The 60,540-nt window shown below is 32.6% G+C and overlaps 1 protein-coding gene across 2 annotated transcripts; it reads right to left on the bottom strand.

The window, feature by feature from the left end:
* Positions 1-12,599: 12,599 nt before the first annotated feature.
* LOC139088472 (cytotoxic granule associated RNA binding protein TIA1) lies at positions 12,600-59,780 on the bottom strand. 2 transcript variants are annotated; one of them, XM_070637710.1, is made up of 9 exons: positions 59,768-59,780; positions 57,235-58,281; positions 43,969-44,056; positions 42,835-42,910; positions 40,206-40,305; positions 37,742-37,834; positions 19,249-19,771; positions 19,006-19,153; positions 12,600-18,866 (listed from the first exon to the last, which is right to left on the bottom strand). In XM_070637710.1, exons 2-9 carry the CDS (start codon positions 57,425-57,427, stop codon positions 18,816-18,818), a joined length of 1,272 nt encoding a protein of 423 aa, XP_070493811.1. In that variant the 5' UTR covers positions 57,428-58,281; positions 59,768-59,780; the 3' UTR covers positions 12,600-18,815. The 2 variants fall into 2 exon arrangements, with proteins under 2 accessions (XP_070493811.1, XP_070493812.1); XM_070637711.1 differs by lacking the exons at positions 37,742-37,834; positions 59,768-59,780.
* Positions 59,781-60,540: the final 760 nt, after the last annotated feature.

The raw sequence follows: 60,540 nt of genomic DNA, 5'->3' as shown, positions 1-60,540 counted from the left end.
ACATGTAGAATACATTTTTCAGTCCGGAATAGAGCAGCAGCAGCAGTTTTTCTTTTCTCTATTATAAATGTATATCGATTATTTTTTTTTTTGTTTCCATTCGTTCCTTCTTTCTCTCTGTCGAGCAATTATATTTTCACGCCATATTATATTCACGCATTTTTATTATTATATAAAATAATATTTTTTAAGCCCAATTTAGTACAAGATGAGACTTGATTTGTCAGATTGCCAAGTGAATATATTCATTTGTTAGATGCTAGACTTCTTGTTCTGAAGCATGTGAAGAATATTGTCCTCAGTCTAAATTATTATCTTTGCGACAATTTGTAACAATTTTAGAGCCTAATTTAGGGGCAGAGCTTGAAGTCGACTCAGATTTTGTATGCAAAAAGCGACTCGACTGAATTTAAATTTCGAGCTGATCTCGAACTCTGGGTAAGGGCCAGTGTTATTGACTATATGCTCCGCGACACACAATTATGTTGCGACTTGATCTCATGTGCCGCAATAAGCTTTGGTCTGGTTACGAAGCTACTCGTGTGTTAAATGCAGTTCTTTTGCACATAATGTGTCTCAAGGATGTGGCCCATCATGGACTAAAATTCTTAGTTTCTTAAACATTGAAGCAAAATTCACAATCAATCGAAGCTTTCGATGGTTTTTCACTACTTAAGCATATAAAGTTTAAGCAGTACTCTTCTAATTCACATAAAATCCACGAAAAACCAACAAACTAAGCAACATTTCCAATAAAATAATAAGAAGTAGTGTATATATGCGCTCCTAAGCTGTGGAGTCCCCAAATAAATATCAATACTACCTCTTAAAAGCTTTTCTGTGCTCACATCTCCTTGAAAACTTGAAACATATAAAAATAGGGAATAAAAAATAAGTCAAAGAAGAAAGAGGAAGGTCGAAATAAAAATTTCCATATATAATTCATCCATTTTAACCACAATATTTTCCATTATTATTATTATTTATTTATTTGTATGTGTATTATTAATTTCATTATTATTCATGTGTTGTTGTTGGTTTCATGCTTAACTTTATATTATATATTTTTTTTTCAAGAATGTATATTTCACAAAATTTTCATCCAAAAATTTTACTTTTTTTTCTTTTATATTTTTCTTATATTTCATATATTTTTTTTTTGAAAATTATCACTCAATATTCTTTTTAATATCAAATATATATTTAGATGTATAATATTCTAACTCTACAATATGTGTATAAGATCCTAACTACATTTTTCTTCTCAATTTTTAATTTTATTTCAGCTAATTTCTAATTTTTTTTCTTTCTTGCATGCCATCATCTTCATTTCCTTAGACTAATCCTTTTCTTCTTTCATATCTTCTGTTTTTCATCAGTAAAATGTAACTTATCAACTAATATTTTAACTTATTTTTGTGTTTTTTTCTATTCTAGATTTTCTTTTTCATTAATTTTCATTGTCGTTAAATATTTTTTTTTCTTCATCCTTACCCTTAATTTTAGTAGTAATCATAATATTAATGCATCAATAACTTCTATTGCCTAGCATACTCTTAGTTGTCCATTGGATTGATTGATCAGATTTTTATAGAGATTTTCAATTATTCTTTTGTAATTTTAGGGATTAGGAAGGAGAATTATTAGGTTTAGTGGACATAGTATCAACACTTACCCGCAATGCACATGGTGTAGAAAAGACATAAAAAAATTTCAAGTCACATCGGCCTAAAGCCAGAATTTACCAATATTTCTACATCGTGTGCCTCAGGGCCGTTGCTTCTTTGAGAAGCTTGGGGGATTTTAGGATTTTTTCCGCAAAAAGGAGGGTGGAGGGGGGTTTGACCAGGGGTATACCCTGGTGTGCCTTCCAATTTATCAGGCTACATCAAAATTTCATAAGTTCAATGGATGATCTGGTGATTAATGCTTTAATATAGCAAATCTTAATTAACTAAAATAAGCTTTTGTACAGTATCGTCTTCCTACATAATTTAATTGACCACACTCGACACTGCAAAAGCAACAACCCAACATAATTGCTTAACATTATTTAAAACAAAAATCTCTATGAAAATCTGTAAGAATCATCCACAAGGACTATCTATCTTAATATTTATCGCTCATTTTGTGTGTATGTGATTTTTTTTCTTCTTATTAAATACAAATATATTCTCTTAATATTACTTTTTTTCATCTCATTCTTAACTTAATTAACATTTTTCGCAATTAATCGTCATTTTCTTCATTTTACTTGACATCGTTTCATCAACATTATCAGAATTGTTGAAATCTTTAGTTTTGGAAACTTTACAAATTACATTTTGAGTTGAATATTCTAGGCGCTGAATCGATAGAAAAAAATGATTCTTGAAGTTCAGTTCTTGATATTTTTTCATTTCAAGTCATGCTCGTAGAAATACAATAAAAATTTCCATCTTTTGCTTGCATTTTCAATGAGTAAAAAATATTCTTATTCAAATATACAAAATATGAAAAATGTGGCAATATCCTCTTCACATTTATTCTCAACATTTGATGAATTTCAAAAAATTTGTTTTTAAAAATTTCATGTAAAAAATTTCGTTTAGGAAAAATTAAGGACTAGAAAACAGGATAGGGAGAGATTCTTTTAAGGGAGTCGTTCAGTCATTACGTAATGCGTATAATATAATAAGAGGGGTTCAGAGTCCCTAAGAGCGAATAGAACCCCATAAGAGTGCACAATAGCATCTTAGAGCGCATAAGAGCGCGTAAGAGCGCATTAGAGCACTTAAGAGCGCATAAGACCGCATAAGAGCGTATAAGAGCGCATAAGAGCGTATAAGAGCGTATAAGAGCGCATAGGAGCGTATAAGAGCGTGTAAACACCCCAAAGTGCCACTAAGAGAGCTCCAAAGAGCTCTTAGAGGAGAGGAGGGTGTTCAAAACACAAATTGTCACGTTACCTAACAAATAAACGACCCTAACAATATTTTGATGCTTCATTCATGAGAACTTAAAATGATATGTCGATAAAAGTTTTAAAAATTCATTCCTACATCCTAAAACTATCGTCAATGTTGGTATGTATCTCTAAAACGTCTTATTTATTCAAGGAATTTAATATAAATGGGAAGGATTTTGGTCATTTGGTTGTATACTTTATTGAATATCAAGAGATTCTTTTGTATTGAGATATTTATTTTTATAGATATTGCGGGATATCAAGGATAAATTGCTGAATGTTTGGGAATTGTATGCTTAAAGGCTGTTAAATATTAAGGAATCATATCGTCGGGTAGTTTGGGATATTTGATTTTGATAGTGCGGGATGAAAAGAGGATAGACCTTAATAGCTGTCTACAGTTTCGGAGATTTTTAGTACACTGTAGAGCTATCTGTAAAAGAAATAAGGATGCTTTTGATATTAAACATTATTTGTACTGCTCAAGAGATACAAAAACGGATACCTTGTTGCTCATTCGTATGCCTTTATGTCTACGATTATTAATTCACCCAGCATAGTCTTATAACATTACCACGGATGGCCATAAAAATGGAGGAAAAAAAAGGGAGATTTAGAAGCAAATTATCAAATTATCAAGAAACATCAATAAATGCCCAAAAGCACAACACGCCTCTTGAAATGAAGCATCAAAATTCTCAAAAGAATGTAAAAATCTCTTTTTATCTTCGTTAATAAGAACAGCATTTTCTTTTGTGTATAAAAGAGGAAACAAATAAGAACAAGAAATATATTTTTATTATTCATATTATTTTTGATATAAGTATCACATTATTTGAGTATATAGCAAGGAAGCATTTCATCGATCTGTCGATAATTTCTTATTCTCTTTGATCTAAGAAGAAAGATAATAAGAGGAGATAAAAATGAAAAGAAAACTTTTATGCGGATGACTTTAGCGCATTTTTGCTAACAATTCAATGCTAATTGAGCCGTCATTTTTATTTTTTTGTCTCACATCGAAACTTTAGGCTGTAATTTTAAGAGTTTTAAGACTCTTTTCATTTGATACTAATGATTTTTAGCATCTACATCACTGAGCAAGCGACATAACAAGTATCTAGCCTGAACATTCACAATATCATCAGAGATATAAGTCAAAATGAAGTTTAACCTCAAAGTTCATAAAAATGCGCTAACAATGTTAACAAAAAAGGAGATTTTTTTCAATTTCGATGATGGAAATTACTCGGAAAGGAAGAAAACGTATAAAAAAATCATATTCAAGGCTCTTTTTTTCAATCGAGACTACATGAGAGACATTCTCATGATCTCAATAACAACTAGTCTAAAACATGATGGTGCAAGAGCTGTTATCGATAATGAATTATTCCGTAATAAAAAGGCAGCAATTCAAAGTTCAAATTATGACAGTCATCGAGTGAGCATTTTGCCAAAACGATTTCATGATTGTGAGACCATTAGTCGATTCTAATGACTGCCAAAAAAAAAGATTTTTTTTCCGAGGCAATTATTTAGTAATTGCCACATTACTGCCACATTTCTCACACCTACAAACTCATTATGAGCATTCTGTGTCTCTATTTTTGTGAAAAGGAGCTCCTTTTTGGGAAATAAATTTAAAAAAATTCTTTCATTTGCCAGAATGAAGAAAACAATTGTCATCATTATCGCATTAGTCTTCGGTGTGAAGTCAACATAATACGGTTATTTAAAGGTAAATATTGCATTGGAAATTTCACAGATGTGCAGCTATAGAAACTGAAATTAATGATCGAGAATTTGGACAAGTTTTGAGTCGTGTCTTGATTAGGCTGATTATTACTGTAGTTTGTAGTTATCCTTATCTCAGTGGTGAGCAATCTTTGTGCCGCGGCACTGTGTGTCGTGTTTCTTTAGTGTCATGCCATATACCATATACCGTGTGGTTTCGGTCGAGGCTTGCCACTTAGATATGCCTTGAAAAATTGAAGGTTGTCCACCACTGGCCTTATCAGAACTCCTCAAAATTTTATCCGATTTCTTAAATTAACTTCATTTTCATTTCCTGCAAAACAAGTCACAAAGTAACAATAGTCAAGGTGAAATAGCTCTTTTTTGTTCCTTTTTTTCTTTTTACTTTTTGCGTATTAAAAACTCGCCCTTTTGTGTCTTTCCATTCATTTCTTTAAAAAGACCTATTTTGCCTTGATAACAAAAGTACATAGTCGAAAGATATGGCATTAATACAATACACAATATGTTTTTTTTCTCTCTCTATATATGTATATAATATCATGTACAAATTACATAAAGGAATTAAGATTGTGGAATAAAAAAAAAACTTCATAAAAACAAACAACTTTTTTCCTTCCTTCTACATTTTGAGCCTGTTTGATATAATGCTTTCACTAAATCTTTTCATCTCGTCGTTTTTTGCTTTCTGTTATTTCCTTGGGAAAGTTTTGTTAGATTTTAAACCTAAGCTTTTTGGTTTTTGAGTATGTTTTAATGTCTTTGGATGTTGTTTATCAAGCTCCAGTTTTGGATTTCTGCTAATAAAAATATCAGTGTTGTTATCGTGCCAGTCAAGTGAATGCCATGTGGCTTCCAAATGGCATCCAAATAGCAGTCACGTATCGTTCAAGTGGATGCCATGTGACATTCATATGACGTCCATGTGACATTCATATGACTGCCATGTGACATATGACTGCCATGTGACATATGACTGCCATGTGACATATGACTGCCATGTGACATTCATTTGACTGCCATATGACATTGATATGACTGCCATGTAACATTCATGTGACCGCCATGTGACACTCATGTAATTGTCATGTTGCATACAAGTGGATGTCATGTGGAATTCAATTAGCTGTCATGTGGCATCCATGTGACGTCAAAGTGACTGTCACGTGCCGCGTCACAGTGGACAACACTCAGTTAACAACTCTGAACAAAATCCTCCCAAGGCCATTTTGATAGCGAGAAAAAAAGTAAATTGGAAAACAAAAAAATAAAGGAAAGAAGTTTGAAGAAAAACGGTTTCTGTATGGTTTTGTTATGTATATATGTATGTCAGAGAATATCAGAGAAAGGAGATTGTATGAGTCGCTTATTGCTTACATTTTTAATAGACTTTATTACTATTACTTTATTCATTTTCATTGGATTAGCTTTTTTGTGTGTTGTGTGTAATATTTTCTTTTCATTATGGTTATAAATATTTTTCTTCATTCCTTTTTTTTGACGAACTTATTATTTTTTTGGAACATATTTTTCCTTCTCTATCCCATTCTTCATGCTTTTATTCAGGAAATAAGGGGTTAGCAAAATTATGGAATAATCAATACATATTTGTTCATATCAACTTGAATATTTTGTCTCGGATTTATTTTTGGTAGTTTTTGAATTTATGCTGATGGATGATTTAGTTGGGAATTATAGGAGATATGTCCATATACGCTTCAGGAACATGTTTTTGTGATTGATAGATGGATAAAAGGATCTACATCACAGTTTTTTAAAATTTGTGATGATGAAAATTGCTCAGGTTTCATCAGATTTATATTTCAATTGATGCTGAATATTACTTTATATTGGAAATGCACTAGCTTCAAGTCCGATCGGAACAAGTATTTCTTGGCTACCAAATAGAGGTCACATGCCATTGAAGAGGCAATTTTCATGATTTGTATATGCCATGGAAATTTCCACTTTAACGCCATATGGCTAATATGAATAACATGCAACATTGGTAAAGCTAATTGGCAAAGGACAGCCAGCTTCAAACGCCAATCAATTGAGGCCATGGACTACGGTTGATCTGTTATCTGATAGAGGTAATTCTGACTCTAGCACCAGCCCAAATTTAATGAAATCCAGCAAAAGGCTAGAGTTAAGTCAGCTTAGAGTCAGATTTTCCGTTATTTCTACGCCATGTACCTTCCAGGATTACTCACATGCATTCCCCTTAAATTTCACCCCTGTCTACACCCCAGCACTTGAGTATAATGAAACTCAAATTTAGACAATGTGTACCCTTGGGATTACCATGGATTTACATAATCTAAATATACATCCAATGATCGATCTGCTTTTAACATCACAAAAAAAATAAAGACTTTCAAGAACTACCCTCATGAAATTCAATCAAATATTATTCACATGAACATATATGCATAAATTTTCCACAAGATAATTACAATTAATTAATTGCTCGATAATTAATTAAGTATATTTTTTGAAAAAACAAAATAATAATGACAATAATTTAATTAATTAATCATCTTTCTGCGCATTATTTCCATTATTTACTCTCCTTGTTTATGCTAATAGCTAAATTTTTTGCTGTGTTTATTTCTTTTAGGAATGTTTTCAATTAATTTTCACTTCTGTTATCTTTAAAATTAACGTATTTTTTTTATATCTATATTCTGAGTTTGAGTTCTTTTGCTTGTTATGTGTATCGGGTATTGGATGAGTTAAAATGCAAAATAGTAACTTTATCTTTGTTAATCAATTCATATAATTTCCATATTATTTTCATTTATCTGATGCATGCGAATGACGATGGAATTATAAATTGAGCTAAATTAATTGTGCTTTTGTTTATGGGAAAATTGTTTAATTAATTTATATAATTTTGTTGGGGGGTAAAATTAGTTGGGGAAATAATGAATAATTATTGATTTGGCTGGACTGGGATCTAAACTGAGACGTATTCAAGAGAGTCAAATCATCAACAATCTTCAATTTGCTAGGGTTTTTGGTGAAAACATCGCAACTCCACCTTAATTCCTACAATCCAAAAGTTCAAACCCCATCCTTCCTCTCTCCTCTTTTTGCCTGCATCTCGAATCTTTAACTAGGTCATAACTTCAACTTCAATGCATATTCAAAGATTATTCAATGGAATTCATTCTAATTTAATCAAAAACTTTGAGAATTTACTTTTCTGTTTCCTTCAATCATCCTTAAACAAACTAGACAAATCGTTATGACTACTCTAATGTCATTGCTACATATAATCTTGAGAACAAACTTAGACTCAGATTGTGATGTATTGACTCTTGCTAGGAACTTACTATTTAGAGTCTAGTTTCGAAACATTGCCCTAGATCTTGATGTGGGACTTGAACTCACGAACCTACTCACTTTTGGTTGCATGCTCCTACGATCATGCTTCTTCCACTGAGCATAATTGATAGGCTTGACATAGAGAATTTGTTACAGACTGCAGCGGACAGAGAATTGGCGATGGAAGTCAAAAAGAACGGTTCTGAATAAATTTCCAAAATTCCCGCGAAACTTCAATCTAATTGAAGAGATGTCATAAGCCCACAACCAAAACTCATTGATTAAAAAGTTCCTAATTCCATTAAATATCATCATTCATCTAAGTTTCAAATCGTCTACCTACACTAGTTCATAATCCATTCATTCATTCATTCATCTGCTGAAATATTTTCAATCAAATTAACAGTCATAATTTCCATTCATCCAAAAAGATCGATTGAATATATATTTTGTGTGCTTCATTTATTCTACGACTTTTTTAATATTTATATTCTGCGGATGTTCGCTGAACGGATATCCGCCAAATACAACGACTGTAGTCTTTAATAATTTATTGTTTAAATCTCGGCATTGATTGCAGTTCCTCGCGAGAATGGTGGAAATTTATGAATATTTTTTCGTGAACATCCACAGTGATCCAGTTGGTATATCCAACAGTAATGATAAATGTGATTGTACGAATCGAATTATCCGAAAATGTTGCTATTTTGTCATCGCATTTTCAGCACATAATAAAAGTTCATGCATTTTTAAAGATCCATCTCATGCAAGAATCATCAACAACACAATCAGTGTCAATATCCAAAGTCGAAAGTAATTCCATCCGAATAGATCATCGACTATGCCAATACAGATCAAAATGACATCAATATGATTCAATCTTGTATAAAACTTTCTTCTCTTCTCGATACACAAGCCCGTAAGAAGAACGAGAGAGAGAGAGAGAGAGGAAAAGAAACCAATAAAACATAATCAACAACTTAACATCATATTTATATTTTATCTCGATGAGTAGCAAAGCAGGCGAAAGCAAAAATGGAAGAGAAAAAAAAATAAATCAAAAAATAGCTACAAAATAGCAAAGTGGATGGGAGGGATGGGCTTATTGGCGGAGATAAAAATTCCATCGTCATTCTTATGCAGCACAAAGAAAATGAATATTTCAATCCATCATCGTTTTAAAATGTTCATTCTTATCACTTATGTATTTATCATGCCGTATTTTGTAGTTTAGTCTAGTTTAGTTTAGTTTCTATTCATAGAAAAGCTACAGACAACAATAAATAAAAATACAAAAAATTGGAGAGAAAATCGTGATTGATTATTTTGTCCATTATCTTCAATAGCTAAAGTGCCATGAAAAAGAAGTTTCTCATTTAAAGAACGGAGGAAAGCAAAACTATTGATTTTCTAAGTGGAGTGGCACAAAACAGAACAGACATAAGAAAAAAAAAATATTCATCTACGCTCTTTTTTTCTTATTTCACATCCTTATCCTTCCTCTTTATCATATTATTATCTTTATTCTTCAATTTCTCTTTTATTTTGATTTTGGAGTGAGAAAAGTGATGTGATGAGGGATGCTGGTAGGGTATGGTTTTGGGGGGTCTTGTCTCAGTCAGAGTTGGAGAATTGACTTAGGTATTAATGCAGGAATGAAGTTTATTTAGGTAATTCAGATATGTTTAGGACAGGGTTGTCCAAACTGTGTGACGCGGCACACTAGCTGTCAAATCTATCCGGAGATGTTATGGATCGCTTACCAAGTTCGGTTTCGAATTCGGTTGAGCCTTAGATAATTTTGGACAGCGCTGGCCTAGTTACTATAGTTTAATAGAGTATATTAGTGTATACAAGTGTGTACTGGAGTATACTAATGTATACTAGAGTATGCTATGGTTTACTCTTAGTAAGGCTGTATTCTTTAGCTATACATTCGACATCAAGAGTTCTTTAGCTACATACCGGAGTGTATTTAACGTTTACGCCAAATTAAGGTTTAGTCACACACCAGGGCATACTCTAAGTATAAACCAGGGTATACTCAAAAGGACCAATCTACTATGAAGTAGACTTGAGACTCACTCCTGCAATTTCCGCATGAAAAGGTCTTCAGATGATTTCCTAAGAAAAACATTGATTCCTCACTCTTTTAAGATGCCTAGCGTTAACTCCATTCTTGCCTAGATATCTAACATCCATTAGATACCTAAAAGAAGCAAGTCATCCTGCTATCAAGTCAATTCAATTACAAAAAGTCCCCATCAATTTCCAACTCTTCCTTATCCTTTTAAAGTACGAACAAAAAAAGAATGAAGAAACTTGAGGAACAAAATAAAGAAAATTAAAGAAGGAGGAAGAATTTCCTTTTTTTATTTCTGCTCCTTATTTATCCATCATCATCATCATCAACATCATTTTCAGAAAAAAATATATATCTATATGCATGTATTTATTTTTTCATCATCGTCATATCCATAAGAGAAAAAGGAGTCCTTCATATGTGATAAAAAACTGTATAAAAAAAGGAGATGCTGCTTACTAAATGCGTTTAGCTATACGAATCCCAATCCTTATGTCCTATCATCTCCATCAAAGACGATTGTTATCAATGACTTTCGTAATGTTTCAATGGATATAGCAAGCAGGCAAGCAAAAAATGTCATAGCATTTATTTCCTTTTCATTTACGATTGAATTGATGTTAAGTGAGATTCGAAATGAGCAGTTCCGAACGTACTGTTGTTTCATGCAATTAAAAATCATTTCATAATGGAAAGGTTGTTCGGTCAGAGAATGAGAAATTAGGGGGAGTGAGTAGGCAGAGAGTCTAAAGAGTTCCTGTCGATATTCATGTATAAATATTTCCATTTTGTGGTCGATTTGTGATGACATAAATTGAATGAGGGATGCCAACTTTTATATTTTTTTTAATAAGAGAAAAACATGAAAAGTTGAAAATGAGGTTTAAGAGGGTTACGAGTATAGGAAGGAGGGGAAGTTGAAAAATGAAAATTATAAAATTGTTGACAGAAATCATAAATATGTTTTTCATCATACACACAAGTTTCATCTTTTTCATCACGAGCAATGCACATAAAACATGAAAAAAGGGAAGACCATAACTGATTATCTTAGTCATTCTTTATTTTGAGTACATTTCAAGGTTTTGAGTTTTAGTTTGGTCGTTTTGTCTCAAGGCGTAAATATTCGGGTTCAATACAACTCCAGGTGCAACCCCATACAACGTTCATCATTCAGATGGATTAGGATGGACTCAAATAGGGCTCGCTAATTAGGGGAGATAGGAAGAGGGGGGTGGGGGTATAATAATCCGTTCTGTAATTAACTCTGTATGGACATTTCGTAATGAGGGAAGAAGGGAGCCTAAGAATTCATGTTTTGTGTATAGTAATCACTAGTCACTTATTAAAGGGGGAGGGTCTGGGAGGGGGTAGCCTTGACTCGGGTGCAAAAGTCACCTAAATGAGTACATGAATCACACTTGATCTGTGGTTGGCAATTGAAGTAAGCATCACTCGAATAAAGCCTCTCTAACCAGTGTCCAGAAGAATATTTCAATTCCGATTGGACAACTTGACATAATGTCTATTCACTAGACTTAAAGACAGAAATGACTAAGGACAAACATTACGAAACGTCCTAGAGAAAATGTCATTAATCGACCTTAGGTCTAGTTAATAGCTAGACATTATAAATTCCAACAAAAAATGCGCTTTAGGTCCAAACAAGTTAGAAAATTTCAAAAAAATTTATCTGCATTCCCCCTTTTTGACAAATTTCTGTGCTCATCTCACATTTAATACTACTGTTTACTTACTCACTGAAACGTTCCGAAATCATTAATTGCGGTAAACACATCAAGCAAACTCACTCGTCTTCATCTTATTTTTTTATTATTTATCTCCTCATCTTGACTTCACAAAAGGATATAAAATATCATTTTCGTACTCTTGTCTTCAAAACTTCTTTTCACTTTTTTCTTACTTCTTTAAATATATATTCATGTATGTATATAGCATCATCATCATCATCATCATCATCATCATCATGTGTATAATGTATATTTAGATAAAATGGGATTTTTGGTGTCTTTTTGCATGGATTTTAATTAAGTAAACAGGAGGAAAATTCTTTTTGCACATGTTCAAGTGACAGCCGTGCTTGAGGAACGAAACAAATTGAAGTCATTCTCATCTACATTTAATGACATTTTTTAATTTTAACACAACTTTTTCCTGTGTAATTAACACAGCATAAAAAAATTTATTTTTAACACGAATTCTGCTGAAGTAATAAGATAATTAAATAGTAAGAAAATAAGACAGGAACCGAAAAAAGTATAAAAATTAAAAGGTTGAAAAATTGAAAAACTTTGTTTTTTTTTTTTTGTTTGGGATGAAAAATTTTCTACAACTTTATTTGTAAAGCTTTCTCTTGGTTTTTTTTTGTTATAAAATATGATTATATTCCAATTGATTCAAAGGATTCTCTTAACTTTAAATTTAACTTTAATCATTCTAATTTTAAACCTAAATTTCTCATGATTTTCATTACAAAATGAATATAAGTATCAACTAAATTTACTCTATAAAGTTGTCAACGAGTATAATTTGATGAAAAAATGGTGAAAATTTCATGATTTAATTTAATTAACAAAGCATAGTTTAACAAATTTTAACGAAAATTATCAAAAGAAGTTATAACGGAATTATTTTAAATTTGAAATTTAACGAAAGATATTTGAGGATAGTTTGCTGCCCCTCTGACAATTCTGAGAGACAATCTACTAAAAAAGTTCAATTACCCTCTGAAAATTTGAATTTTAACGAAGATTTCAAGGGGCAATCAACTAAAAAGTCAATTTTTACTAAGAATATTTGAAATTTAACGGAACTTTCGAGGGGCAAATAACTAAAAAGGTTAGAAATTTAAGGGAACAGTTCACTGCCCCTCTGAAAAATGTTTCAAATTTTTTCAAAATTTTGCCAAAAAGTAGAAATTCTCAAAAAATATCCACGAATCTCGCTCATTCGTCAAAAATTGAATGCCATTTTCGTTGAAAATTCTCTTTAATTTGTCATTCAGAGATAAAAATAATGAGAAAGTTTTTTTTTTGTTATCAAAAGAATGAAAACTTTTTATTTTTTTGTCAAAAAGTCATCAACATGAAATTTTTCTTGAAAGAAAAATGCTTTCAAGATAAGGAAAAATAATTCGTTGTAGAAATTTTCGCAACGTGAAAAATAAAAGACGAGCTAAAAATGTTTGCCTCTCTCCCACGGTTGTTGGAAGAGACGAAACTCAACTCTCTGTTTACAAAATCAGATTTAAAAAGTTCCTTGAAAAGCATGCAAAAAGAATTCTCATCAATCATTTTTTTTTTTAAAAAAATTTCTCATTAAAAAATGGTTTTTCATCCAATTGTCTTCTTCTTTTTATCGTTTTTCATGTTATATATATTGGAAAAATGAAGCTTTTCTTTCATCATTTTGGGGGAAAAATTTTTCACATCTTTTCATCATTTGTAAATGTATATATATAATGCCTTAAAATGTATAATCTATCTATTCTATCTATTCTATCTACCAATTCTTCATCATTTCTTCTTAAATGTGATTTCATTTATAATTTTTTCTCTTACATTTGTATGTGTGTATGTGTGTGATCTCTCTTATATCCCTAAAAATGTTTCCTTCATCATCTCATCGCAATTATCAATTAATATTTTTTTTATTTACTATTTTATTATTATTTTCCTTATCCTTACTAATATCATTGTTATACTTCAATCATGTGTGTGTGTTTTTTTTTTCAATAAAATTGCAATATTTTCACTGCTCACGGTTTGACCACCTTAATTAATTGACGAAATAAAAGTTTTTTTTTTATCCTTCTCATACTTGTTTTTTTTTTTGATTATTTTATTGTGTGTGGACAATATTTTAATATTTTTTATGTTTTTTTGTTCTTATTTACTTTTTTTTTGTCATCTACAATTTTTTTCGTCCCGTTTTTGATTTTGATTTTGCCAGAAATAATTCTCTATATATGATTTAATTTGTATTTTTTTTTTATATGATCGCACTACAAATATATTTTGGTCTATGCATTTTATTTTCACCACAGGGGGAATTTAAATTAATCGAGTTGGGAGGGAGAGGAGGAGTCAGTAGAGAAGAGGATGGGGTCATATTCAGCTTGAAAGCTGCAATTTTGCATAAATGAATTTATAATAAATCAAAATAATATTTCTTTTTTTTTCACATTTGTGGATGGGAACTGAATCCTAATTGCATCGACAGTGTTGCTATCTGGTCATTTGGTTATTGCAGAAGTTCTTGAAGTCTAAAGAGCTGACTTTAGATCAAACTTCCACGTGGCAATGGGGTAACTTGCACCCTAGAAAAGGAGGTAAGTGATGTGATCTGTTAATTTCAAACTGACATGAAGATAGAGACTTTACAATGCGACAATTAGCCCATATGCCCCTCAGCCAAAAGACTAAATAGTTTTATATGCTCATATGCATAGACACGGCTTTAGATGTAACTTCCACGTGGCATTGGGCCTATGCACACCCGAGACAAGGAAAAATATTCTGCTTTCTGTTCATTCCAACCTTGTGAAAGTTCTCAAAGTATAGACAGTGACCTTTAGATGTTACTTCCGAGTGGAAATGGGCTACGCCAATTTAGTAATTAAGGGAAGAAAGGGTTGCCGTCTGATCATTTGAAAGTCAGTCAACTCGACTGTGTCTGGTTTGAATTGATTTGAATGAGGCTGAGGGGGGTGTGGAGTGTTTCGTTGCTTCAAGCCCCCTTCGTTACGGTACCAATTATTTGACCAATTCATCAATACATATCCTCAAATTTACCATTGACCTGGATATTAAGTTCAACAACACTGTGCGCTGTGCGTCAAAAAAACTAAATAGAAAAGTTCATGACAGAAATTTGGGGTGGTGAGACTAGGAATGGAGGGGGTAAGAGAAATAGAGATGAAGAGGGGGCAGGGATCACTACATAACTATAAAAAAATAACAATAAATGAATTCGTAGATAAAAAATAAATAAAAAAAAAAACCTGAAAAAATTCTCTTTGTCTTTTCCATTCTATCATATTTAACTTTTATTTTTGTTCTATAAACTTTTTGTGTGTGTTTAGGGAAAAAAGAGTAAATTTTTTTCTTTTATCATTCGTTGATTTTTTTTGCTTGTAGCAAATAATATGTATATAGACTTTTTAGAATTTAATTCATTAATATCTCTAAAAGTTTTTTGGTTTTTTTCATCATTTTTTTTATGTATGTTTTTTATGTGTTCATTTTTAAAATATTTTTCGGAAGCTTTGATTTTCTCAATTTTTACTTGCAAATTTTCTGTTTTTTTCACTTTTATTTAAATTTTTATTATTTTCATTTTGTATAATTTTAATGTATATTCCTATCTACTGATTTAAACTGCTTTTATTTAAAATATTTTTTAAGGTTTTTTTTTCTTCTTTTAATATTTTTTTTAATATATTTTCATTGGACTTTCGTTCTAATTCTATGTTTTATTTCACATTTTTTTTTGCTCCATGGATTATAATCCAGGATATCCTCATTTCTATTATTTTTTTTTTCTATGCTTAATATCCAAACTTTCTTTTCATTCAACTACCATAGTAAATGATAGTAACTAGTTTTGTATGAAATAATCGAAGAATGAGACTCTGTTCTATACTCATAATCCACTTAATATTCTCTACTTTTCTTCCCTAGCTTCATAAGCTACATGCTAACCCGGTCGACACATATTATTCTTGACCGTCAATTGGTCGCTATATGTCGTCCAAGAATTAATCTTTATGTTAACTGCCATAGAAATTGTCACTTGAATTCCATGTAACCTCCATCCAGCTCCCATGACAAAGATGTGCTGATCGGGTACTTTATATATTAAAAATGTAAAAGTACATGAGCTTATGTCTCTGGAATAGGATTTTCTTCAAGCATGAAGACATTCTTTTTCTATTTGATGTAGAGTTTCCATTAGATATAACAAAAATAAAAGTGTTGAGATATAGCACAGAGACTCCTTCCAAGACTTGAAAATCCATAAAGATTCTACATTAAGGTTCAAAAGGATTTTTGGTCAAAGTCTTCCATAACGGAAGAGGAAGAGAATGAGGAAGGCTGTTTTCCTTTATGCATATTAAGTGTCCGAGCAGCACAGGTTATTATAGAACTGTGTCGTTTCCTTAACAGACAATGATCATGAGATACGTGACCAAAATGACACAAGTCGGTTGAATGATCCAAAATCCTATTTCCGGCACCAGATCGATGTGACTCTAGCTCCAAACCAGATTTCATATGAAATCCGATTTGAGGCCATAGTCTAGTCAGCATTGCGCCTGATTTTTGATACGCCGTGTACATTCCGGCTGAGTGCCTTCACGATATCTGAGGTCCTGGTACCGGATGAACATGTTTAATGCCTCTTAAGGTTGACTCTGCTGTTCAGAGTTGTTTCTAGACCACAATGAAGTCACTGTGCAACAAATTCAGCATCACAGAAACAAGGAACTGCCTTTCCAACTAGATTGTGAGATTTACAACAGTATACTGCTCGGAACATCCTCTCATATTCAAAACCTTACTGTAAAATCCTACAGATTGCCAATTTTAGTGTAAAATTTCAACTTCCTTCTCAAAAGAATCCTTTTCATCCTTATAATATGCAAAATATTTCCTATAAGTAAATAATTTTTTCTTCTTCATCTTACATTTTTCATTTCAATATCCATAATAAAAGCATGGAAGCTTTTTTATATATTTTTTTTAACTCCTTCCTTGCTCCTTCCTTTCTCCATTGTAATTGCTAAAAATATCGTTTTTAATTTGCTTCACATGATGATTAAGGGGAAAAAGTGTGTTATTCAGGAGGAGTAGGATAAGGGAATGATAATTTGGATTGTATTCATACATGTACACGGGGACAAAGAAAGATGTGGGAGAAAGGAAGTGATGCAAATTTTTTTTTTCACTTCTTCTTAAAAACTATTTGCATGCAATTTTCATTTTTTTTTCTCTTAATTTTCATCACGAAATGAAATAAAATATTCATTTTTTTAAATTAAACTTTTTAGTTTACTAGCTAAGTGTATGGGTATGAATTGTGTATGTATTTGTGTACATTATAATGATTTTTTTCTTTTTTTTGTTTGTGTGTATGTGTGACTTTCCTCTTATTTTTTGTGTTTTTAATTCCTATTCTATTCAATTACAACTTCTTATGCTGCTTTCTTCATTCTTCGCGGGGATAAAAATCATAGTTAGTTTTTTTTTGTTGGAATGTCAAGGATGATGCAGATGTGAAGCTAGCTGAAGCACAAGTAATTTGAAGTTTTAAGGAAGAACTTGTCATGTGGTCAATTTTTTATAATTTCAAGTATCAAAAATTGTTAAAAATGCTAAAAAATGCTTCAAAAATTGCTTCCGGAATTAAAAGGTAATTCCAAAAAATATTTTTGGACATTGGGGAGATTGTGGCTTATAGGATCAACTGGGTTTGACTCTTGAGTGACACAAACGAAGAAGGCTTTACCAAGATACATTGAAGGCACCGCTAAACCTCAATTATTAACAACAAATGCAGGTCGTCTATTATTGGCAGATTTAGAGACGCTAAAAGGAGGTCGCCGTTTATTTTTGACAGCCATATGGACGCCAAACGGAAGTGGCTTCCATTTTTTGTCGATAACAGAGATTTTATACAGCCTTAAGTGCTCCGTTGCGAAGCCTTCTTCATTTATGTAGCTCAGGAATCAAACCTAGTCACTACCCCTAACAGGCAAGTAGCATGCCCTCAACAGCATAGCAAGCTGAAAGCAATACTTACAAGGATGCTCCTATAGTACATTAAAGAGACTCAAAAGCATCCCCATAGCCTGTAAAAGGATCCTATGAGCTACAACTTGTATATAATTGGAGTATATCATTTAATCAGCACAACACAGAACTTAGCACTTATACAATTACTATGTAGAGTTCAAAATCGAGTGCTGGTCTGGATCTTTACAGGATACATAGTTTGAGCATTTACGTTGTACTAAAAAATTGTCTACATTAAAACCACATGAGAGTTTTTCTCATCAAAAGCTCAAACTGCATGTCCAACAGCTAGCTTCACATAAATTTTGCAGCCATATGGAATTCATGGATGTGGAAAGAAACTTATGGATTCAATTAAGGGGTTTGTCATAAAGCATCAATATATCCCCTTTATACACAATTTTTATGTCTCATTTTTTTATTTTCGTTTGTCTATTCGCAATATGATAAAAACTTCTTATATTCCTTTCAATTTTTGTTCATAGCGCGCACCAAATGCGGAACAATTTTCTTAATTAAATTTCACATTTTTTTTTTGCACTTTTCTGCATTCCCAAAAATGAATCTCATATAAAATAACATAAAAAATTCGCTATATATTTTTTTTTATAAATTTTCATTTGACTTGCCATTTGGAGCAGCATAGAATGAAACATAAAAAAATTCTCACATTCTTCTGTTGCTGGTTAGTTATGCACATATTCGCATACAAATTGCATATATGCAAAATTTATATAAATTTTAGTTTTTTTTTTCCATTTTTTTTCGTCTAAAAAAATTCTTTTCATTCTCTGTGTAGAGTTAGTTCTTATATATATCTATATATACTTCTTTTTTTTTTTGGGAGAATTGAATAAGGTTGAATTGCACACAATACATTAATTTAAACCAAAAGACCTGGACCAGCAGCAGCAATCCATTCTTCTTCAGTTAACTAAAGTGTTTTGCCGAGCGGAAGAAATTAAATTTATTACTGAATTATGCATATAAAATGGTATAAAATAGTTGTGGGATAGGAAATGGCAACAAAAAAATAACAAAAAATTTTCTTATCGCTGATGAAATGAATTTACCTGTGGGCTAACTTGGAACTGTTGCATTGTTGGATATGCTGCAATCGCTTGTGGTATGGCACCGTTTACACTTTGTGTTGCTGCTGGTGTTAATTGTGCTGTTGGTGGAACCCATGCTGTGCCAGGTATTGGCATTGATGCTCCCATTCTAGAGTTGATGAGGATGAGGAATAAAGTCTCATTATAGTAACCATAATGTCATCGATTTAATGACCATAATTATCATAAAAACACAATACTCACCCCATGTAGCCTGCTTGTTGATATCCTGCAAATTGTCCATAAGCAGCATAACTTTGCATTCCTTGCCATTGACTCTGCAAGTGTGCAGCTGCGGCTGGTGTTGTCGAATATGCTGTAGCTGGAGCAGTTGGTGGATACCAATAACCAGCAACTTGTTGTCCATAACCAAATGGATATCCTGTTGGTGATAATGCTTGACTTGCAGCAATAGCTGGAACATTATTTGGATCACCCGATTCCTTGCCCCATGAGCATTTGACTGTCTGCTGATTAATTTCTGAATTATGTACAGCAACAATGGCATGAGTTGCCGCTTCCTTTGTCGAAAAACGTACAAATGCATAGCCTTTATCTTTAAATACACGAATTTCCTGAATCGTGCCAAATGGTGAGAATTTCTTCTGTAAAATTTCTTCCGTCAATTCGCCTGACAAACTACCTCCAACACCACCAATATAAACGGTGCAATTTGTGGGACTGCTCTGGTTATAAACTTCATCGAATGTTAATGGTTTGATATTTGCTGCAATAAGAGACGGGAAAAGAAGCAAAAGAAAAAGTCATGAGCGATGATAAATTGAATAAAAATGTTAAGATGTAAAAAAAGGAAAGAAAATTGAAATGGATGAATGGAAATAATATAAGTGAATTTATGACTTAAAATTTTCCAATAAAGAATTTTCACTCTCTCTCTCAAGCTCATATCTAACCGAGAGACAAGTACAGATATTGCTCTGAGAATTATGAGCTAGCTTGCAGTTCTGTCCAAACTGTGTGCTGTGACACGCTAGTGAAACTCCATGACTAGCATACTGAATGCAGTTCTGGAAGTAACCACTAAGATGTGCCGTGGCACACAGTTTAGACAGCACTGCTCTATCATGTGAGGTGGGAAAAAAGAAAATTTAAAATTAGAAATTTGAAAAGTCAGCAGAATCTCAAAGAGGAAGTCGAAACTTTTCTCGAACAAATTCTTCTTTTTTTTTGATAGAATTTTCAATGAATTGCCTTAAACTCTTTCACTAAAGTTTTTTACTAGTTCTAGATACATGAAATTCCTGACGATTGCTTCTTAAACTTCCCACGTACACACATATTTGAAAGGTTCATTTGATACTTCTTAGTTTGAAAAGTTTTTTTTTTTTGTGGTCATAAATTCCAAAATTGTACAATTTTTTATTTCAAGAATTTGAATGGAGAATGGTAGAATTGGCAATTATGCTTAAGATTCAGCTACACACACATACATCAACATACTCTAAAAAAATTGTAATAAAATATATATCCCATAAAAGTGAATCATAATTTAATCAAAAATGGTATTTTAAATGTATAGGGGTCGTTCATAAGTGATGGATATTTTGATACTTTGACATTGTCTTGGTCTTTAGCTTCTAGGCTTTCATAAGATTCTATGATCTATGCATGATTTATGATTTGAAAATGTACGAATTGATCTGCAGAATGTTGACTTTAGTATTTTTAGATACCATAGCATCGATGCCTCTTCAACCCATATAACCAACTGGAAGGGAGCCAAAGGGGGGGATGACCCCAATCTCCTCTACGAAATTGAATTTTTGTTGATTTTACACAACAAATTCAACTCCGGGTAACAGATCCCGAGTGGGATTCGAACCCACGTCCTTCAATCTTCAGTTGAGTTGCATGATCCCACCAGTTAGTTCTCGGGGCTATTCGACTCTATGGCAAAATGTCATAAACAAATTATACATCACTTACAAACAACCCCCAGTGACATAAATGCCACGACTATCTCAAAACCATATAATTTTATTTGATTCAAAGTAAATAATTTCATGTGAATTAAATGGAAGCAATAGATATAAAATTCACGTAATGAAAATAAATTCATAGGCAGTCATGTAATGCAATATTAAACACATTACATTTACCTATAATCTTTGAAATTATAATACCATTGTCATTTTGGATTATGTTGTGTTTATTGTCGCTCCATTTGATTTTTGGTTTTTAACGATGAGATTTTTGTGGTTTTTAAATGATGATGGAAATTCAATAACAAAAGCTGATTATTTAGAACATTTACAACAAATTTTTTATTCAGCACATCGCTATTGAATTTAATTATGACATCACACATTGCAAACAAGTTTTGTGGATCATGTTGTTGTGGTGGTATCAAAATAAGTATTAAGCCTACTCGCTGTAAATTTTAAGCTTTATTGTATTAGATGGTACAAATTTTAAGTCTTATGCAAATGTTTTGTAATTCTAAAATTCAGCAACTTTTAACAGTGTTTCTAGAGTGGGCGTTAATGGAGTTTTGGAAATTGTTGGAAATTCTAATCGTGTGGGGAATTTGGGTTGTGTGTGATGGTAGTGCTTAAAGTTGACTTGGAATCAAATTCAACAGTGGAAAGTGACATGATGTTCTGGAGTGCAGATAGAACACTTTTGCTGTAACACCAATGGAGAAATGGACACCAAAGTTTGAAGTCAATTCTGTTTGGAAGTTAAAATTCAAGCCATAAGCTGGTAAATCTCTCAGAGGAAGTGCATGGCATTATTGGCTTAATGGTTAACCAACATTCTGGAATTCTTTGATCGACTTGTGTGTGACATTGGTTCAAATCCCACTAGAGACTGATCAATTCACTCTCCACAACCCTCATGACATTGCCATGTCCAACACATATGACTTGTCACATCCCAAATACTGTTATGACACCAGTCTACTCCAAAAAAGCATTTTCAGCTCCTATACCAAAATAAACGTCGACAAAAAAATTTCAACAAATTTTTCCTTCCGTTTCAACTTAGTAAAGATTTCCATCGCTTGATTACAGTCATTCATATTATGAACATTTTTGAACACACAAACTTTTTGTAAAAAAAAGTGAGTAATAATGCAAGTTTGTGTACCGTACCGTCGTCATCACACTGTTATAAACTATAGCTTGTAGCTCTAGTATCTCATTTTTGATGTTTTTGCTGGATATACACATAAAAATATATATTGTATGTATATTATTCCACTTTTCATGAATGCATTTTGAATAATTTACAATATAATGAATTTTATCATCATTCATGTTATATTTATTTAAAATACACATTTTGTATAATGTTATATATGCAATCCATAAAGCAAAAGGAGAGGAGGAAGTGAGAGAATGAGGAAAATTTATAATATTTTCACAGAATAGAGAAAAAGGCAGTCATTTTTTTTTTTGTATGTATAAAATGAACTAATATAGATTTCTGCAGTCTGCAAGAGTACAAAATGGCATCGGTTAGCCATCTTTATCATCATCATCATCATCATCATCATCATTGGTGTATTTTTGTGTATTTATTTTATTCGGGTGAAAAGGCTTCATGGGAAAATTATTAAAATGAGTGAAAATCGAGAGAAGTTGCACGATTTATTTATTAATTTTTCTACATTGCATCATCATACACATACGGGGAGGATTGATGGTAGATTAAATAATAATCACAGCGTTGATGATTGTGAATTTAAAAAGGCAAGTATGAAATGTCAATCTGGATGAGTGCATTAAGCGCATTTATTTGCTGTATTTATTCTAAAATAATCTGATTAAGATATTAAGAGGCAAGATCTACAGTCAGACATAGCCATACCAATATGTCTCTTAGCAGTGACAGGAAATATTTTCATTAATATAAAAAAATACATTAACACTCGTGTTTTTGAGATCCGCAAAGAATTTAAATGAAAAAATAGCTGGGGCCAATAGTGTGGTGATGGTGGTAGAATGGGGCGGGTATGTGCACTTAAAATGCACAAAAATATATATAATCTGCAAAACATTTCCAATAAATTGAAAATTTATTTATGCTTCTTTTTTGTGTATTGTATTATTACTCGGAAAAATTTATTGAAATGAGTTTTTCACTCTCTCTCTCACTCACTCACTCTCTTATTTATGCGACTGCAGAAAAAAGGCGAAAGTCACTGCCTTTTGAATGCTTATAGCTATTTGCTATTAAATGATTTATTGAAAAACCATATTTTTTGTGTTCTGTGTTATTGTATACATTTATTTCCCCATTCTTTGCCTTTCCATTCTGCCGCTTGTCTTTTTCATTGTTATTCCTCTTTTTTTTGCCAATGCACTTTACACTATGGTCTATAGATAAATATTTAAATATATCTGGTGAATGAAAATTGTTTATTTTTTTTCAGTGCAGAGCTTTTTATTTGTGCATGCATCGTCTAAAAAATTATTTTTCATATTTCCTGGCCGATTCTACCATCGAGGATTCATGTCGCAATTCGTTTTAGTGTTAATCCTCAAGAGTCGGTAGCAATTGAAATTTGCTGATTTGAGAGAAAAAGTGTGATTCTTAATAATTAGTTCCGAGTGGGATTCGAACCCATGTTCGACCCCCCAAATTGACACTTGATCAATGGTGCCCCTAATGGCCTCCCTCGGGCTACGACCCAGTCAACCCCTCTACCCCAAATTCCATTACATCATAAGCCAACGACCACTTAAAAAACTCCAAAAAACCTTTAAATTTGCTATTAAAAAGCCCCATTTAAAATGTCCATAAATTACAGAAATTTATGATGCAGCAATGCGCTTTTTAAACACGTCCATAATGACCATTTCAGCTACTCTACATGAATAATCGGAACGATGAATGAAGAAATTTTACATCCAGTCATTTATTTTTTATTTTTTTTTTCGTCTGGCAAAATTTATGGATAAACAGGAAGAAATAAATTTAATTTACAAGAACCTAAGTTGGTCCATAAATATTTATTTGCTATAGTTTATGTTGCTATTTTAATCATCAGGAGAAAATTTGTTCTAAAGGCGAAAAGTTAAAGCCATTCTTTATGAAAGTTTCTATAATTAAAAGTTTGAAATTAAAAATTGCAGTCAGCCATTGGATGTAGCAAGTAAAAGTTCTTTACGGTCAAATAATTAAACTTTTATTAGTTAGGGATCAGTAATGGATGTTACGGATTCTATTTCATTATGCTAGATAAAATCATGTCCAAAAAAATATTGAATTAAGCAATAAAATGGTTCAATAAGTTTGTGGTCATAAAAGGGATGAAAAGTTTGAACTAAGATGTAAACATCCACAACCGTAATGTAATCATGTATTTCTGTCCGGTAAGGAAAACCTTTTGGGGTCAATGGAATGCAGGGGTGTAGCCAGAAATGTATTTTTTTGGGGAAGGGGGGTATGGATTGCTATGATGGAAATTTAGAGGAGGTTGACTTCCAAAAAGCACCCCTCGTCCCCCCTGTTACTATGGCTTTCATCCAAAATTCAATTAAATGGAACTACCCAAAGAGTTCCATACTATCAAATGAGCATTCAGCCATAACTTATAAAAAATTCTCTTAAATATCAAATCGTTGACATGCAGCGTATTAAAAACCAGCATGAACATTGGTCAGGTGGCTGTCACTCTTCAGTAATCTCTGCATTTATATTTACACATCGTTGCCCATACTTAAAGCTTTATGGATGTATCTATATATTTTTGGTCACAGCTTTAAGCATCCATTTCAATATCCTTTAAATCTGTTTGTATCAGTTTGTGTGCTTGCGAATGATGAATTGACATTATGACCCAAATTTTACGTTTTGTGAATATTTCAAAAAAAATAAGCAGCGTCCCTTAAAGCAAGCTTTTCCTTCATTTCTTCTCATGTTTTGACAGGCTCATATCATAATCCACACAGTTGCGGAACAAAAATAATAAAAATGATAAAGTATCGGTATACATCACACTATGTTATTATGTTATTTCCTTAAAGTTTCAACCAATCAATCAGTCTGTCAAACTTTTTAATGGTAAACTCAAGAAATCAATTTTCTTGTTCCTTTGAAAATTGGTTTTTTTTTCATGTTGAGAAGGGGATGCAGCTTGATATTATATGTGAAGAAGAACAAAATTTTGCTATTCAGATCATTGAGTTCCAGAGTTGGGCTAGGGTAGTAGTAAGGTACAGTACGGCATATGTACATCACTAGTACTCCTGGTATGGCAAATTGTTATTCTTGGACCGTATCATTGTACCGTACCGTGTCATGAAGTAGTGAACCTCATCCAGTGAAATCGACCCCTGACTACGTTCCTAAATGTTCCTCAAAAATTGTTTTTGCTGGATCTTACCGCAATGATCCACACAAGCCAAACGTCTCTCTAAGCTTCAATAACCGAATGATTCAAAGCAATCTGTTTGTACTTCCATCATTATATCACTTCAATATTTCTCAATGATCAATTCATAACAAATCAAGTTCTTCATGCTTCCCCAAAAAATATTTGATCCATCAATCCAATATCAAATTTCGTTTGATGATGTTATCAGAGCAGACGATTTAATGACGCATAATGAGCTTTAAGAAGTTTTATGGGTTTATTGAGGTTTTATTTTTTGTGAACGACATTTAAACTTGAAGTTCTTCAATTACTTAATGTAAATAAAATTTAATGTCAATGTTGATGAAATTTCATGCTGAAATCTAATTACTGCAACAATTGTTATACAAGACTGTGTTAATATCAACTTAAAGAAGATTAAGATTGCAAATTAAGCGGAAAAATTTGTCTTCCCATACCTTCAAATTGTGCCTTATTGTCATGATAACTTTCTAATTATTGAGTGCAGATAATGGATGGAAAAGGCAGTATAATTAAAAGGATTAATTAAACATTTTTCCGTTCCTTAAACTCCAAAAATAAATGGATGAGAAAAAGTTTCTGTCTTTTTTACGGTACGAAAAAGTTTTTCAAGTGTCTTTTTTTTCTGGGTGATTCCGAGTACGATTCATTCAATTGTATGAAGGGGAAATGATAACATCGCGTGATGATTCGGAATTACATGGAAAATGTAAGTAGATGAGAATCTGTTGAGGATTCTTCTTAAAATTTACAAGAAATCAATGCGGTTATAAAAGAAGAAATTAATACGATTACATGAAGAATGTTCTCACTTTGTAAGAGATTTTTTGCAGATAATGTGATGGAATCGTGACATGATGAAATTTATAAGCTGATGGATCTAGTTTTGTAAATAGCATATTCTACACTCAATTACTCATACTTCTTATTTGAAGTAAATCTTATGGAAAAATTCTTAGTAAATTAGTTATCTGTGACTTTTGTCAATACTCAGTAGACAGTCTGGTGTCGGAACTTTTTTTAAGGGATTATGCTTGAAATGAGTCCGAGCGGTACAATGCGGCAAACCGCATTTATCACCATATTAACATGGGTACTATACGAACTTACGCGTTATGGTGCTTTTAGGGTAACTTTTCGTCTTACTGCTAATATGGGGACGTGGCGGGAACTTGTTGGGATTCCTGTAATGGCCTTTCAAAGGTATATGATTTGTACTTTGCCTATATGGTCGAATAACCCCCGATAGCTCAGCGATAGCGACATGCGACTGGAAATCGGGGGACGTGTGCTCGAATCCCACCCAGATCCAACACCCAACACCACAAAAAATCCCCTTGTTGGTACCGAACATCCAGTAATTTTGGATATAAAGCTATAATGCCAATGAATAGAATCCTAAAATATTACAAATTGGCTTAGCTTTTTAATATGCAAAAAATAAACTTTTTCTCCACCTTTGCCGAATTTTTCTCGTGTTAAATCCATTAAGCTTAACATAAACAATGATTTCTCATAATATTATTGACCCAGTTTTTCCCTTGAAATAGGAATAATCCAGTTTTAATGGAATTTTCTTATTTCTTATTTAACATTGCACTTTAATCATATTTGTTGGCTGCTTCCTTATTTGCTGTTGGTATTTCTTAAGATTCAATTTTTCTTTTCCTTTTTAATATCTTTATAATCTCCTTCCTTGATCCTGCAGTATTTAAAAATCATTTACCCTAATTTTCTTTTCTAATTTCCTTTTTTTTCTACTCAAACGATAGATAAAGAAAAACTTTTCCATTTTCTTTCCTTTGTGCGGAGAAAATTGTACAACAAGATGAATAAAAAAAGAAGTTAGAACGTGCATGAAAATCGTCTTCATATCTATCCATAGAGAAGGCATTAAATCTGAGAATTATGATGAATTTTTCTCATAGAAATTTTGGAGATGCAGCTTAAATGGATTGAAAAATCCTTCAAACTGACAATATGAGATGGAAATTAGGTATCATTTTCAAGTTGGGATGGTCATTAATGACGTGCTTGATTTTTGATTCATTTCTGTATTAAATGCATTTTTCCCTGATGTGGTATCGATGGCCTAAATGGTAGAGCGTTGGCCTTACGCACCAAGGGTCCTGGGTTCAATCCCAGGTTTTGTCCAATTTTTGAAGCTTTTTTTTTACAGTTCGTTATTATGTCCTACACAGTTCCACATCCCTAAACATCATAAATGAATAATTCCTCCTGAATGCTTCAAAAAATTTTTAAATTTCCCATTCACATTCCCAGAAGACTTTATAAATTTGAATATCATGCATAGAGCATGAAAACATATTCGACAACCAGTTTTACATAATAAATATTCAATGAGTAAAGTCAAATTTGGTTCCGATGAATATATATAAAAAATATTATTCCAAGTCTTTAATTTCCATGCGAAAATTTCCAGTTCCAGTTACGTTAATTAATGCAAGCTGGATTTCCAAAAGGCACACAGTACAAACAATACAAACGTAAAGCTCCTTACCAGACACATACATTAAGGTGCTCATATCATGAAATGTATGAAAACGATAGAGCTGCTGCATGCATGCATGCATAGTAATAAATAGACAAATAGCTGGAGATAAAAATTATACATCATATCCATAAATAATAGGGGAAAATATATTTTTTGAGACTCAATTTATTAATATTTAATCATTTGATAAGTTTCCTGTCGAATATATTATTTTTATTCCTATAAGACAAGCACAATATGTTAGAGGATATGCTAATGTATATTGTTGTTGGAGTGTCTTTTGGTCTTCGAATGTCGCATGTTTTTGGGAATGTGATGGAGAATCTACGGTAATATGGAAGACCAAATTTGACATGAATTTGGCACTAAACTAATTTAAGAGCTGCTCAGAACCTTACGACTTCTAAGGTTCTAGGAAACTTCTCCACAACACAGCCCCAATAGTATTCGAACCCATGTCTTGCAATTACCAATTCCATACTCCTACAGCTGAGCTACCGGGGTTGTTAGGGAGTGTGGCACAAAGCAAACATAAACCTTCTTTCTCTATCTTGTGCTCTACTTCCCCAATATTATGCACTTCATTGAGCAACAAGACATTATTTCCTAACTTCCTATTCTTTTCCTTTGTATTCATTGAGTCAGTTTTATCCCAACTGTGTGCTGCAATACTAACTAATTTTGGAAACGCCATAAACGACAAACCGTGTGCAGTATCGGTCATAGGTTACTAAGGTATGTCACGTCACACAGTTAGAGCAACACTGCTCTAAACAATAGGAATAAAGAAGGAAGATGAAAAAAAAAAAAAAAATCAAAGAAAAAGAAAATTTTCTAATCTTTTATTTATGTACATTGTACGATTTATATATCCACACAATGCACAACAATATTGTATTGAGTAAAAGAAAAACGAACCGAAAAAAAAAAATAAAATAAAACTTTTTTTTTTCCTTTTCATACTTTATGCTTCCTCTTTTATTGTTGTTGATAAATACACACCTGAAGATATATTTGAATGGGGAAGTAAGGAAGTGATTATGCAGAGAGAAGTAGCGCAAATTTGAATGAAATGAAAATGATTTGATGTGACGATTAAGGAAGTCATTATGACATTTTCTCATCATAGCTGATTATGCTTGATGGTTATTGTTATGGTTTAAAAATAAGGTAGCAGGAAGGAGATGAGGATTAAAATCAGAAGTCATTAACCGAGATGATTTTTTTTTGTGGATCTAAAAAGAAGCAACTTTTTTTGTATTCAGCACGTGATTGACATAAATTTTTAGGGGGTGATTTTAAACTTTTACTGGGTTACACGTGTTCCTGCTAATGCTGACTGATAATTCATGTTATGTGAAACTCATGTCCTTGTCCTACATTCGTACGGCAATCACTTTACCATATTGCAAAAAGCCCTTCACAAATCAACAGTCAGCCATCCACATCAAAATAATTTTTCACCCCTCCAAAAAATAAAATTTTTTTCGTTCCTTTTTTCCAAAAAAAAAGAAGGAAATAAGCAGAAGAGAAATAAAAACTTGAGCGATAGATTTACTTTTATAGTGAATTTGAATGATGAAGAAACTTTATACCTTCCCCCTTTTTTTATCATACATATTTCTTGCCTCAACAAAGAAGCAATCATACTGACAACAAGCCTTACATGTATAATGGAAAAACGAATGAATGAGAATAATGTGAATGAGGAATAAAAATTGAAAAATGTGAGAAATGAAATAAAATTTCACAAGATTGTATTAGTGAATGTGTGCGAGGGATGAAGGAGAAGAAGCACAGAAAATGTCGAATAAATACTTTTACACGATTTATCAATATTCAAGTTACTGTGAGAATGATAAGAAAAGAGATTGAATGAGGAACGGAATTGAGTGAAAATTAAAGTCTATCTGGATTGACGTAAAAGTCAGTGTTGAACTTGGTGCTGGAAACTTGCGAATATGCAAGTGATAGAACAAGGTTTAGGCCAAGGGCGTAGCCAGATTGAGAGCTAGATTTGGCTCCTTAGGGGGTTACCAAGGGAATTCCTAGTGACTACCTTGCTTCAGGCTACAAAGGAAGTGTTGCAGTTTGACTCAAAAGCATGAAAGAATGATTAAGTAGCCTCCCTAAGCCTACACATATTCAAAGCAGTAGAATTATTTTCAAGGTATGATTCGAACATATATCCGCTCCATGACTACGACCAAGCCAAGGTTGGTACTAAAGCCATAAAAGTTTCATGAATCCCAAAAACAATCAAGCAGCATTTTACGCAGCACATCCATATTCACATGTAAATTTGCATTCAACTGCTTAGTATTAAGACGAAAACTTGCCACATCTACACAAAAAATTAATCCCAAAAAAAAAGTGAAGCAGCATTAAATAAAGTTAGTAGATGTGAGCAATAATAACAAGAAGAAGAAAATCATATCATGGAAAATGTGTAAATCTTTATACAAATATTTTCCCCCAGCAAACAACTTTGCCTTACTTTTTTTTTTATAATGACGTCTGTTGAATCACTGATGATGTATCAGAAATGAAGGCATACGGTGTAATATTAGTACATGTATGAAAAAAGGCAGGTAATGGTAGAGTGCGAAAAAAAATTACTTTATGGAATGAGTAGCAGCAAGAGGAAGGAGGAATATAAATTATTTATTCATAAAGGCAATTGTAAACATTCACACTCGCGATGATAAACAGGAAAAAACAATTTTTTTCTTTCTGTATGCAGATATACGACGGTGATATGTAGGTATGCATAAATGTATATTACAATCATGACATACACACAACAATATCACATTTTGCTTACATGCCATTGAGTAAGTTGAGGAGTAAGTTGAGTGAGGGAAGAAGAGGAGAAAAGTACATATAAAGTAATGAGGATAGAGATTTATTAGGCACTAAAATGCATTTTCATTTGAGTGCTATTTGATCGTAGTTTTTTTCTTTTTGTGTAGAGTATCCTGCTGTGTTGGATTGTTTTAGAGGCAATCGGAAATGAAATTTTATTGTGTGGAAGTTTTTTTTGGGGAAATTTATTGAGTCTATAAGGGTTTATTGTGGGTTTTGTGTCAGTTTGGACTGAAGTGAGGTTTGAGGATGGCAAGAGATGCTGATGAAGATCAACCCGATTAACACAAGTCTGCTAATCTATCAAAAATCAGGTTTTATGCCAAAGTCACCTCAGTCTTCAAGATTTACACCGAATTCAGCACCAAGTCAGAATCAATATTCAGTCCAACATTCCAAACTGACAGAAAGCTTCAAACAATCCCTGAACATCGCTGTGGATCCACGTGAAACTCTTGACACCTAAAATCACCCCTAACCCAATCCCCTCAATACCCTTGACTCATGCCCATCAAAAAAATTAATTCCACAGCACTAAAATACTGTCCATCTGATTCAATAGACGAACATAAAAAGCCATAAAAATAAGAATCCCTAAACAAATAGCAATCGCAGTAACAGCCACAATAAATTTATTAGCGTTGTAGAAGTGCGCGCATATTATCGATATATTGCCATTATTATTGTTATTACAACAATTTCTCATAAGTATATACATGTACGGCAATAAAATAAATATGATAGCAAATCAAACAGGCGAATCAACTTCTTATAAATTTTACTTATTTATGCTCGAGTGGTCGTAGAGCATTAATTTATTGTCAATAAATCTAAGTCTTGTTAATTCTAAGCTTTCCGTGTAATTCAATTTTGTCATGCGATAAGCTTTTTTTTCACCTATCCAAGCTATTGTATCAAGTGAAATTGATGATAATAGAAACGTCAATAATGATGTCTCGATACTTTCCTTACGTTTTAGAGTAAGTCAATAATGAGACTTTTTTCTTATCACAATGAAATCAATCTTGATGCTTTTGTGTCTTACTCCTCGTTAACTCAGGATAACTTGACATGATTCCATAGAAGAATAAAAATTTCGAAAAGTTAAATAAATAAATAAATGAGGAGGAATGTTAAAGCTGGCATGTACGTTGTTGCTTATTAAAAATTTATTTTAATGTTTATATTCATTGTATGTTGAATTTTACGTATCTTGACATTTTGCTGACTTGTTCCTTTTTTTCATTTAAATGAGGATGTTTGGAACTTTTGTGTTTTGACTTTGATGTTTTCGGAATCTTTTTTCGGGAAGTTTAATTCTTGTCTTAATGGAAGTAGGGATTAACTCATGGATGAAATTAGAATTTTTTCAGATTTTTTTGATAATGACAGGTAGGAGGAGGAGGGTTATAGGGGGTCAGGAGCACTATGAACACTTTTGAGCAAGAGCATATTCAGGGAGGTGAGAGCGGGGCTTTAGAGTCAACTAGGAAGTCAACAATGACTAGGGATTCAGCCCGTTCTGACAATATTCCAATCGAAAGGCAATATTGTAGCTCTTGTCCCTATTTCTCCCTATACACTTCAAATTTCTGACTCGTTCTCTTTAATCTAACATTGTCCAGGGGCAATATCATAGCTTGAGCTTGTACATTAAGCAGTCAATGTACCAAAACTTCCGAAAAAGGACAAATTTGGATATTTTCTGGATTTGAATCCAGGATTTTCGGGTTGCCATAGCAAATTTGAGTCAAGAATCTTACCTATTTGACTAGCAAGACACTTGACTGCATGACAAATTAAAATGACATACGGCAATAGACAATAGACGAACTTAAACAAAATGGAATGAATCCTAACCTAAAAATCTCAAATGAATCCCCATCCATACCTCATCATACCTAAATTGAAGCTTTAAAATCTCCAAAATTCCTCCAAACATCATTTCAAAGAAGATGCAATAGAAATTTTTTTTATTCAAAGCTTCATCATAAGCTGCTTAATACCACACAATCAACGATAATGAGGAACATCTACTTTCAATTCAGCATCAATTTGAATACTTTTTTACTCCTTTTTTTTTGCTCGTCTATTCTTTAAAATTAAATTTTGAATCAAATTCATTGATGAGGAAAAAAAATCAAATTACATTTTTTTATGGGAAAATATATATCGCGAGGTGAAACAGACAGGCAAGCAAACAAGCGATGTGGAGATTGGCTTTTATATAAATGTGTATGCTTTTGCATATATACATGTGTATATAGTATAATATTGCATGATTTGAACGCGCATAGATGATGCTAAGAATGTATAAATTCCCTTTAATCTTGCTGATATTCATAAATGCTTATTAAAGTATAACAAATTGGATTATCTGCTACTTTGTTCACTTGACACATCAAAAGGTTTTTTTTAAGACAGATGAAAGTTGTGCTGCTTGGAAAAATGAGAAAATCTTTAAAAAGCATGAAAAATTTAAATTTTAATTTCGTTTATGACATGTGACTTATTCCCATTTCAAGAAAATTCCAATCTTTATGCTTAATAATTTAATTCCCATGCCTGATAACCTTTTTTCTCTTTTCATTCTTGTCCTCACCTTCTACTTACAGATTTTTCGCATTTTCTCTCCCCCAAGTGAGTTGAAAAAGATGGTAAAAAAATTAAAGTCAACGTTCAATTCCTTTTGTAAAGTTTTTGTTAAGGAACATAAATTGTTTTATTGTGAAATTGTCTCTGAATTGTAAGCAAGTTAGAATGTCACGAGGCATTACTAAATAGAGTTATGGGCAGAGAATGCATTACCCTTCTATAGTTAATCATGGTCACTTTGCCGTATAGTCGAATAGCCCCCGGTAGCTCAGTGGTAGGAACATGCGATCGGAAGTCGTAGGACGTGTGAGTTCGAGTCTCACTAGGGATCTGTTCGGAATTTCATCTCTTTTGTCAGATCAGCAGAGTATCTTGGGGCTTGAAAGGATGAAAATGAAGATGAAAGCCACATTTGCCCCCAAAATGGAACAGACAGGTACTAGTCGACCATCTAGTAAAATACATACTTGACAATATTATGGCAAGTAGTTCCTCAAATGACAAGTTTATCGACAAATCACATCCTGCTCAATCTCCAATCGGGGTACGGTACATGACATTAGAAACCCATAACTCAAAATTGATCTGTCCATCCAACAGTAAAAGTAAGTAAGAACACGATTTTCCATTTTTCAAAACCAATTAGAAAATGAATTTTTAATAAGCTTTAATTGCTACCTAAACACATCATGCACATATTTAACTATGTCCAAAATGGAAAATTAAAATCAACAATCTAATTGTTCATTCAGTCGGACGGGTTCAACCAGCAAAACTAACCAGTGAATTATTCAGTCAGTCAGTTCAAATGAAACATTACCACACTAACTTCACAGAAATAGCCCCAAACACAGTTCCAAACACAAAAAACTTTTTTTATTTCTCTTATTCATGAGAAGGCAAAAAGAGACTCGAAAAATATCAAAATTAAAACTTATTTCTTCCCTTTTTTTGCTGTATTTTTCCTCAAAATAACTTGTTGTTTTTTCAGTCTCCGGGTTAAAAGTTTCCTTCTGCTTCCACAGTTTCATTCAACATTATTCCATACAATTTGACCTCAGCTCAAATATTTATGAAATTTATATTCAGTTGAAAATAATACTTAGCTTTAAAAAATATTTTTTTGAGGCTATTTAGTGATGTGGTTGGGGAATTTGAAGGCAGTTTGGGTTTCTTTGGGGTTTTCAGTCCTAATAGACACAGAACATGCTCAGAGTAGTTATTAGTATTTTAGCATACTCAATCTTACTATCTCGTACGAAGCATACTCATGAGCTAGGATGCAATAGGAGCCTAGCCTAGCCTCCAGAAGGAGGTTGTGGACAGAGAGGAATCGGGTATCTATTTATGGATCACAATTTAGGAGATAAGGGAAGGAGGTTTGGAATTTTTAAACGAAAAATCCAAGCAAATTATGGAATTTATTATAAAAGGGGGGATAGGGGTCAGGGTGAGTTACCCTAGTTGACTACTTGAGTTCGAAATCGAGTCTTATTGACTTCAACTGTATCGACTTGTCACAAAAACCTTCATGTATAAATGTATCACTAAATCTACAAATTCAAACTAGACATGTTGCTTAGCTTACTGCATGCTGTCAAATTCAAAAGCGCTTCTGTCATCACTTCCCGAATAATTTTCAAACTTCAAATTTTTTTACTTTCCCAAAACTATCGTTCTCTAACCGACAGCTTAGCTCAAAGCATAACATAGCACACAATATAAAATTATATGTAGGAGAAAGCTTCGAGTAACAAAAAGAAAAAACAATAGGAGGGAGTAGAACAAGACCAAAAAGGAAAAAGAAAAATGAAAACAGAAACAGAAACTTGATATAATGGATATAATATAAATAAAAGTACATAAAAGTGTAGAAAGGAAAGTAAAAATGTTGACCATTCCATTCCCAATGCTCTCTGTATATACATACATACATAAACATACATTTATTCCTTTTTATATTTTTTTATATCGTAGAATGAAAGCAGCAGCTTGACATAAATGAATAATTTAAAGAGTAGCTCGACTTCATTCACTTAAGAGCTAAAGTGAAGGAGATGAAATAAGAATTTGATGCCAGCATGATGTTAGTCAGAGTGAGAGAGGGTTAGAGATTGGCGACAAATAAAAAATTGGTACTTGAGTCATAGTCTCAGATTTTTATCATGCAGCGCATTTTATGGATGCTCATGATGAGTTTTATTATGATTTAACTTTGGGGATCATTTGCTGATGATGACTCAATGTTTAGTAGTGTGCTGGGGAGTCTGTGTGACGTCGCACACCTTGGCACACGACATGTAGCTCATGGAATTTACCAGTGTGCTGCAGCACGCAGGTTGACAACCACTGACGTAAACATTGAGAATTATCAGCAAAAGTGGGCAACCTGGTGGAAAGCCTCGACTCAAACGGAACACAGCATGTGGGATACCTAGTGTCACAGCACACAGGTTGCAGACCACTGGTCTAGAGTATACACTTAGATCTAACTACCTTGAAATAAAACACGTCATGACTAAATGATACCTAAAGTGTCAAATATCATTGCTGACTAGTAACAGCTGGAACTATTTAAAGAGAAATTTATGTCAAGTCAGTCAGATAAAGCACAGATAGAAGCTCAGTGGCATCGAAGAAAGAAAGAGAAAAAAATATAAATTCTTGTAAAAATAGCAACAGCAGTTTTGTAACTCATACTCATTGAAAAATTGTGAAGCAGATGCTTTCCACTCAACTCAATACTAACTTCTTCGTCTTGCTTCTTTCAAGTTGCAGCTTTTTGATAGATAAAATGAAATAAGTTAAGAATATGAAGATCCTCTCGTAGATATGTACATAATTTTTATCAATGTATAGTTTATATTGTCAGTTAGCTATGGCAACAAGCAATCTACATTGGAATAGAGATAGAAGATATGAAATGGATGAACATTCTTTTCATTTCTGTAATGGGTCTATTCCGATTCACTATCTATTCATGAATATACAATTTTATGTCATCTTCATTATTGACTGAACTGAACTGGACGAAGCTCAACTATTGACTATTTTGTATGAATTCATTCATATATGTTGCTCTTATGGATATTGATATAGTCATAAAAAAATATAATATAATCGAACTAGGTATCCATTCCACTGTCAAATATGTATGGAAATATAAAGCTATTGTAATAAAATTATGAAACTAATTTGTACTCTTCAAGTCTCATTCTGTAAATTTTTAATACATTTTGACAGGTAATGCAAAAGGTAATTTATAATCAAATGAAATCAGACAAGAGCATTATTTCCCGTGTGACCAGAATGACTGTAACAAAGAGCTTCACCTAGTTTGATATTCATTATGTTAATTTCATTATTAATGCGAATTGCACAGGTTACCAATTAATAATCATATCTATTTTTTTGCAAATTGGGAATTAAAGTTTATTTTAAAAAAATTATATGAATTTTTAAACTTTAAATGCATTTGAAAATTGGGTCTGGATGTTCTTCTATCTGAGAGTATTAATAGACTGAATGTTTAATTTGGGCACTTATGTGCTGTCGAGTTACTACTAAATTCTACTAAATTTCGTTAAAATTTTGAATTTTTGATAACCGTTAAAAATTTCAAATTTTTTAAAAGCTGTTAAAACATTTGAATTTTAAAAATCCGTTAATAATTTTGATCTTTGTCAAAAAGTCGTTAAAAATTTAATTTTCTCAAAATTTTAAAAATCCGTTAAAATTTGAACTTTCAAACAACGGCCAAAAAATTGAACTTCAAAATTCATTTGAACTTTCAATTCCAAAAACTCACAAACATTTGAATTCTAAAAATCCGTTAAAAAAGTTTGATCATTTTACACTCATTGTTAAGTGTTAGATTTAATCTTTTCAGGAAACACCAGAATATATGTATGATATTCCATCAATACTTTATGTCTCCATTAATACCATTAAATCATATTACATCAACCTCATTCGTAAAAAGGATTCATTAATTATGCAAAACTCATTTGTTCCTCTCCCCTATTCTTTCTACACCAATAAATTTAATTTTGATTCATCCAGTATGATTTATTTGACAAGAAGACAATGATATCCATTCACAAAAAGTTAATCATACATGCATAAGTGCCAAGTTTTCGACCATAAAAAGAGAGAGAGAGAGAGTAAGAGTAAGAGAATAAGAGGAAGGGATATATGTTTATCCATCAAGGATAATAAAATTATTGTGAGTATAACAAAACCAAAAAAAAAAGTTTAGTGGAAGGGTTGAGAAAATTTCATTAACTTTAACATAATTTTTTATAGTTCTCAACTTTTTCCATCTCCATTCGACTAAAAAAAAAGACTTAGCTTACTTTTTATAAATTGTTGCATTCCGTTATTCGTTTTGACATGATGGAAAAGTTGGTTATAAGTATAAGTACCTCTGTTATCTGTAGTAAAATAGACTGAAATATTAAATTTATTAAATATTTTTAAAAAACTCAAAAAATGCGCTTTAAACACAATCGGAAAAAATCACAGCACTAAAGTTTACTAGTTCCGTTAGTTCTCTATAAAGCAATTAAGAAAAGAGCACAAAGGCACATAAAAACAGCTACCCTCATAATGTGATTGAATAGAATTTTTGTATGAATATTTAGGACACACACATATGATAATAATAAAGGAGAATGGAAATGGAAGCAGAGTCACCAACTGAAAATAACAACTTCTATACCTGACAAAAATTGATTAATTAACGTGTGTGTAGTTCAGCAGAACAACAAAAAAAAAGTAGAATTTATGTGGCTCACAGAAAAAAAAGAGAGGGAAATAAAAGGAAATAAAATATATTTTTGGGCGTTGCGTTAGGAATGGGACTAGCTGGGGTTCCTTCATTTATGATGTGCAATGTCGAGAAGGGATTGGGGCAGGGGTTGCAGTTAGAGACTGTAGCTGGGGTCTGTTTTTCAGTATACACTATACTATCCTTGCCTCTATCCTAAGGCAGTGGTGAACAACCTTTGCCGCGGCACACAGGTTGCCCATCACTGCCTTAAGGTGTACTCTAGGTTATGCTCCAAGAGTAACAGTTGGGGTAGCTACCAGGAAGTGTATAGCTAGAAACCGACCCCTGATAGGTACATTTGTACATTATAAGACTGCAAGTGTAGCAATGCACCTGAAATGATAAGTCTTACTATGCAAAAGGAATCGAGCTTCGAAAGATCAACTTGACGTCACTCATGAATGACCCCCCATTTAGTTTTAGTGTCATTCTTCACTAGGAATTTTGAAAATTAAACATTCGAGAGTTGGGAATGTATTTTTATGACAGCTATTCCTGTCTTGTGGATGAATACTCCAGAAAAAAAATAATAATAATTTATGAAAATCAACAAAAAGTGACAAAATATTTGGAACATAAACAGACAGAGTTTTAATGAAAATTATATGACCTAACATAATTCATCGGTTAAAAGGCAGAAACTTTTTTTTTTCGCCTGTGTGTGCCTTATATGGCACAATTTGATATTTTATTATGATTAAATATATGAGAGAATATTTATATTATGAAGAAATGAGACACATACACGAAAAATGAACGTATGGAACCGTACATGAAATGAAAACAAAGTCAAGTATATAAAAAATAAGGAAAAACAGATGAGCGGAGAAATAATAAAAATTACAGGGAGTAAAGCAGCAAAAAAGGGAGGAAGGAATGAAAAAAAGTTTGAATAGTACTTTTAATATCATACTACATAGATGTTTATTAAGGAAACCCGAGCGGTATGTTTAGGATTTTTGTCATTAGAACACTGAGATGGAGGCAATTAGAGGTTGGTTTCTTGGGTATATCCTAGTCATACCCTTGATATTTGCTATAGTAATACACTTGGTGCATGATCATTTATATTATAGAAATGCTCTTGCCAACTTTTGGATGAAATCGAGAGTATTGACGTAAAGTTCGAAATCGACACAAAATCCGAATCGACTTTGAGCTCTGGGAATCAAACTATATCCTCTACAATTTTTCCTAGACTGTTGGCTACAGAACCCCTTTTTCGTGCACTGACAGATTTGCCTACATTTGACTTGATACGCCATGTTCCAATTTATTATGACAACATACTCCTCTTGAACATGTGTTAAGTATTAATCCATGAATATCTACATCTCTAAGCTCGAAGTCGACTCGGATTTTGGATGGAAAAGACGGCTCAAGTCAAATCGACTCCATACAAAGTTCGATTTTACGTCGAGCTCTACTTTGGACTTAATCAAAAAATCAACCTTAAGAGCATCCTTGCATGTGTCACTAGCTCGTAGCCAACTTGAAACTCAACTTGATGTGACTATTCCTTAAAGAACTCAAGTCGACTTCGAAGCCAATCAAGCATATTGACATCCATTAAAACCAACCTCTCAGTGTTCTGACGACCACTACTTGTACTGCTCGGAAATTGGAACATAAGAAAATAATGTAGCAGAAAAACTTTTCGTTCACATGTTTCCCCCCCGAATCGCTTTAGTCGTCTCGTAAAAGAAACTTTCTATGATTCACTTTTTGACAGGATATGAAAAACTTTTCCATTCGCTTTCATATCTGGCATCGACTCAGGTGTAGACTCTACTCTCAGTAGCAACATCTCAAGTGAAATTTATGGGTGTTTCCATTCATCCATTCAAATTTTGGTAATTCGTGTGTAGCATTAAATTTGAAATTATGTGTAGTGTCTATTCCTACACATCAGCATTTGTTTCTTACTTAATAGATAATAATTTCTAACAAGGATGATTCGTGATGATGATTATTATTACTGTACTCACCTTCTGCTTTTGCTGGTGGCTTACGACTAGCCCAATTAGTTCGAATCGAACGACATCCAAGGAATTGACCATTCATTGCTGCTATGGCACTTTCCGCTTCCTGAACGTGTGAAAATAGAAATGAGAAGGGGCAGAAAAAAAAAATAAAGATTGAATGTTATGTGATTAAACTTTTTTTATTGCTTTTTACAGCTATAGCTTCTTCTTATTCTTAAGATTCATATCATTCAGTATTGCCAGAATGAATGAAGTTTTGGAACTTTCAGATTTTTTAAAGCTTTTAAGTGTGTATGAGAATTAATTGGAGAATGATTTCATTTTGGAGCTGCTGTTTTATTCGGAATTTGTTGCTGCCTTTTTATTGTTGAATTTTATGTGGAAAATTTTTTTTAATGGAAATTTCTCAGGAAAAAGTTTTATTTTACAATTGGGAAATTCCTGTGCTTTTCATTTAATCTCAGCGATATGGAATGACTTTTTTGGCATTTTTTTATGATATTTATTTGAGAAATTTTATGCTGAATCTTAAAGTTTTTTATTTACAAATAACACATCAGCATGTAGGAATAACATATGGTTCTTATATGTTTAAGGTAATCTTCGTAGCATAAGAATGAGTTGCTTCCTGAGTAAGGATAGAATAAGAATTTTTAGCTAATTCAGCTGTTATTGTGACACAGAAATGTTAACACTCAGCAAAATGTATGTGCTGGAAATAAGTAGCATTATTTGTTTTCTTCGTAGTCCTTTGAAATTCTAAAAATAACTTTGAGTAGCACGACCAGCACGTTGTCTGCTCAAGAAACTCAATTGTTAGCTTTTGGTTTCGGAATTTCGAGTGGAACAGGTGAAGTATAGGCAAGGTTTAAATGTACTTTGTGTCACAGTCCCTATCAACCCCTGCTGGCTAAGAGGCAGGAGGATTCGACAAGAAAATTCTAGGAGTGGGTTCGAGTCCAATTCAGGCTTTGTTGTGGAGAAGTCAACATTTCTCCTCTTCAGCATTAGAAATAGGAAGGCTCAGAACATAATCTTCATAAATATTATGAATGCCAGCCACAACAACAATTTAATGGCTTTATTTCAATTAATCAAATTATGTAAATCAGCATTTTTATTGCCATGCAGGACTTACTGAGTATTAACATTCAAAAATATAATTTCCGTTATGGCGATTGTCACGTTAGGAATGGCTTCAATAAAAAAAAGAAGGGTTTAAGTTCCATAGAAAATATTCCAGGTTTTTTATCGCTGGTTTATCTACAGCAATATCCATAAAACATTTTTATACCTTTGGGTAACTCTAGTCTTCATCAGCGCTCAATTTTCACTGAGAGTAAATTCCCTTTGAAAAATTTAAAATTCAAATTTCCAATTTTAAAAAAATGCAGCAAATTGAAATTTAATATCGCAAGTATTTCCACATGAGTTCTGACTGCGAAAAAGGCATTCGTTAAAAAATATTTTATTTTAATCAACAAATTCTTCAAAGTTATTAAAATTCCGTTATTTCAATAAAGCAATGTTGTTTTTTTTTCCATCCCCTCTCAGTCGCGCTTCATGGATGGATGCTATAAAAAAGATATTCTCTCTCAAAAGTATTTTTGCCATAACTGAATCCTCTAACAGAACTTAAACAAATCTTTCATCCATTTTATGATGGTTGAATAAGTAATGAGGAAGGATGATAGCGCATAGTATGGTGTAACTAATGATTGAGTCTCTATTTTGATTATCAATGAATTAGATTTGAATGATTTGTGGTTATTATAGTGTGTGACGGACGTTAGAAGGAGAGGGGGTTCTCGGAGTCAAATCAACTCAGTACCAAAGCACCCAATCGTCTAGATTCTACTGGATGTCGAGTTGGTTTGCCTGGAGTTTAAACAATCCAGTGGTGGTCAACATGTGTGACACGGTACACTACTGAACCATAACTAGTGCACAATAGTGTACTGCAGATCATCTGCAATTTCAGTCTTGGTTCAAAAAAGTGAACAAGGATGCCATGCCACAAAAAAGATTCCCCACCACTGCAACATACTAAACGATTTAAAACTTAAAAATCACAAAAACAGCCACTCAAAAGTGTCAAGTTTTATTCCACAAATCTCAACAATACAGCCCCCAATAGGATCATTCTCCAACCATTTTTCCCATTCATTTTTTATACCTACTTATCAAGAAGAGGCGAATAAGAAGAAGAAATAAAAGTAAAAAAAGGAAAGAAAATGGAAAAAGAAGGATTTAAGAAGAAATAAGATTAAGAAAAAAAGTATAAAAAATACTAGTAATGAAGCGGGGTACGCTTCATGTGGATATTCACACCGTTTCACAGATACAGGTTATTTGGAAGCACTTCCAACTAGATACTAGATTCTCTATATCCGACTCTAAGCTTCATTTTCAACTTGATCCCTACATCACTTTTCATATGGAAAAATGCCAAATCCTGACTTTTTCAAAAAAGCAATTCCGATCGTGAATCGGTGTGAATATGATGAAAATAAAAAGAAAATCAAAGTACATTAAGCTCAACACAACTTATCTCGTTCTTATTTCAACTTTCTTTTTTTCACTCTTATATCTACAAAAAAAAAGAGTCAAACTTGTTACATTTAATACTTACGGATTTTTTGACAAACGACACAAATCCATATCCTTTCGACTTCAATGTTTGTGGATCTCGAACGACACGACAGTCCCTGCGAGATTGAATTGAGTGTGTCATGAAAATATTTTTCTATTTTTTTTTTCTGTTCTCTCAATGCTCATATCAATTGATATTATGGTTTATTTATTATGATAAATAATTTTAGTTTATGTGTATAGAATTTAGAATACGATTAATGCTTAAGTAGGTAGTTAAGTAGTTGTGACAGATAAATGGCGAAATAGAGTAGAAATAAATGTGAATAAAAAAGTTTCGTCCCTTGGGAAGATTTTAGTCGAGATTTTCTTTTTGAGCAGTTTCAATTCTGGAAATCACATTGTGTTGACATGGCCAAAAATCTGACTCCATGCCAACTTAACTCTAGCTTCAGGTTGGATCTCATAGAATCTAAACTAAGGTCAGAGTCACGCTGGCCTTTGGCCGGATTTTCGGGCATTTCTACGACGTTTGGCATCTGGGATTGTTAAAGGAGCAGTGGTGGACAACCAATGAGCCGTGGCACACTAGTGTGTTGCCAAAAAATATTTAAAAATGGCAGGAATCGTAGGTGGTTATTTTCTGAGGCTTTTCATCAAGATGTGCCATGAAAAATTAAAAGGTTGTCCACTCCTGATTCAAACTAAGTCGGTTTTAATTGATATTTGTCTTTCCTGAACAATCTATATAAGTTTTTGCCAAATTTGTTTCATCGAGTTAAGTCAAAATTTATCAAAACATGTTAAAAGAGAAGGTTCGAATCCTATGAAAAGGTCCTTTGTAATATAATTGTTCGTCATTTTGCGGAATATTCTTTCTTATTTTTTTGCTACCAAACTGTTTTTTTCCTCAAAATCTTCCTAAGGGACATCACTTAGATACAGCATGCAAACATAAAACTTTTTTTTTTCTTAATGAAGATGTCTCATCTCAATAATCATAATGTTATATAATGAATAAAATAGAAAATGAAATTGAAAGAAAAAATGTAGGTGGAGAAGATGAAAGAAATGAAGTAAGTATCTATGTATATATTTATATATTTCTATAGACAGTAAGAGAGATAGAAACAGAAAGAAAAAAAAGTAAATTAAATCATCTTAATGGACTTACGAAATTTCTCCAAATGGTTGAAAAGCTTCTTTCAATGTTTGCGTTTCAATTTCGGGCGAGAGATCGCCAACGAAAATGTGATAGTGTTCTGTAAGTAGAAAAGGAATAAGAGAAAATAAATGTACAGTTATTTTTTGGATGGGATTTATATAAATCAAAATGAAGGAAAAGAGAATGAAGGGAGTTTTGAAGAAAGTTAAGGGATGTCGAGGTAACAGAGGTGAAGGAGTTTTAGTGTTGGGTTTTGGGATTTTTACGGACCCTAAAGACATTCGTCGGCGACAATATTAATTAAGTCATTTGCCCGTATTAAATCATTAAATCTAAAGAAGAAATTGTATGATTTTAAAATTATATTAAATCAATGAGTTCGAATCTCAAATTATAACACAGTAATGTAATTATAACGTTTTTTCAAAATATTTTTTTTTACCATGGTCTAAGCTTTTTTGGAGTTATTTGACATTAACAAACGATTTTTATTAGTATTGGTAACTGACAAAGGGCAGCAAGCGATAGCTGCAGACGTCAACTAAGAGAGGCCATGGATCACAGTTGGTTTTTCCGACCAACGAAGTAAGGAAAAGTAAGGTGGATGGTGCAATAACTCCCCAAAAAACCAATTCAATCCAACTCCATTCACTCGAAATTGGATAATAAACCAAGTATCTATAAAGCTAAGTAGTTCTGCCAGCCAGCGAATAAAAAAGAAGAAATAAAAAATTTTACTTCATAACTACACATTCATCCATTTGTGTTTTTATAGCTCTGCAAGAGCAAGACCGAGTAAAAAAAATGACGAAAAAGAGGACAGAAAATAAGAAACTTAAATGGAAAGTCCTTTTTTATGATAGTTGCAACGAGCATTGAATTTTATTAGCTTAAAACGAAATGGAAAGACAAGCTTAGTCCCAGCGAGATGAAAAGTGCTGAATTGAACGAGTTGTTGTGAATTTTTCGATACTGAACATTCCATGACCTACTGTGCAGTTTGGAATTTATAAAGTTTGAAACAATTTTAATACACAAACCCTTGTTGATGTCTGTAATTTGTTATTGAAGTCATTCAGTCTTGCTACTTGTCAAAGTAAAGTTCTTTGATTTTTGGACAGTTTTTTAGACGGTAATGTATATCCAAAAAGGTTTATGGAATGAATAAATAATGAAGCACTTGTTTGTTTATGATTCAACATGCACTTTATTTTCAAATGCCAACTCGATTAATTTTGTTTATTATGAATTCACGAAGGTAAATTTCACCATTAAATTCAATGAACTTTTTCTGTTGCTGAAGTGCATTCGAGTTAGTCTGAATTGTACATTAACTGCAAATATCATCTGAGTTCATCCTTAATATATGCAAAAGTTTATTTCAAATTATTTTTAATGATAATATTCTCAACACTACATTTTTTTTTGTGTTGTTCAAAGTAATAAGCATCTTTATTATTATGTACTGGATGTGAATGCAGTGATTGTGTTTAATGAACCATGCTGAAGTTTTCTTTTATATATATCTACGTAGGTAGTATTGTTTGCAATTTGAATTTGAATTGAAAGAGAAATTTTGAATTTTATGACATTTATATGAAGGAATAAGAGCATTACTCTTATACTTTACGATGCACGCTAGTGTTCGTAAACTCTAGATCAGGGCTGTCCAACTTGTGTGATGCGGTACACAATGAACATTGGATCGAAAATGAAGAATTAAGTATGTTTTGTGAATTCGATTCCTGTCGATCTCTCATATAGAGTGCTGCCAATATGGCTGCGATCCGCTCTATGCTCACGACATTACTAAAACCCTCAATAAGAAGCACAATTTATATCCTTTGAATTTAAATAAAAATTTTCTCATTAAATTTCTCACTCAGCACAGCTAAACTCCAACGCTTCTTTTAACATTCTGTATTCTAAATTGATGCCAAAAATATGCTTTATGATGAATTTATAAATTCTCTTTTATATGCTAATGCTGTTTTATTTTTAGAATTCGCATATTCTACAAAATCAATCACAATGTACAATATTAGATGCCGTACGCTCCCAATTTTGAGATAAATGAAAATGCCTTCTTGCTTGGGGATACAATTTTAAACAGAATTATATTCATTACATTGCTTTCTTGTTCTTATTACTTAATGAAATTTATCTCACGCAGTATACATAGGAATTTCCTGTTACTAATTACAAGTTGGAATTTTGTATTTAATTAATATCATTTTCTATTTAAATCGATAAGGTTCATTTGTTTGGTAGTGATAGCTGGAATGAGAGGTTGATGTACTCAAAGTTAGTTCCACATTTGAATAAAAGTCCTTCAAATTTTGACCGTTAACTTTTAAAATTTGAATTTTTAAGTTGTTATTTTTCAATATAAAATTGACTGTTGTTTTTCAAATATTTTTTGACCGTTAATTGCAACTATTTTTTTCATTTATTCATCCGAGCAGCAGCGCTTGTTCGCTAGGGAACAGGTACATCACCATTACTAACAGTGAGACGTGAAGTTGCCCTGAGTGCTGCTCGAGACAAGGTCAGCAAAATTCTCAAAATTCATTCTTACTAAGCATCTATCTACATTTTTCCAAAGAAATTAGCAATTGACTGCTGTTAACAGACAGCTTATTGACCTTTAAATCTTTTATCTCAATATATATATCCTCAGGAAATATTATTATCCATCCAATAAGTCTGAACAAAGTTGTTCAATGCTTTTTCTACTAAACAACATGTCTCACACCAAATAATAAGTAAAGGATTATTTGAAAGTTTAATAGCAAGAAAATCCCTTTCGAGAGAAAAAGGCAAAATACAGCATGGAATAAAAAAACAAATTAAGAATTAAATGGACGGCAAAAACCAAACCAAAGAGAGAGGAGATTAAAAGAAAAAAGATAAGAAGATCCAAAAAGTGACATGATCGCAACATAAACGAGGGATATCTGAGCTGAAGGTCTTTCATTTCACCCACAAGTAGGTCATACATTTGGTAAAAAAATATATATTCGGATCCATATCAAACCATTCAGAATTAATCTTTTCGAATGGAATTTCCATTTTCTCCAACGTACTAATTAACATCATGGCATTTTTCGGCATTTAATTGTTGATTTTCCGCATTCCAATGCCTTTTGCATGTTCCCTCAAACGTGAAGCAATTTAACAGCCTTTTTGACTAAGGCATTCATGAAAATGGAAAACAAAAAAGAGTCTTTTCCGAATGAATGCATTTCCATTAATGTTTTAATTATTAAATGAAAGCAATTCAACCTGAGATAATTACTTCTCTTCCATTCAATTTAGTTTTTTCGCCATTTTAATGACCGAGAATGAGAAGCTCAGTCGGAGAGGTCGTTTTGGATTAAAAACGGGACCCTTTCGCTTCATATAAGATTGTTTTGAGAAGTTTAATGATCAAAAGTTATTGGGAATGGAATCCCGTCGAGAATTTCTTAAGATGGGATGCTGTGAAATATTTGGGGGTTGTGCATAAATGATATCCAGCTACACAGTCTATCTATCGGTTTATCTGTGTATATCTGTCGATGAGGTCTTTCTGTCTATATCTGTGTCTTTCTGTCTCTATCTGTCAATCTGTGTCTATCAGTGTCCATCTGTGTTTATCTGTTTGTGGCTGTCTTTCTGTGTCCATCTGGTCTATCTAGTCAATTTGTTCTATCTGGTCTGTCTGAGCCTATCAGTGTCTATCCGAATCTATCTGTGTCTATTTGTGTCACTCTGTGACTATCTGTGTCTATCTGTTTATCTTGGTTACCTGACCACACCCCTGCATGACTCTCAGCATCTACCATCACAAACTAGACATCATTTCGTAAACGACCCTCTGGGATATGAGCATTTAATCCCCATCATCTGTGTTTATAGCTTTTTATGCACATAATTATCTAATAACATAATCCCTCAATGAGTAACAACATTCTCATAAATTTATCGATCGTACAGAGCCACAATTTTTATTACAAAAAATGCGCTAAAATGTTATTATGCGAAAGTAATGACTTCCATCACTGCAATATCCTTTCTGACTGGGTCAAATGTATAAAATATATCATCACATTTATGGAATATAGCGGCGAGAAATGAGAGAAAAAAGAAAAGGAATGACAGCAACGGAAAAGACATAAAGGAAGTGATTCAGTGTGGCGCTTTTTTGTCTCCATCAGTGAGACTTCTTTCTTGCATCCTTATGACACTTAATTTCGACCATGAATTACCCGTCCATACAGCGTCTTCCTTCTCGCTGTCTTTTTTTATTCATTTTCATTTCTCTGTTAAATATTTATGTGACTTCATACTATTAAGGCAATGGTTATAACAACAGAAGGCTGTTTTTACATCGTGTCTCGCTCACATTTGTCTGGCTGCTATTTCCATTGCTTGTGATATTTGAAAATTGCGACGAATGCAGTATCAGAATAATTTATTTTAGATGATGGAAGAAAAAAAAAAATGAAATAAAAATTTTTTTTGTGCTGCTTTTGTCATAGAGCTCTTTTTTTCATTCACAGAAATACAATACTAGAGAATGGGAAGGAAAGTGTGGTTGGAAGTGTTTGTTGATGAATAGAGCGCATTTATTTGGAAATTGAATTTTGGTGGTTTGAAATTTTAAGACGTGAATTGAAATGGCTTTTAAGTATTCTTCACGTTTTCCTTCCCTTACCCCCTTCCACTTCCTTTTATTGACGCCCATGGATGTCATCATGGAATGGCTTAGCTCTTTTTAACACCTAAATCAGGGAAGAATTGGTGAGTTGAAGTGGTTTGATGGCCGAATGGTTTAGTACTTTGGCACATAATTTAATGTCACACCGACCCTGCAACCATGGGTTCGAGACTCGGGAGGAGAAGTTTTTCATTTGCTTTTTTCGAATCAAATGTAAAGAAAACGCGGCTCACAATCTTCCTTTGTATGCTAGAGACGGTAATGCCATCAAAAGAGTAGTTCTGATCCTGCTATAATCTGTAGGTTTAGATCTGATGCCAGAGGTCTGGCGCACCCTTACACGTTATTAGTCGCGAATCATACTAGCACCGCTCTGGACCTCAATGTGGGTTAGGGTAAAAATGGAGCTAGTGTAGCTGCACAATTCCTACCTCTCTGCATTCATCAAACAGTATTTTGGAAATTTTGATCTTTTTTCAGTTCAAGTCAGCCAAAAATAGCATTTAAAAAACCTCCCAACCTCACCATAGCTACTTCTAGACGTCACAGTTATTTGTGCAGACGACAAAGATTTTAAAAATAAACATCCAAGGCAAAAGGAGGAAGTGAGAGAATGAGAGGCAACATTTTGTAATACGACCACGTATTCTCCCACGACAAATTGATTGTTTAATGCGAATCATCAGAAAAAACTTGCACATCAGAGGAAAAGATGGAAAATGAGAACGATGAGAATGCTTCATAAACAGGCACAGGACATAGCACTGAAGAACGAGAAAATGAATGAGTGAGTGAGCGAATGTAAGAGAAGAAAGGCAAGCAAAAATAAATAAATTTTATGGTCGTGCATAAGAATCACGGGATGAAATTTTTTTTATACACAGAAGGAACAAGCAGCATATAAAAAAATTCCTGGCAACATTTCTCTGTTAAAATAAAATTAAAAAAACTTCGTATTGTGTAGTGCTGCTGTGGAGATGATATGAGAAACACAGAAATAATAAAAAAAGGAGAAAAAAAGAAGACGAAAAGAAAAGAAAAATTAGAGGAAGAGATAAAAAGCACCCAGCATAAAATAAAGCTATGGTCGTAAAAACGGGATGATATGAATGAGGAGGCCAAAAAAAAAGTCGGTATGGAGTTTTTATCACTATGTTTATGTTAGAAGCGCATGCAATTACTCATGACTGCATTTGGAATGTAATTTTGGGGCAATTTACTTGATTGGATGTAATTTTAATGGGAATTGTATGAGAACTTAAACTAAGGATGAGGAGCTGGCAAGTGAACTGGCCGTTTAGCTAGTAAATTCGGATGTAACGTAGATCTTCCACCAGGCCGGTATCTAGTCGATAAAGCCTAGCACCAGACTGTACCAATATGAAGCCCGGAGACCAAACGGCGTAGAAATGGCCAAATATTGATCCGATATGACTCTAGCCTCAGGCTGGAGGCTTAAGACTGAATTTAATCGAATCTGGTCTGTGACCAGTACCATGCTGTCGTGAGATTGGATTTTTATCCATTTATACACCGTGTGCATTTCAAAATTTACATAAAATCATAGTAAACTTTAAATTTCAACCTTGGAAATTTGACAATTTCTCCAAATAATATCCAATTTATCTCAAGTGCTCCATACGTGACAATAAGTATAAATCCAAAAATGATCACCAATTTGTGAAGATAACGTCAAAATTAGAGCAAATCGACAGCAAAAGAATTGCTATTGAGATGATAAAACAGAATTTGCAGTGAAAGGAATAAAAAAAAAGAAAAAAGAAGGAGTGGAAAAATATATAAAAAAGTGTACAGCATGAATGAATGAAAAAGAGAGAGTCGTCGTCCACATTACGCATTGCAGATACGTGTTATTTAGAAATGAAGTGGAGAGATGGATGGTGGGTAGAAATGAATATCATCTGTTTTAATCTGAAAAACCCCTTCTGCTATTTGCCATACATAAATACATATGTGATGTATATATACATACATATACAATCTATCCATGCTGCTTTGTCCTCTCATCCGTAAGTAGAAATGTACATAAGACATACATATATTTTATCACAACAAACAAAGCTTCTGCATGCTTGAGCTATGAAATTTGTGCTCTAATGCCTCCTATGTGGTGATTCTAAACAGGAAAATTTTTAATGTGAGATTTTTATGAGACATTAAATGAATCGTTTTGCTGGCAAATTTGCATTAACATTAGACGTAGATTGTGAATGTTTTTTTTTTCCTTGTTTTACTTCCATTCAAAGCTTGTTAATTTCTGAGCGATTTTTCAGTGCAAAAAAATATATACTAAATTTGACTGAAAATGGGCTTAATGCCCAATATTCCTTTCAGCACTGAATATCTGTTCCTTTTTTTTTTGGACAGAAATCAAAATTTTTGTTAACTGTGAATTTTTTTTTATAGTTTTATTCGAATACCATTAAACCAATGCAATTCCAATTGTCAATAAAAATTGTAATGGTATTTACGAGATTTTTATTCTATAATATTGGGAAAGCATGAAGGAATGAGAGCAGTTGTGACTTTTATGAAGGTTAAAGAGTCATTCACATGTAATGTTGAAGGGATTGCTGCTGGTTGATTTCGAAAAATTCGAAATTAATTTAGAAAAATTCTGAATTTAGTATAAAAATTCGAAATTAATTTCGGAAAATTCGAATTTACATCGAAAAGTTCGAAATTAATATCGAAAAATTCGGAATTGATTTCGAAAAATTCGAATTTGATTCCGAAAAAATCTGGATTCTTGAAAAATGAACAAAAATCTGATTTCTTCATCAATTCTAGTGACATTACTCACATCCGACCCAGCAATAAAACAAGTCATGCAATTCCAGTAACTCCCATCCGTAAAAGTCGCATAGTGTCACTGAATTTCACACTCGAATATTAAAACTTTTTTTTTAATGTCGCGAATCTCTTCACAGAAATTTTCTAAACCCAAAAATTTTACGACACCAAGCCTGCCTATTTTTTTTTCGCTTCCTTTTGTTATAGGCAAGAATATTTCTTTACGCTTTATATTCCCATTCCTATTGTATGCTCACCAGTAGCATTGTTGCTACTGCTTTTTATTATTATTGATGTTGTTGTTGTTGCTGCTGCTTCATGCCATTATCATTTTCTCGTTCTCACTCACTCACTCATCCCCTATAAAACTTTATTCAGTTTTTTTCTTGTGTACATACTCGCACACCTCATCACACACATTTCGCCATTCTCACAATATATATATAAATATATTCTTTTTTCCCACCCGATGTACACACCAGAGTAGAGTAGTAGAGCAGGCAGCTACTACCGAAATATAAAAAAAAAACAGACGAAAATTTAATGCATTTTCATGTACATAACACACACAGAACAGAACAGAGCAGAGAGAAAGGAAAGAAGAAGAAAAAATGAGAAGTGAAGCGGTAACCCAGAGGGAGAGAATGAATGGGTGGTGAAAAGTATACACAAGAATTGGGTGGCGGGTGAGCATACACAAAAAAAAATTTTTTTAAGCATCTCGCATTCATTAAAATGAATGCACAGCATTAAAAGAGAGCTTTTTAAATTGATTTTTTTTTCGTTTGCTCCTTTTTTTCTGTGTTTTATTCCGTTGTGCTCCTGCTTATTGTTATTTTATTCCTTTCGAGCTTTCTACTATAATTAAAATTAAAGTTTTCTTTTGCTTCTTTTTTTATGTGTTTTTATTATTTTATGTATTTTTGTTATTTCTTCATTCGAAGTTCTAAATAAAAAGTGGAAACAATTGCTTCTTTCTGTTTTTTTTGGGATAGAGGAATTAGCAGTTAGAGCGCATTTTACCTATGTGAATTGAGGTTTTCTTACTTGGGTGTTTGAAATGTCAATGAATTTTGGATTGCGGGGAGTAGTTTTGGTGGCTAGATACAGAAATTGCAGTTTAATAGTTTTACTTTGATTAGCTGATGAAGCGCCAGATCTCAGCAATCAGACATCCTAGAGAGCTCGGATATGAAGCATCAGCTTCATCTTATTGCATTATTAACTTAATCCGAAAATCTGGGCTTAGTGTGATTCAGTCTATGATCTGAGGCTGGATTTCATCGAATCTGGTCTGACACCAGAGCCAAGATGGCCTGAAACTGGATTTTCACCCAACGCAGGGCATAAATGCGCTCAATTCCCTCGATAGTAATTGGCAAAGGGCAGTTAATGATAGAGACAGCTTTAGACGTCATCTAAGAGAGGTCCGACTAAGGAAATTCGAGTTAAAGTTGAATGTCAATAGAAAATAATCAGTTTGATCATTTTTAAACCCATGATAATGGCTCTCTTATAAGAATCCTTCAGACAGGATCAAAACAATCCCGAAATCATCTCTAATTCTCGCAGAACTCCCCCTATATAGCTCCATGGTTTAGGTTTCTTTTGATAAAATTATTTGTGAATTCATGCTTAAAATTCCAAACAAATTTTTCCATTAAATAATCCACACTTTTCATGCAGCAAGCACAAAAATAAATTTAAAATCCATACATCCTTTGAAATGTATAAATATTCAGTCAGCTGTTCAAATAGCATAAATGATCGCATCAGCAAAATTCATTGTGCAATAATGCACTTAAAAGTTATTTAAATATAAATTTTCCAGACAGTTTTTCTTCACACAAAAAATTTCCTTTTTTTGTGCTTCTTATCACTTTTTTTTTCTCTTCCTCACTTCTGTTTTTTCTTCTGCATTATTTTTGTGGATTTTGGGGAGGAGGGAGGGAGGTGGGAAGAGGAATGAAGGAAATTTACATTTTTGTTGAGCTTTCCGCTTCCGCATTTTACCATCAACAGTGACTACTGAAAAAATGGCTTAAATTTTTTATTCCTCATAATAATTTTTTTTGGTACACTCAGGGGAAAAATTTTTCAGACGGAATTAATTTAAGGGAAGAAAAGTTCTTGCTTTTTTGCGTTTCTAATTTCGAGGGTTTGATCTAGAGTCACAAGCTTGTAGGCATGGATTTTCTACATTTTAGATGCTCAGGCCTGCAGTTTTCGGCTGTGCCTTATGGTTCGTCCAAGGCAGCAGGCTTGTAGTTTATCCAAAACTGATGTACCTTCTCTAATTTCCCTTAGATCAACATTTTTTTGCACATTCAGATAGAATAAGCCACATCCCAATTTATTTATTGAGCCATTAAATTCATTAACAACCTTGTGGCTATAATATGTATAAAATAACTCCTGTGTGTCTCATAATTCAAGGAATTGTAATACAATAATCATCAAAATAATGGACTTGTCTGCCTTTTTTTTTAACGATTTTCATCGATTTGAGGACCTTTTGTACCTTTCAAACAAGGTGAAATGATGAACATTATATTTGGAATATTTCGATCAATTTCACATCCTGTGGCAATTTTCATACTGAATTAATCGAACAGGATTTTATGGAGCGAAAATACAGATGCATGAATTCTCTCGGATATGTGTAGGTATGAAAAAAGTCTGTTTTTGCTCTATTGAACTCGAACTATGATGCCTAAAATTAGTGAAAAATAAAAGAATCGCGAGCAGACAATTTGAATGGATATGACAGATGCAGGGGTGCAGTGAGGATGGGAGATGATTTTGATGGGAACAGCGATGGAGTCAGGGTGAGAGAATCAATATGACATAGATAGGGATTCAAGACATTATGACAGAATTGAGGCTAAGAAGTCATCCTTGGTTTTTCAGTCAGGTAGGCGCTTATTCAGAGGGGGTTGGGGTAATGAGTGATAAGCATATATGTACTCTTCCAAGAAAAGCATCGTGAGCTATAATCAATTGAATAATAATTTCTACTTCCTAGAAAAATTAATATTAATGATTAATCAGCAGCAGCCTCCAGACTTAATATCAATTATTGAAGCCCCAGTAAGCTTTTATGAGCAGTTTCGAGGAATTATCAATAAAATTAATGAAACTCATTTACAATCAATGCTTCAAAGTATGAAATAACAATTTCCTGAGAAGCTTTAAAGTCTTCAAAAGTGTTCTCGTCTGCAGAAAAGCAAATAGTCTAAAAATAGCTGCATAACTAAAGATGTCATCCGTAACAGGTTTACCTACATTAGTCGAGATAATGGTCAGCAAATATGGCGTTCCACGTTTTGTTGACAATAAAATCCCCATAGTGGACGTGATGTGTTCCCTCAATTTCATCATTTCTTGTCCTCACATGTTGCCATTAATAAAAAAAAAAATTAAAAAGCCACAAATTTCTCGGAACTGACATGCCTAACCGCAAATTAAATTAGACTCTCAAACTTATGTACTTTCAAATTGCTGCTTACAAGTGTCAGAGTAGCTGTGAAATTTTCAAAAAACTACTCATCCACAAAAATGGTGCTTGAATTATTCAAAACCCCAGGGGACTGTACGGTTGTTAGGTAATTGTGTGACCCTTCTTCCTTCCGTACCAGTCCACTGTGTGTGACTTTTAAGTAATTTCCATGGCAAAGACTTAGTTTGATGCGGATCGAAGTCTCGACCCTCCTCCCCCTCTATAGAGCAATACGTAACAAGTGAACTACTCCCCCTAACAGCAAACAGAACACAAACTTCTTGTCGTTAACCCAAAATTGTTTTGTAACGCGATAAATTATTCCATTGTTCCATAAAAAAGTACGAAGTTTTTAAACATTATTGACAGTATCAATATGAAAGTTTGATGAAGGGGGATCCCTTTTTATTTGACAGAAAAGGGATTATTTTTCTTGACTTGACTTGACTGAATAGGGAGACATGCTGACTTGTTTTAGAACATTGTAAAACAAATAAAGTCAAGTTTTGTGCTGAATTTTTCATGACTATAAAGGGAATGAATTATTATTGGATGACATTACATACATTTTTGGAGGTTAATTGGAAGGGCTTAATATTTGATAATCATTATAATTTCAAAGCTTGCCATGAGTATAATTTCCTCAAAGGCTTTCGTAATGACTTTTTACATATAAATGTGTCCTTGCTTTGATATGTATCTAAATATGTAGAAAATTATAATTGCGTCTTCATCAATCTTCTTGGTATTTTGGTACAGTAAGCAACATTCGCATCCATATTCGATTGTTTACAGAAGCTTTTCCAAAAAAATATATATATATAAATACCACAAACAGGAAAAATAAAGAGAGCGGAATTAAGTTATACAAATGCAGCTGGAAATCTTCACACTGATCTAAACGAAATAATTCTTGGAAGGGAAAATTCACGCGTAAAAGTAAACAATTTTATGAACAATATTTTTTTCCTGGTGATAGGTGGGAGAGACGTAAAATGTTTTTCAGTTACTACCTTTATTTCTAGGAACGCTTGCTTATTTTCTTGCGATTTGATTAGTAGAAACTGCTTATCATGACATATTAGTGTGTTCTGTGGGTTTTAGGTACTATTTAAAATTTTGAATGAGGATTCTTGAGTGGGACTCGAACCCACGTTCTATGATTTTTGAGTCGTATGCTTCTCCTATTGAGCTATCGGAGGATAATTGACTATATTGTAAAGTGCCATATTTAAATTGTTAATTTTTCAGTATCCTTACTACTGCAACAATATACCATTGAATGGCCTTTATAGGAATACAATTCTAACACTTAGTTTGGGGCATGCTGTACACAAGGGAGCGAACAGTACAATAAGTCGCCTCCATTTAAAAGCCATATGTAATTTGGAGGTCATTTAAACCACTCCTCATATTTTGTGTAGCTCGAGTTGAAATTAAGTAACAGAAGCTTTCAATCGAGTAACTGTTAAGCACTTGAAGCAGTCTGCAGCTTTGAGCTGTACCTTGAAGTTCATCTTAAGCTTCAAAGTTGCGTTTTCTTTATGTAGGCCTACAATTTTGGACCATTGTAGGAAACAGCCATTTTCTATTAGTAGATTGGAAGTCACTGCTTGTCTTCAGTCATTACTCAAAGCTTGAAGACTATTCGAATTTTCTATGGAGATCTCAATTACTCTAGTCTTGAGTTTTTTCTACAGCTCACATCCTTTTCTGAACTTTTTTGAGCCTACATACATTTTAAATCTATTTTTTCTGTGTCGACAACAAGACTGAACATCCACAGCCTTACCATCAATTGCTATTACCTCATATTATCAATCAAAAATTCAGCTTTAATGTATTTTGCAAAGTTTTTTGTATATTCGATAACATAGAAAGAAGTAGAAGTAGAAGTAGAGTGTGAGAATTAAAGCCATGATACCATAAAATGCCAGACTCTACGGTCTTCTAAAAATAAATGCGCAACCATTATTCATTCCTTTTTTCTCTTTCTTTTTTTCATTCACAAGACTTTATTTTTCTTTTGAGTGTAACGGAACGAATAAAAATTTCTTCTTTTATCCCCCTTTCTACCTCCCCCGAAAAAAAATATCGCACTTCTGCTTCTTCCTCATTCCATTTTCTTTCTTGCCTTTACTTCCTTTTTCATTCTTTTTTGTAACATTTTGATAAATGCTAAGGTGTAATAATATTTCACAACAGAAGGGAATGAGCAAAAAAAAAAAATATATACAGAATGTAGTCACGACTTATCTACCTGGCTTCGATTGTTGCTGTTGGGGCTGTTGCTGCATATGATTGGGCTGTTGCAAATGATGTTGTGGCGTTTGCTGAGGCTGATTATGAGCAGCTGAATGAATTGCTAATAATTTTGCCTCTGGTGGCTTATGGACAAGTTGACTTGCTCCTAGCATCGGAACTGGCATCATTAAGCTTGACATTGCTAACATTTTTAAAATTGCTTTCTTTTCGACTTTTTGTATGTGTGTGAATGAGTATGGATTTAAAACCTTATTTTTGGGTATTTTTATTCAAAAAATATATTTTTTTCTACTCTTTTTTTTCAACTACGATTTTTTTTGGAACTACTGCACTACTTTTTTTAGTAACTCAAAAATTTTTGCTTCTTTTGTTGTATAGATAATCACTTCCTTTATTTTGTTTAAAAATGACACTACAAAATTAACTTTTTTCTTATATTTTTTTGTGTTATTTTTTTCTTTAAAAATGCTTCTTGCTTGCAACTTGATTTTTATTTTGTATATTTACTCAATATAACTCACAACTAAAAGTTCACATCAAAAAAGCCAGTTGAAATACAAATTTATTTTATTTTTTTTTTTTTTTTTTCTTCTTTCTGCCTTCCTCGTTGTAAAATATTTTATTTTTTTTAGTGTTTTTTTAAATATTTTTTTTTTGTGCTCACTGCAAAAATAAAAGAATTTTTTTTTGTTGTTCACTACTTGAAATTAAAATAGCTCTTCTACACACTCTGTATGATAGTAATTGTACGATGTATTTTCACAAGTATAATTCAACACTTTTCAAAAGCTCTTGGCTCGATATCCTTATTCATGTAGGGTATATATGTATATATAGATAATATGTAATGTATACGTGCATGCATGAATTTTTATTTCTTTTTTTTTTTCAACGGAATTAATAATTTTTTTTTCACTTTGTGAATATTTTTTTTTGTGTGTGTGGTTGTGTTATATCCTCTTTTTTAGTTTTCTAGCTTTTCCTCTTCTTTAGTTTCACTCTTTTTTTCAGTATGATAAATAATAATAATAATTTTTTGTTGCTGTGTGTGGAAATGGAAATGTGAAAAATGCGTTCTTTGTATTAATTGGCAAAACTTTTTCTTTTTTCCCCTTTTTTTTTGAGCTCGATAAAAAAAATACATTAAAATATGCGAGAAGTTATGAACTTTTTTTTTGTGATTTTTATAGGGTTTCTGAGGTTTTGTTGTATGGGGGTTGAGGGTTGAGAATTTTTTTCTGGGAAATTTTGTTTTCTGAGCTTGTTTTAGCTGGTGTGAATTGAGTTTTATGAATCTATTGACTTTATAGGGAATTTAAAACTGTTTCATTTGCGATAAAATTTGAAGAAAACCCAAAGTAGACAAAAACCGTTAAAACTAGTCATTATGCCCCAACAGATAAGGAACCTGCTAATGAGCACAATTATTTGGCTGAGGGATGCCTTTGAACTAGTCATAATGTATTTTTATACACTCGAGAGCCAGTTTCACATTATCCAAAATATGGTTTTAATTTGAAATTATTTTGAAAGGTTAGGAATTTTGATGGATAAAAATTGATTCAAATAAATCAAAAATTGTCAAGTTTCAAACAATCTTTATTCAAATTTTCATTTAAAAAAATTCAAAAAATTGTAAACATTTCAATTTTTTAAGATTTTAGTCTATTGAGTTTTAAGAGTCTATTGACTTCAATTCTAAATGAGTTGTTCACTTATTAGTTTAAAACTCGAAGTCTAGTTGACTCAAACATTATGTGAAAGTTTCGACTCGACTCCATATTAAATTCGAGTTCTGTTTAGAAGACTTTAATCTAAATTCAAAATCTTTAAAATGTGACTTTTTGTCGAAATTTGTTTTTAAAGGTTAAACACAGTAAGTCTTCGACTTTTCAAATTTCCATCTTAAAAAGCTTCAATAACAATTTTCAAATGCTTTCTCAAATTCTGATTCTTCTTGAATTTAAATTTTAAATTCTTTGAAATCCTGACTCGAATCAATCCAAGTTCATATTAAATTTAATTCAACTCTGAGTTCTAGATTTGGTAACTAAGTTGAGATTTTTTTGACAGCAATGTCCTTAGTCCCTAACACAAAATTATGTTTTAATTTTAAAAAATTTAAAAATTCCAAACTTTAAAATTTGCCTTTAAATTAAATTAAATTCCCAAAACTTCACACCAAAACCCCAAAATCACCAAAAAAAAGTCCAAAAATCCCAATTTCCGAGCAGCTTTATAAAGTTCTACCGAAAAAATAAAATAAAATCCAAACCTACAAGAAGTCTCTAATTTCCCAATCTACAACGAGTGAATGAACGGAAATGATGAAAAATTTCAATTCTTCTTCACTTATTTCCTTTCTTCCTTTCAAGTCAGCAAGAAGGAAAAGGGAGAAAAAAAAATTGAATTTTTGCTTCTTTTCTTCTTGCTTGTTTTGAAATATATTTTTTTTTTTAATGCTTTCCTTTTTCGAGCAAACTACAAAATTCTGCGGAAGAGGAACTTAAAGACGATTAGCAGCCTACAAGCTTTTTATTGTGTCTCTTTTTCTTTTTTTGTGTGTATATATTTTTTTTAAATATTTTTTTAATGATTTTTAAAATTACAATAAAAATTACACAGGAACTAACAGCCAAAGCACACAAGGATTCTAACTAAAATTTCGTTCTAAATTGTATGACGACAATTCTCTAACTGAACGTTATGGGAAAATTTTTCCTAGCTTTTCCTCTGTTTTCCTTTTCTCACTCAAAAATATATATTTTTTCTTTATTGTTCGTAAGCTCGCTCACCAGAACTGAATTTTCTGCTTGTATAATACACAAAATTAGTAGTATAAGTGAATCCAAAAAAATAAAATCTCGTTCAACAATTCTTGCTTCCGTTCTCTTCAACTCTCCGTCTCTCACGAGGAGTAGCATGAATGACAATCATGTGAGTGTGTTGGTGGTCGATGAAAAGCAGGTTGAAGGGAAAAAAAATTCAATAATTTTAACATTTTTCACATACGACGATGGATAAACATTTTTTCTCACCATTCAGGCGCACGAGCGATGAGAGAATTTTGTTCATGGATATACCAACAAGAACATTTACACACAAACAGTCGCCGTATTGCATTTTAAGGAAATTGTTGATTCTCGTGAGAGACTCTCAATTTTGTCCTCTCTGAGAGAATTAATCCTCTCTCTCTCTCTATCTCTCTCTCTTGTGCTCACAACTAGAATTTTTCTTGTACTGAAACTTCCTTTGTGTCGCATTTCTTTTTACGGCTATCTCCTTGTTGTTTTACATTTCA

The sequence above is a fragment of the Chironomus tepperi genome, unplaced genomic scaffold (genome assembly GCF_022539635.2).
Source record: "Chironomus tepperi strain 1889 unplaced genomic scaffold, CSIRO-AGI_Ctep_v1 contig_163, whole genome shotgun sequence".
Classification (NCBI taxonomy): Eukaryota; Metazoa; Arthropoda; class Insecta; order Diptera; family Chironomidae; genus Chironomus; species Chironomus tepperi.
The sequence above is the reverse complement of the archived record's forward strand: the minus strand, read 5'-3'. Positions and strand labels throughout refer to the sequence as shown.

Bases quoted from the DNA above. Each gene is read 5' to 3' on its own strand.
- LOC139088472 (XM_070637710.1), bottom strand. From the start codon at position 57,427: ATGTTAGCAATGTCAAGCTTAATGATGCCAGTTCCGATGCTAGGAGCA. The intron at 37,835-40,205 runs GTGAGTACAGTA...TTAATATTTCAG, and splicing joins GCCACCAGCAAAAGCAGAAG to TCTATTTTACTACAGATAAC. The intron at 18,867-19,005 runs GTAAATTCATTT...AAAACACTTTAG, and splicing joins AGTTCCAAGTTAGCCCACAG to TTAACTGAAGAAGAATGGAT.